Source organism: Natator depressus, chromosome 1, assembly GCF_965152275.1.
Source record: "Natator depressus isolate rNatDep1 chromosome 1, rNatDep2.hap1, whole genome shotgun sequence".
In the NCBI taxonomy this organism is placed as follows: domain Eukaryota; kingdom Metazoa; phylum Chordata; order Testudines; family Cheloniidae; genus Natator; species Natator depressus.
In genome coordinates, this window is record NC_134234.1 from 7,051,338 (window position 1) to 7,123,426 (window position 72,089).

Here is a 72,089-nt window from a genome sequence, read left to right on the forward strand (position 1 = left end):
AATCACCTCTGTAAAATCAAGATGGTAAATACTTTACAGGGTAATCAGGCCTTGGGATGCATCGGGCGAGGTATTTCCAGTAGAGATAAGGAGGTGTTAGTACCATTGTACAAGGCACTGGTGAGACCTCATCTGGAATACTGTGTGCAGTTCTGATTTCCCATGTTTAAGAAGGATGAATTCAAACTGGAACAGGTACAGAGAAGGGCTACTAGGATGATCTGAGGAATGGAAAACCTGTCTTATGAAAGGAAACTGAAGGAGCTTGGCTTACTTAGCCTAACCAAAAGAAGGTTGAGGGAAGATATGATTGCTCTCTATAAATATATCAGAGGGATAAATACTGGAGAGGGAGAGGAATTATTTAAGCTCAGTACCAATGTGGACACAAGAAAAAATGGATAAAAACTGGCCATCGGGAAGTTTAAACGGTAAATTAGATGTAGGTTTCTCACCATCAGAGGAGTGAAGTTCTGGAATAGCCTTCCAAGGGAAGCAGTGGGGCAAAAGACCTATCTGGCTTCAAGATTAAACTCGATAAGTTTATGGAGGAGAAGGTATGATGGGATAACAATGATTTTGGCAATTAATTGATCTTTAACTATTCATGGTAAATAGGCCCAATGGCCTGTGATGGCATGTTAGATGGGGTGGGATCTGAGTTACTACAGAGAATTCTTTCCTGGGTCTCTGGCTGGTGAATCTTGCCCACATGCTCAGAGTTCAGCTGATCGCCATATTTGGGGTCGGAAAGGAATTTTCCTCCAGGGCAGATTGTCAGAGGCCCTGGGGGGTTTTCACCTTCCTCTGTAGCATGGGGCACAGGTCACTTGCTGGAGGATTCTCTGCTCCTTGAAGTCTTTAAACTGTAATCTGAGGACTTCAATAGCTCAGACATAGGTGAGAGGTTTATTGCAGGAGTGGGTGGGTGAGATTCTGTAGCCTGCATTGTGCAGGAGGTCAGACTAGATGATCATAATGGTCCCTTCTGACCTTAATATAGTCTATGAGTCTATGATTCAAAACATAGAGAATCCCTTTAGGCAAAACCTTAAGTTATAAAAAGACACAAAAACAGGAATTTACATTTCCTCCAGCACAGCTTATTTTACAAACCATTAAACAAACAAACAAAAAAAACCTAATGCATTTTCTAGCTAGATTACTTACTGACTTTACAGGAGTTGTAAGGCTTGCATTCCTGATCAGTTCCCGGCAAAAGCATCACACAGACAGCCCAACCCCTTTGTCACCCACCCCCTCCAGATTTGAAAGAATCTCGTCCCCTCATTGGCCATTTTGGGTCAGGTGCCAGCGGGGTTACCTTAGCTTCTTAACCCTTTACAGATGAAAGGATTTTTCCTCTGGCCCGGAGGGATTTTATAGCACGGTATACAGAAAGGTGGTTACCCTTCCCTTTATATTTATGACAATTGTCTTGGATGCAGCTTGAACAAGTGGCTCCTCTGAATGCTGACAGGCACTCAACAAGGATAAAGGCTGGCCAAGAAGAATCAGAATTGTCACAGTAAAACTGGGATATATGGTTTCTTTATCCTTTAAACCAGGTCCTTTCTGTCCTGGGGAGAATCTCACAATTCTCCCAGTCTTCGAACTGGGAACAACATTCCATCTATGATAGAAGCTTATCACCAAGCAGCACTGACTGGACACCTCAGTCTCTTCCCTTCGGGTGCTTGTGACCAGAGCTACACAGTCACCCCCAGCCTCCTTAAAACAAAGAGGTTTATTAGCAAACAGCACAAAGCATTAGAGAAAATGGTTATAAAATAACAGGCAGTTGTCACACGTCTACACTCATCCATGTCACGTATCACTTAAACTAAGTTAGACAGGCTTTGCTCAGGAGATAGAGAAACAGAACTGGCCCAACTTACATTCTTTTGGGAAGCCAAGGAACTCTTGGGACCCAGCCTAGTTTCCCTGTCTCTCTGAGAGCATCTTCCCCTCTGTTTGCCGCTTTCTTGTGGAAGCAGCCTTTGCTGAAACCTGTGTGAGCCTGGGCTCAGTCACCATAGTGTTCAGCCATGCCCTGAGGTATGGTTACAGGGTCAATGTGTGAAGCTGACCTTTGTCCTGAGACCTTTCTCCCAGCCAGACAGTCTAAGATGAGGCCCCTGTGGTCTTTGCTCCATTATTTGGCAGTTAGACTCATTCAGCCTCAATGGCTGGCAAAAAAACAGACCAGTGGCTCTGCTGAAATGCCCTGTGACCCTGTGATGCTCCAACATTCTCCTCAGAAATCCACTACTTACCCCTCACTGTCACCCCTGAGCTCCCTGACATGTCCCACGGACACCAAGGTGCTGGACTGACGGGGCTTCCCAGAATCCAGCTGTCACAGGAGACTGTGGTAAGAGGCCTTTATATGCAAATGTCAGGAGCATTGCTCTGTGGGACCCTGACATAGCTCTGATGTTAGGGTATCAGAACATCCTTGAACGTATTTATCCTTCTGCCATCACAGTGAGGCAGGGCAGGGCTATTATTGACCAGTGCAGAGGCTCAGAGACAGCCAGTGGCCCATGGTCACACATGTAAGGGAATCAAACCTAGCTTTATTGAGTCACAGAGCCGTGCCCAGAACACAGGACCAGCCTTCCAGTCATCTGAGCACTGATAGGCCCCGCTGGACTCTCTGCTGCACCAGCAGAGCTCCTCCATGCGCTGCAGAGAGCAGGGATGGCCAGGAGCCAGTCACAGAGGTTTGATTCCATGGCCTGATTTGATTCTCCCCCTCCCTCAGTAGAGTTTAGAGCAGCCTGGGGGCTGAGCTGACCTCCGTCCATTGGTAACGGCTCCCAAGAGCACAGCACACACTGGCCAAGTCCCTGAAGGTGGGGACCATCCCAGAGTGCCCCCTAGTGGCCTGAGGTAGACATTCAGGCACCCTGCCCTTCCCTCTAAGGCAGAGGTGGGCAAACTATGGCCCACAGCCCTTGAGCTCCTGGCCATGGAGGCTCACTCCCGGCCCCTTCCCTGCTGTCCGCCCTCCCCCACAGCCTCAGCTCGCTGCGCCGCCAGCACTCTGGGCGGTAGGGGTGCGAGTTCCTGCCAGGCAGCATGGAGGTGTGGCTGGCTCTGGCCAGGCGGCGCGGCTGCCAGTCCTGGTGATCTGAGCAGCATGGTAAGGGGGTGGCGGGGGGGCTGGATAAGGGGCAGAGAGTCCTGGGGGGCAGTCAGGGGACAAGGCGCAGGGGGCAATTGGATGGGGTGGAGGTTCTGGGGGGGCGGTCAGAGGACAGGGAGAAGGGGGTGGTTGGATAGGTTTGGGAGTCCCGGGGGTCTGTCAGTGGGTGTGGGTGTGGCTAGGGATCAGGGCAGTTAGGGAACAGGGAGCGGGGGGGTTGGATGGGGGTGGGGTCCCAGGGGGGTGGTTAGTTGTGGGGGGTCCTGCGAGGGGGCGGTCAGGGGACAAGGAGCAGGGGGTGTTGAATGGCCTGGAGGTTCTGAGGGGGGCAGTCAGAGGGTGGGAAGTTGGAGGGGCGGACAGGTGCCGGGGGCCAGGCTGTTTGGGGAGGCACAGCCTTCCCTACCGGGCCCTCCATACATTTTCAGAACCCTGTTGTGGCCCTCAGGCAAAAAAGTTTGCCCACCCCTGCACTAAGGTCCTTGCAATGACTTACTCTCAGCCTGGGACACTTAAAACAAGAGCCCCCTTTGTGGAGTTTCATTTATTCAGTCTTCTGTAAAGCACAGACTCTCCTACCTTCCGGCCCCATCTCCCTCCTTTACTCATGAGCCCCCGCCCCCAGCGACCTCCTTGCAGGGGGCTGCATTGGTTTAGGCTTGCTGTATTGCCTGCTTCTCCTTTTCCCCTGAGGCCCTGCCCTCTGCCCAATCTTTTCCCCTAAGCCCCTCCCCCTGCTCTTCCTCTTCCCCTGAAGACCCACCCCTCTGATCAGACCTCAGCTTGATTTTGGTAAGAGCTGCCCAGGGAGCCACTGTGCAGAGCCCCGGACTCACCAGTTTCCCTGGTTTGAACATCCTGGGGGGTGAGGAGACAGGGTGGGGGCTTCTTTCAGGCAGCTTTTATTATGGCCTAACTCTGGCTTGTAGCCTGGACAGGGGATGGAGCCTTGGGTAATGAGGAGGAGCAGGTGATGGCATCTCAAGGAGGACAACAAGAGGCAGGTCATAGAGGGGATGGGGCTCTTGCATGTGTCCCGCTTTTGCCTTTTGAGAGGTGGTCACCCTACAATGAATGTGCTGGACGGGGATAGGAGCTAGCTGCGTCTTTGTTGGGGAGTTGAGACCCACTTCCACCCCTTTGCATTGCTGGGGCAGCACAAACTGAGGGGAGGAGGAGGGAATCTGGGCCTGAGTATCTTGCCAGGTCTCCTGTGTCAGGCCCTCACTCACACAGCCAGCTCTGCCCTGCCTTGGTGGGCAGTGGGCTCAGCAGGTGTGTGGTGTGCAGAGCCGTCAACAGGTGAGCTGGGGGCGCTGTGTGAATGGCTTCTCCTGGGGCTCTGACATTAATCATGTCTCTGACATGACTCAGTCACACGCACCTGGCTGAGGGCGTGGGGGAAGGATGGGTGTCCATGCCCCTTGAATAACCCCTGTCCATCGCTGGTGCAGCACCCATGGGTCATGCAGCACCCAGAGCTCTCGGGAAGGGCCAAGACTGCGACTGCAAGACAGCCCTGCACCTTTTTGCAGGGCCCCTTGTTTTTTAACTAGAGACGGAACAGCTACAGACTGGGGGTAATAGGAAATAACATCCAAGTCCCTTCTCTTTATTGACTGTATCAACAAGAATAGTGAGATTGGAGCAGCCACCGATATGGATCTGTATTAGCCAACATCTCTCCTGTCCCCTGGCTCTCCACGAACTCATTCAATTTTTAAATGCTGCTGCCTGCCTTGGTTTCCTTCCACCAATGCATTGCCCTCCCTCAACAGTGTCTGGGGACAGCCCATCACCCATTGCTCCAGGTCTTAGACGCCACCTGAACCACTCTCTACAGAGTGGAGATCAGTAGCTCATGTCCTCTCAGATGTAAGTGTCCAGGATGGAATAGGTGGGCCGTATATTTCATGCCCATATGAGCAGCACAGGATCCAGGTAATGAACTGACTCTTTATTTGACGAATAGCCTGAATATCCTCGCACGAAGGTGTTTGCTTTTCACACTGTACACAATTGGGTTCATCAGGGGTGGGACAAGCAGGTAGACATAGCCCAGGAGAATCTGAAGCAAGTGAGAAGAGCTGTTCCCAAATCTGTGTATCACAGACAAGCCAATTTCTGGTGTGAAGAAGAGCAAGACGGCGCAGAGGTGGGATATGCAGGTGTTCAGGGCCCTGAGGCTCTCCATGGGGGACGCGACGCTCAGCACTGTTTTGATGATCATCACATAAGAGAGAAAGATGAGGAACAAATCCAACCCAACTGTTAAGAGCTTAACAGACAATCCATAGATGCTGTTGACTGTGATGTCTGAACAAGCCATCTTCATGACCTCCTGGTGCAGGCAGTAGGAATGGGAGAGGATATTGGCTCGACAGTATTGGAACCGTTTCAGGAGAAAGGGGACTGGGAATACTAGGACCACTCCTCTTAGCACAAACACCAGTCCCAGTTTGGCTATTCTTGGTGGAGTTAAGATGGAAGCATATCTCAGTGGGTTACAGATCGCAACAAAACGGTCAAAGGCCATCAGCAACAGCATGGAGGATTCAGTTAATGAAAGTGAGTGGATGAAGAAGACCTGGGCAAAACAGGAATCCAGGCTGATCTCCTTAGAGTTAAACAAGTATATCCCCAGTATCGTTGGCATGGTGGATAACGATAAACCAAGGTCTGTGACAGCCAACATGGAAAGGAAAATGTACATGGGCTCATGGAGGCTTGGATCTGTTTTTATAATGAACAGAATGACTGAATTTCCTAATATCGAAATAACATACATTAAGCAGAAGGGGATAGAGATCCAGAGATAGACGTCTTCCTGCCCACGTATCCCTGTGAGAAGGAACACTGCAGAGTTGAATTTGGTGTCATTGACAGCTGACATAATGTACCGGGCTGGTCCGAGGCATTTTGAGCTTTCTTTCCTGAAAAGAAAAAGAACAGGAGACTAGATAATATTTAACTAGACATCTTTCTGATCTCAGTGGAAGGCTAGAGAATCCCAGGAGCTGAAGGAAGATTAGCAAAAATATTGTCTTGGTTCTTCATCACTGATAGGAAGATAGGCATTGCCAGATTGGATCAGACCTGTAGTCCGTATAGCTCAATATCCAGTGGTCAGTTCCAGATGCTGTAGAGGACAATCCAAGAAACTCTGCATTAGGCAGCTATGAGATAAACTGCTCTAAGGGAATGTTTCCCCCGACACCCACTAGTTAGAGACATATTTTTGGTATAAATAAAGAAGGTTTAAAGCCCTTACAGATTCTTTTAAAACCCCTCATTATTGTAATTTAATTTTCTGCTTAGCCATATGAACATCCCATTCCTCTTTGAATCTCTCTGAGTTCTTGCCCCATTGATATCTTGTGGCTGGGAGTTCCATAGCCTACTTGAGCACTGTGTGATTTTACAGTTGTGACTTTACCACACACACAGTTTCTTGCCCTCCATGTCTGAGTGTGCCCTATTGTATCATGACATGTGTGTAAACACATGGTGATAATGGTCATTGTATTTATCTGTGCTGCATAGAAGCTATTGTGGTAAACCCAGGACAAACAGCTACAAAAGGGGGGTAGTAATTAGTCCCAGGGGATTAAAAGGCCCCTCCCTATCCACTGTGGAGAGAGAACCACTGGGCAATAAGGTTCAGCTGGAAAAGGGGTTGCTAGGGAACCAATTAGGTTCAGCTGACTCCAGCTACTTGGGACCTTTTTAAACCCTCCCCTGGGTGGTAGGAAGGGCAGAGTGAGGGGAGCAGGGAAGCTGCCAGTAGGCTGTTTGCAGCAAGACACCAGACCTTCCCAGTAGGGAGGTTGCACTCACTCTCCAGAAGGGAAGGAAAACAAGCACAAGGGACTGACTGAGGAGATGAGTAGCAGGACCCTGTGCCACCTATAAGGATTTGCCTTGCCCCAAACCTGAGTCTCCAAGGCTAAAAGGGACTGAGCCTACTGAGGAGAACAAGGTATTTTGCCACACTTGATGTCAGCAGTGGGATGTGGTGAGTGAATAAGGCTCTGTGGCAAGCCATCTCAGAGCAGGGTAAATCACACACACACACACACACACACACACAAATGGAGGATGTAGTGAAGGCATTGGTACAGGCCACTGTGGCCCAACAAGAGGCTACCAGGGTGCAGATGGCTGCCCAGCAAGAGTCAGTACGCGTCCAACAGGAGACGAACCAACTACTGATGAACCACACCACCCAAGATCGAGCCACCCTGAATGAAGCAGTGAACCAGTTAAAAGCCCTGACCATGCTGACGCACGGGCCCCAGGGGATCCGGCCGCTGCGGGTAAGCAACTATTTACAGAAGATGGCTACATATGACAATATAGAGGCCTATCTCCTTGCCTTTGAGAGGACGGCACTGCGGGAGGCCTGGCCCCCAGACCAGTGGGCAGGTATCCTGGCTCCATTTCTTTGTGGGGAGCCCCAGAAGGCCTATTTCGACATGACCACAGAGACAGCTATGGATTACCCCAGCTGAAGGCAGAAATTCTGGCAAGGTCAGGTGTGAAATCAGCCATACGGGCCCAGCACTTCCATGTGTGGAAGTATAACATTGTATAAGTATAACATTGTATAAGGGAACATGCTGGATACATTGTATATGAGAGGGCATGCCAAAACATGTTACAAAGTATCTGAGGGAGCACACGTAGGGACAGTTAGCTTTTGAATGGAGAAGCAATTAAGATAGAGCCAGCACGTCTAAGAAGCAGGCATCAGAATGGAAGGTGTGAAGGGCAATTAGTTAAGTTAACTGGAAGCTGTTAAAGGAGATTGTTAAGGGTGGCAGGTAATTGAAGATATGTGACTGGTCTCAGGGATCTTGAAGGGTGGTGACTAAAATCTTTTTCTTCTTTTGTCTGTAACTTCTCTGTAACTTTTTCTCCAAAAAACTGTATAAATTAAGAGACACAAGCCCCACTCAGGGGGCTCACTTCTAAATGTATTAGCAGAGCAGCTTTGCTAATAAAACAGAGTGGTCTGATAAATTGTGAGTCTGAGTCAAACTTTGACAATTTGGAGGTTCCACCGAGATGGCAAGCGGCTTCACTAAGGCTGTGTGATCCCTGACTGCCTTGCAGGACGATCGTGGCAGCCAGCGCCTGGACGCTTAGTCCAAGCGATCCTCCACAAGACAGAAAGGTACACAGCAGCAGCTCAGTCTATGCCATTGAACTTGTTGGTTCCCACTCTGTTCGGGTAGGGGTCTTTGGATCCAGCTTCTGGAATCAGACGTCTCAGGTAATTATTATTTTTTGTGCTTTAACCGGTTTGAGGACTGTCTTGTCTTTGTGTCTATCCGTCTTCCCCGTGGTGTGTGTGAATCTGGGAGCCATCTCTGTCCGGAGACTGGCTGACCAAGGGGTCCCCGTCCCCACGGTTTGAATAAGTGGAATCTGCACAGCTGCAGCCACACCACGCCTTGGGTATAACCCCTGGTGTGAAAGCAAGGGCAGTTGAGGCAGTAGCCTGTGGGCTCCTTTCTGTGTGTTGCACTGGGTACCGCTCTGCTGAGCCCAAATTTCCTTCTTGTGTGAGTGCTGTGTGAAGTCCTCCTGGATGGGTAATCAGAAGTCTAAGGTTAAACAGTTCCCTAAGGGAACTCCAGCTTATTTTATGTATTTTAGGAGGGGTCCGGACTCTTGTAGGTTTCTTGAAAAATGGTCCAAATTAGCTCTAGAGAACCCCAAATTACAGTGGCCACTGTTAGGTTCTTGGGACAAGGATCGAGTGGACGCTTTAAAAAGCAAACTCGTCCTCCCAAAAACCAAATTGGAGAGAGGAGAAGTAGACTGCTTCATGCAGTGGTGGGAAGAGGCAAATTGTAGATGGACTGAGTCAAAACTCACCTCTCTTAAAAATTCTATCAAAAAACTAACAGTTCAATTGGATGCAGTCTCTCCCACCACTAGTCCGAGCACTCCCCTTTGCCCAGTCCTGTGCAATGATCCAGATCAAACCCGACCCCCACCATACTCCTGCGCAAATAAGAAATCAGAAAAGGAAAAATCTTCAGTGACTACAGATAATGAAAGTGAAGAAACCCTCATTGGCCTCGCAGCTCTGCAAAATATTATGAAGAAGAAATCCAAAGCAGACTGCAAAGATTCTCTTGACATCTCTTCTTGGAAAAGAGAACCTGATGGGAGATTAATGAGAGACTCTGATCAAACTGTTGTGGCACCCTTACGAGTCCTTAAGATGGGAGAAAGTGAGTCCATATGGGATTATAAGCCCTGGACTAGTCCGGAACTTTTATCTATAGTTAAAAGTTTTCCCAAACCACAGGAAAACTCTGTCAAATTTGCTGAGGAGTTTCTGTTAATCTGTGAAACCTATGAACCCTCTGAGACAGATCTCCTCCAACTGTGTAAATTGTTAGCTCCTGCCAGTTACTATGAAAAATGGTTTGCTGCCGCAGACTGGCCAGCTGAGGCACGCCACTCAACCATAAAAAGTACTGGCCCAGATTCGGCATACAGAGACCGGTGTATGGCTCTTTGGAAGCACCTGCATCAAGCCATTCCCAAAGTGTGGTCTCCTAAAACAAACTGGACAGCAATACGTTGCTGTAAGCAAGGGCAAGGAGAAAGCCCAGGCGACTATAGGTCCCGGCTAACTGATATTTTCCTACAACATTCAGGAATACAAGAGCCCTATGTAAATGGGCAGGGGGCCTTGGCACATGCATTTGTTGATGGTCTTCTCCCTGCCACAGGCAGCATGTAAAAACGAATAAGTGTGGGATGGGAGACTGAAACCATGGACAAATTCCTGGCAGTAGCAGAGCATTGCCACCGCACTTTAGAAGGAAAGGAGGAACAGTCCTCCCAAAAGTTAATGGCTCTGCAGATACAGCATTATTCAGGACTAAGCAGACCACATCGGGGACAGGGACGGGGTTGCAGAAGGGGGCGGGGGGCTGGATTAACTGGGGTTTGTAACTACTGTAAACAGCCTGGACACTGGAAAAAAGAGTGTCCAAGACGACCTAATAATTGTATGGGAAATCAAGTGAACCCCCCGCTGGTTCCTCCAGCTGATCCCCAACCCTATTTTTCACCCCAACAATGACGGGATGCTGGGGAACCTCACAAAGTTTTAGCTCCCTTATTACCTCTGTCCCCTACTGGAGAATGTGTCCTGACTGTAAATGATCTCTCTCTCCCTTTTCTTGTTGATACTGGAGCTTCTCTTTCTACAATCCGCACCACTGACTTGCCTGAGGTTCCCCGATCTGGAAAATCTGTGTCTGCTGTTGGCATTACAGGGATCCCTACCTCTTTTCCCCTCTCAAAACCTTTGTCTGTTCAGGTCGGTCCCCTCTCTGAGGAGCATGCATTCCTCCTCTCTGATTCCACCCCTGCAAACCTTTTGGGACGGTACTTGCTATGCAAACTTGGCTGTTCTATTTACTGCTCCCCAGATGGTGTCTATCTGCAAATCCCTCAGTCTTCCTTATGAGATTCTGTAGCCTCCCTGCTGTCTGAAACTTCCCTCTCCACTCCAGTCCCTTGCTGTCCCTTAACTCCGTCCCTAGAGCACCTAATCTCTCAGGTTCCTTCCTCCCTATGGCCATCTCACCCATCTGAAGTGGGCCGATTAAATACTGACCCAGTTCGGATTACTGTAGACAATTCCAAACCTCTGCCTCCCCTGTCTCAGTATCCTTTGAATCCTGAGGCAGAGGCTGGGATTGCTCCAGTTATATCTACATTAAAAGAACAAGGAATTATTGTCCCTTGTTCCAGCCCCTGTAACACCCCTATCCTCCCAGTTCAAAAAGCTGATGGCAAATCATGGCGATTTGTTCAAGACCTTCGAGCTATTAACCATATTCTCATACCTTCTTTTCCAGTAGTTCCTAACCCTGCTACAATTCTAGCGTCTATTCCTACAAATGCAACCCACTTTACTGTTGTAGATTTGTGCTCCGCTTTCTTCTCTGTCCCAGTTCACTCTGAATCCCAGTATCTCTTTGCCTTCTCCTACAAGGGTCAGCAATATACATGGACTACCCTTCCCCAGGGGTATAGAGAGAGTCCATCCTATTTTTCTCAAGCCCTAGCCAGGGATCTCGCTGATCTGGTTTTCCCATCAGGATCCACACTGATCCAATATGTGGACGACTTACTCCTGTGCTCCCCCTCTGTCTGCCTCAGAAACTGATTCACTAACACTTCTCACAGCTTTAGCAAACAAGGGTCATAAGGCTTCTCGCACAAAATTGCAGCTCTGCCAAACCTCTGTCACATACCTAGGCTTCCTTCTCTCCCAGGGCTCCCGTACACTCTCTCCAGCCCGGGTACAAGCCATCCTTAGCTTTCCCCAGCCTTGCTCTCCATGCCAGCTCAGAAAATTCTTAGGCATGACAGGGTTCTGTAGGCAATGGATTCCCCAATATGCTTCTCTGGCTAAACCACTCCAAGAACTCACTCGATCCTCTGTACCTAACCCCATGCCATGGCCACTTGAAGCAAATGCTGCTTTCATCTCCCTTAAGCAGAATTTAGCCTCTGCCCCTGCCTTAGGGTTACCTAACTATGACAAGCCTTTGACCCTTTTCTGTCACGAACAATCTGTTTGTGCCCTCGGGGTTCTTACTCAGGAGCACGGTGACAGAAATCGTCCGGTGGCTTATTTTTCTGTAACCTTGGACCCTGTAGCCCAGGGTTTACCCCCTTGCCTACGCGCTGTAGCTGCTGCAGCGCGCCTGGTCGAGATGTCTGAGTCCCTTGTCCTCCGCTCTCCTCTCACTCTCATGGTTCCCCATTCTGTGGAAACTCTCCTTCTGCAACGCAACACTGCTCACCTCTCCTCTGCTCGCCTCACTAGGTATGAAGTTTTGCTGCTTTCAGCCTCACATATCACTATTAAGCACTGCTCCCGGTTAAACCCTGCTACCCTCCTCCCTTAACCTAGTGATGGTGAACCCCATGACTGCCTTGCAACTGTCTCCGCTATCACTGTTCCGCACCCTGACCTTTCAGATGTACCTCTCCCTAACTCTGACCTGGTATTATTCACTGATGGGTCCTGTTATAGAAATGACCAAGGCCACCTTCTTGCAGGGTACGCTGTGGTCTCTCTCTCTGAGACCATAGAAGCTGCACCCTTACCCTCTGTGACCTCTGCCCAGGTGGCTGAACTGATTGCTCTAACCCGTGCCTGCTTTCTAGCCGAGGGGCTCTCTGCCACTATTTTTACTGATTCTCGGTATGCCTTTGGGGTTGTGCATGACTTTGGCACCCTCGGGCAGGCTCGAGGTTTTCTTACCTCTACTGGTACCCCTATCAAGAATGACCCCTACATTGCCGCCCTCCTGTATGCAGTTTTACTACCGTCTGCCTTGGCATTTGTTAAGTGTACTGGCCACTCAGCGGCAGACACCGAGGTGGCAAAAGGTAATACACTTGCTGATGCTGCTGCAAAACATGCCGCCACTATAAAACCTTCACCAGAAGCATTTCTTGGTCCCCTCTCTGTCTCTGTAATGCCACCATCCCTGTCTCATCTCGCTCAGCTCCAGGATTCTGCCCCAGAAACAGAGAGAGACTCCTGGAGTGCTTTGGGTTGCTCTTTGCATTCTGATTCCCTTTGGCGATCGCCCACCGGTACCTTTGTAGCCCCCCTCTCACTCTACCTGTCTCTAGCCTCCCTGCTACTTGGTGTTTCGCATGTCAGCAAGGAGGGGATGGTCTCTGCTATGAGTAAGGCGGGCTCCCCATTTCAGCTCCTTTGCAACCCGACACTGTGCCGCTTGTGTTACTTGTCAAAGCCACAATGTAGGCAAATCTGTAAAAGTAACACAAGGGTTCCGGGGTTTGCCTCAAGTACCTTTCCTACACTGGCAACTTGATTTTGTACAAATGCCAAAGTGTCAGAAATATGAATTCATTTTATTTATAATATGTCTGTTTTCGGGTTGGATTGAAGCCTTTCCCTGTCGCAAAGCTGATTCATTGTCTGTTGCAAAATGTCTGTTACACCACATTATCCCTACCAAGGGAATTCCTGCCACTTTGTCTAGTGACCGGGGAACACATTTTACTGGAAAAATTGTTCAACATCTAAACCAGGTATTACATGTCACCCACCTGTCGCACTGCCCTTACCATCCACAGAGTGCAGGGGCAGTTGAAAGGCGAAATGATGTGCTTAAAATAAGCTGGCAAAAATCTGTAGTTCCACAGGGTTAAACTGGCCAGCTGCTTTACCACTGACCCTTATGGAAATTCGGTCATCCCCATCCCAGAGACACAAATTGAGTCCATTTGAAATCATCATGGGACGCCCTATGCGAACAATGGCTACTATTACCCCAGCCCCAGACCTAAACCTAACTCACAGCACGCTCCTCCAGTACTGCAAAGGGTTAATGCAAGCTGTGAGCTCCTTCCATTCGCAGGTGTGAGCAGCTTGACCGACGGAACCCACCTCTGCTGCCTGTCACACTCTTGAGCCTGGAGATTGGGTCTACCTGCGGCACCACCTTCGGAAGCACGCCTTGGAACCCTGGTGGAAGGGTCCATACCAGGTACTGCTCACCACCCAGACAGCAGTGAAATTATCCGGCATCGCTGCATGGATCCACGCCTCACAGTGTAAGCCAGCGCCACCTCAAGGGGACCAAGCACCTCTGCAAGACCACGCAGAATCAGCTTCAACCCCAGAAGACAAAGAGGAACAGCCTGCAATACCTTACAATCTGCGCTCTTGTAAGGGTTGCCAGAAGCAGAGGGTAAGAGACAGCAGGACCCAACAAACAAGAAGCAGTAGTGAGCCTAGCGCCTGCTGCCTGGTGGACGTAAAACCGTGACTGCGGTTCCCTCGAAAGAGGTTGTCAGAACCAGAAAGGGTCCTGCTTCCAACGTGTCCTTTGAGAAGCTTAATCCTCAGCTACTGTGCCCTGAGGGTCTGGGGAATCCAGAGTGACAGTGACAATTCTTTCATCCAACAACAGGTGCAGATAGCCCAGATCCTGAATATTTCTAATTGCTGGGTCTGCAGCCACATCCCAGCTCACTCACAAGCTAGTATCCCCACCATGGCAATCCCTTTGAATTCCTCAGAGCTTGCTGGAGAACCCTATCCACTTAAAAGGACATGGAAGGAAAATGACACTTGGGGGCTGGGAAAAACATATGTTCCTAAACTTATAAGTGTGGTGAAAGGAAAGGGCCACTGGTGCTGGGTGTGTAATGGGACAGGGCTGAATCTAGGGAGGAGCAGCTGTCTCCAATACATCATGTCCCATGGTGTATGGGACTATTCAAACAAGTTTGGAGAATGGCGAACCGGGTATGGAAAGATAAACTTCCTCTCAACCTGGGATCAAACCAAAGATTCAATCTCTTGCTCCCCCTACAGCCTCCCTGAGAAAAACAGCACCATCTACAAATGTCATGTGAATGCTACCTCTTCTCCCAGTGAAAATCATCCTGTGCCCTTTGGGGGATACTATTCCTCCTTCGTAAATTCTTACATGTCAAAGGGTTGCAGTCAACCCTTCCCAGCTTTAATGGGGCATCATTGGGTTTGTGGGGAAAATGCTTACACTGTGTTACCTGACCAATTTGCTGGTATCTGTTATCCTGCTCAGCTTTTCCCACAATTCCGGGTGCTTCACTCCCTCCCACGAAATCGCCTCCGTAATTTCAGGCGAAAAAGGAGAGACTTGCCAGATGCTAAATGGTATGTGGATAACATAAGCCCCCTAACTTGGGAAGAAGCTGTTGGCATTTCTTTAGTCCCAGTGGGGGGGGGGGAGTAATCCACCATGCAAAAAGGCTTTTAAGGTTACAAGTGGTGGTTGAGATCATGGCCAATGAAACAGGAGAGAGCTTAAAATCTCTAGCCAAAGAAGCAGGAGCGGTCCGACAAGTGGTCCTCCAAAACCGTCGGGCATTAGATATAATACTGGCAGCCAAAGGAGGGACCTGTGCTCTAATTGGAACAGAATGCTGTGTATACATACCTGATAATACTAATGAGGTAATAAATCGTGCTAGCCATCTGGAGCAAATTGCATACCTTCCCCACGAAGAACCAAGTTCCTTGTGGAAATGGATAAGTAACTTATTCAATTTCTCTAGTCTGGGAAACTGGTTGTTTCAAGGAATCCTGACTATCCTATTTGGAATTCTAATAATCTTTGTGTGTTTTCAATTGATTTCTTCTTGTATCCAAAACTGCACAAGACACACCATCCATCAGGTTACCCCTAACCAGAGTGCTAATCTAATGTTGTTAAATGTCACCAGTGAAAGTAATGAAAAAGAATGATTGATGTATGGAATCCAGTAAGTCATTGGTCATGGGCGTAGCCTTGACCAAAAGGGGAGATTGTGGGAGTATAACATTGTATAAGTATAACATTGTATAAGGGGACATGCTGGATACATTGTATATGAGAGGGCATGCCAAAACATGTTACAAAGTATCTGAGGGAGCACACGTAGGGACAGTTAGCTTTTGAATGGAGAAGCAATTAAGATAGAGCCAGCACGTCTAAGAAGCAGGCATCAGAATGGAAGGTGTGAAGGGCAATTAGTTAAGTTAACTGGAAGCTGTTAAAGGAGATTGTTAAGGGTGGCAGGTAATTGAAGATATGTGACTGGTCTCAGGGATCTTGAAGGGTGGTGACTAAAATCTTTTTCTTCTTTTTGTCTGTAATTTGTTCTCCAAAAAACTGTATAAATTAAGAGACACAAGCCCCACTCAGGGGGCTCACTTCTAAATGTATTAGCAGAGCAGCTTTGCTAATAAAACAGAGTGGTCTGATAAATTGTGAGTCTGAGTCAAACTTTGACACATGAGTGGAAATACCAGGACAGCAAACTGCCGAGGTCCTAGCTATTTAATTTAAACCACCTCACCTGGAAGTGGCTCTGCCCCGAGACCCATGGGCCAGAGAAGATAGTGGAAATCCTTGTGTTGGACACGTACATGAGGGGGTTGCCGCTGGACATACGGGGGTGGGTCTGGCAAAACAAGTCCTCCTCCTATAATGAACTAGTTGCCCTCGTAGAGAGACACCTAGCAGCCGAAGACCTTTTGCAGACCACCGGGGAAGGAAGGCACCAGAATCAGAGACAAGTCTCTGCACCGAGGACCCAGTTTGCCCTAGCACCAGGCCAGACTATGGAGGGGAGGAAGGAGGCTGAAGAGCAGCCAGAGGTCCCGGAGAGACTTGAGGACTGGGGGGAGAAATGCTCAGGGGATAAAGACTAGTAGCCCGAAAAATCAGGGGCTGCCCCGAGCAGGGTACTGATGTTATGCATGTGACGAATTGGGGCACATCACTGCCCAATGCCCAAATCTAGAAGAGCCCATGCAGTGCGAACTGGGAGATATACGGGGACCATGTGATCTAATAAGTCTAGTAGGGGTTGCAATGGTCCCTCATAGATACACTAGACCCGTTAAGATGAATGGTATACAGACCACTGTGTTAGTAGACTTGGGAAGTGCAATCACTCTGGTCTCGGGAAAGCTGGTCAGGCGGGACCAACTATCCCGGGCCAAACACTCAGGAATATCCTGTGTGCATGGGGATGTCAGTTACTACCCGACCATCCCTGTAAAAATAGAAGTTCTCGGAAACCCCACTAAGGTGACGGTGGGAGTAGTTCCGAAACTGCCCTACCCAGTCCTTATTGGACAAGACTTCCTGGGATTTGATAGCCTAATCTCTGGGGAGAAGGTGGAAGAAAATAATGAACCCAGGACCCAGGGGGTGGCCCAGATAGATAACACCCCCCCCCCCGGCTTTCCACGAATTTGGCCAGGATTTGTTCTCCCCGCTGGGAAAGCCCCAGAAGCCTCGGGGGGAACGGAGGGCGGATAAAAGGAGGGGAATGAGGATCGTGACCCAGTACCAGAAATCTACGCTTGTAGGGGAAAGATGTGGCTCAACGGACAGTGGGGCGGGGCAGGAGATCAACTACCCAATAGCCAGACCTTGTTCCCTGGGTGTTTTCCCCGAGGGGGAGACAGAAGTAGATCCCCCTGAGTTTGGCCAAATGGGGACCTCACTCAGGAATTTTGGTCAGGATCAGGCCAATGATCCAATATACAGCAATATTCGTAAAGAAATAGTCGAGGTAAATGGGGTCCCCGTGTAGGGGAGAGTCAAGGGCCCAGGGCCATATTATGTGATTAAGGGTGATCTGCTATACAGAGTAGTCTGGGTCCAAGAGCAAGTAGTAGAACAACTCTTGGTCCCACAGAAGCATCAGAGGAGCGTGATGGATCTGGCCCACAGACATCTGTTGGGGCCATCTAGGGGTAGATAAGACCCTTGATCGGATTCTTCAGAGGTTTTTTTTGGTCCGGCATTTATGCGGCTGTCCGGCGATATTGCATCTCCTGTCCAGAATGTCAGTTACATGGGCCTCCACACCTAAGGGCCCCTTTGGTACCTATACCAATTATTGAAATCCCATTCGAGTGAATAGCTATGGATCTAGTAGAGCCAATGGAGAAGTCAGCCTGGGGTCATCAGTACATTCTGGTAGTACTAGATTATGCCACCCGATATCCCAAGGCCGTACCCCTACGGAACACCATGTCCAAGGCCATAGCCAAAGAATTAGTCTGGATTTTTTCCAGAGTAGGGATACCTAAAGAGATCCTGATGGAAGAAGGGACCCCCTTTGTGTCTAAGTAAATGAAGGACCTATGTACAATGCTCCATATACAGACCCACAGGATGTCAGTCTATCATCCCCAGACTGATGGTCTTATTGAACGCTTCAATAGAACATTGAAGAACATGCTACGGAAAGTGGTTAGTCATGACGGGAAAGACTGGGACACCCTGCTGCCTTACTTGCTGTTTGCTGTATGGGAGGTTCCCCAAGCTTCCACTGGATTCTCCCCATTCGAACTGGTATATGATCGCCACCCCAGGGGCATATTGGACATGGCCAAAGAGGGCTGGGAAGAACATCTGAACACTGGGAGAAACATCGTTGAACATGTATTGCAAATGAAAGACAGGATAGCCCAAGTCGCCCCCCTTGTACGCGAACACCTGGAGAAGGCCCAAGGGGCCCAATGGGCATACTACAACTGCCAAGCAATGACCTGGAAGTTCCAGGTGGGAGACCGGGTAATGGTGCTCATACCCATGGCAGAGAGCAAGCTCCAGGCCAGGTGGCAGGGGCCACATGAGATAATAGAAGCCATAGGAGAAGTCGACTATAAGGTCCGACAGCCAGAAGCTGGAGCAGATCTACCATATAAACCTGCTGAAACCATGGCAGGATAGAGAAGCGCATGTGGTTGCATTCGGGGCATATCCCTTAAAAGCAACCAGCCAGACCAAGTGGGAATATCCCCGGAGTTGACTCCGGAGCAACGATCTGAAGTGATCAGCCTGATTAAATGCAATCAGGATGTGTTCTCAGAAAAGCCAGGCAGGACTACTGAGGTTCACCATCACATCCTCACAGGGCCGGGAGTGAAAGTGAACGTCAAGGCATACCGGATCCCAGAGGCCAAAAGAGAGGAGATCAAGACAGAGGTCAGGAAAATGCTGGCCTTAGGAGTCATTGAAGAATCTCCTAGCCAATGGTCAAGCCCAGTGATTTTAGTGCCTAACCCGGATGACAGCATGAGGTTCTGCAACGACTTCCGAAAGCTGACAGAGGTGTCCCAGTTTGATGCTGTCAAGGTTCCTTCCCCACTCTGAACTCTAGGGTACAGATGTGGGGACCTGCATGAAAACCTCCTAAGCTTACATTTACCAGCTTAGGTTAAAACTTCCCCAAGGTACAATGCCACCACCAAACTTTAACTGGGTTTACTGGGAAACATAGTTTGGACATGTCTTTCCCCCCAAAATCCTCCCAACCCTTGCACCCCACTTCCTGGGGAAGGTTTGGTAAAAATCCTCACCAATTTGCATAGGTGAACACAGACCCAAACCCTTGGATCTTAGAACAATGAAAGAGCATTCAGTTTTCTTACAAGAAGACTTTTAATAGAAGTAAAGGAATCACCTCTGTAAAATCAGGATGGTAGATACCTTACAGGGTAATTAGATTCAAAACATAGAGAATCCCTCTAGGCAAAACCTTAAGTTACAAAAAGGACACACAGACAGAAATAGTCATTCTATTCAGCACAATTCTTTTCTCAGCCATTTAAAGAAATCATACTCTAACACATACCTAGCTAGATTACTTACTAAAAGTTCTAAGACTCCATTCCTGTTCTGTCCCCGGCAAAAGCAGCATACAGACAGACACAGACCCTTTGTTTTTCTCCCTCCTCCCAGCTTTCGAAAGTATCTTGTCTCCTCATTGGTCATTTTGGTCAGGTGCCAGCGAGGTTACCTTTAGCTTCTTAACCCTTTACAGGTGAGAGGATTTTTCCTCTGGCCAGGAGGGATTTTAAAGGGCTTTACCCTTCCCTTTATTTTTATGACAGATGTGTACCCTATACCCCGGATAGATGAGCTAATTGACAGATTGGGAAAAGCATGGTTTATGTCTACCCTTGACCTGACCAAGGGCTATTGGCAGATCCCCCTGGCCAAGGCTGATAAAGAGAAGACGGCCTTTGCAACTCCAGAGGGACTATATCAGTACACTGTCCTCCCCTTTGGGTTGCATGGGGTGCCCGCTACTTTCCAAAGGCTCATGGACAAACTGTTACGACCTTCCCAGTAGGGAGGCTGCACTCACTCCTCAGAAGGGAAGGAAAACAAACACAAGGGACTGACTGAGGAGAGGAGTAACAGGACCCTGTGCCACCTGTAAGGATTTGTCTTGCCCCAAACCTGAGTCTCCAAAGCTAAAAAGGACTGAGCCTACTGAGGTGAACAAGGTATTTTGCCACACTATTTATAAACATGTTTCATTGCCTCATTATATATATATTTTTTATTTTGTCCACTCCGGAGAGTCCAAATTATGTCATTGCCTCTTTCCAGTATATTGGATAAATTCTCAGGTCCAGGTTCTGAATTCAGTAACATTGACATTTACAGTGTCACATGTGTAAATTCAATCAGAACGGAGCTGTATTAACTGTCCCTTACCAAATGCTCCCGGTGATACACTCTAACCCCCAAGAATCCCTCCAAGACAACTGAAGTGCTTTGCCTGGCCAGTGTTGACAAAATCTAGAGAGTTTGATCATCCTGAAGTCTTCTCTACCTCCTCACAGGACCTGCATCCTTTCCCCATACACGGGTCTGTATATACCTGGTAAGTTACAAGCAAAGCCAGACAGTTACTTCAGCTTTGGGCTGGGGGTTCGCTTCACAGATGGGTGAAGACTTCAAACACTAGGTTTTCACTAATATCTAGCTGAGTGTGGAAGTTACTTCAGCCATGCTCATGTAAGAGGTTATGGGGGTAGGTTACATACAACCACTATTACACTCCCCTTTCCTGTACCTCAACTCCACTCTTTGCTGAAACACGGACCAGCGGTTCTGTTCTCTCAGGACTTTTTGGAAAGTCTTGCACAGGTATTGCAGATGGATTGTGTGTATGACCCTGAATGTAAGTGTTAGCTTCTGGTCAGTCAGCAGGAGACAGTATCATGCAACTATTCACTGAAAACTATTTCATACCATAAACCCTTTGCAAACAGTATATGGAGTACTTCTGATATACTTTTGAAAGCAAAAGCCATTAATCAGTAAAGTTACCACTGCTCCATCCTGTAGAGATTCCAACAACTCTGCTGCTGGCTTTCAATATACAGGCATGTCATGACAGTTTGATTTATAAAATTTGTCTTACAATGAGAAGTTTTGGCATAATATTTACACATCTGTACTTTAGCACACACATGTCAACCCATTCTTTCCCCTCTGATTTTCTTTCAGAGATTATTTCCCAGGTTAGAGTGGGTCTATAAATGTAGTGTCTGTCATCTGGATTTCTTCAGAACCTGAACAGATCATGCATTTCAGCCCCCTCAGTCACTTGTCAGAAAAAAAGATGTCTAGTAGCTCCTCTGTCCCTGGGTTAATAGCTGACTCGTTCTCCTCAGGTTCTGTTCTGTCAGTCTGTAGCCTGTATCTGGAGTGGGGTCAGTGTAGATAATATTGAGTCCCTGAGCTCTCACTTTGTAGTACATAGAAACCTCAGCACCTGTTATTCAGACACGATAAGGGTTTGCAGGATGTGGATTTCAAAGTCAATTGCATGAGAGTTCATTGAAATGTAACTTCATTTCACACACAAAAGTAGTCTACTGCTCTTTCTCACTCTGACTGCCTCTGTCCTGTATTCACAAAATCCATACCACCCGGGAACGGTATTGGGACAGACATGGAGCTGAGCTGCCGTAATGAGTGCATATGTTAAACCCAGTTCTGGGGATATTTGCTCTACAGGTATATTGGGTTACAATTGGGATGTTTATGTCATGGCTATCTTAGGTTAAACCGGTATGGCTGCTCTTAGTTTAATAAGAGACTGCTGGAAAACAAGGAGGTTGGGAAGTAAGAGATCAAGAAAAGCCGTCTCTCAGTCAGCACTTCAGGGAAGCTGAGAGACAACACCAGAGCTACAAGCTGGTAAGAGCCTATTTCCAGGCTCCAGCCATGTTACACTGCGTGTATTGCCAGGACTGGGAGTCTGTCCAGAGGTGGGACAGCTGTTGCTGAGAAGCTCTTCAGACTGACAGGCACAGACACTGCTCGGGAAATCTGAAGGCCCTCGGCCTGCCTGGATCCCCATCAGAGTTTCAGGGCTTGGTATCAGAGACATGTACATACAGTTTTTTGAAAACCCTTTTATTCTCCCATGTTACACTTTCTTCCTACTCTTCAGATTAAACCGTATTTTGGTTCAAGAAGGCTGGCTGACCACTCATCTCACCACTCCCAGAGGGAAGAACCACAGGTGTCAAATCCACTGGGACCTGCTTGGCAAGCACAGTCGACCCGCAGTGTGTGGTAGCCCAAGGACCAGTCTGAGGGTGGGAGGATCATGGGTTTCCACCCCATGAGAGGGAAGGCACTTGGAGACCAGAGAGGGGGCAGAGATGCTGGTAGCCCTGTAACTCTATAGGGCAGAGATTCTAGAGCCCTCAGCCAATCAGAAAATAGAAATATGCCCTGTCAGACCTGTTACCACAGAGCAACGCAGATCTGAATTCCTGCGCTCACAGTCAAATCAGAGAATAAAATAATTAAAAATACATTTCCTGATAAAATTTCCAGAGGCAAATAAACATGAGGTGATCTGGGAACTACTCACTGATATTCCTTGGGTCTCCTCTTGCTCAGCCCCTGGCAGAATTGGGCTGAGAGCACACGGCACTGGTAGAAATAGGAACCCTTGAGAAATTCTGACTCAGGGCATCAGGGTTTTAACCCACTGAGGTTGCTTCGAATCTCAGATTTCTGTGTAACCCGAATAACCCACCAGGCAGCATGAGCAGATGTGGGGGAGGGGTTCCCAAGCTACCTAGCGCTGCCTGCCCTCCAGCCCCGTCACTGAGTCACACCGACAGCCCTGCTGAGTCCCCTGCAGCTGCACTGAACATCTGCCAATGGAAACAGCTTCCAGCCTTTCCCCTCCACTTCGCATTTTAAAGATAGTGAAACCTGCCAACGTACCCAATTCCTGCTACACGGGGATCCGCTGACACCAGAGGTCTTCACCCTAAATGACAAGGAGTCATAGAGGAGATTGCATGGGCAGCAGGCCATATCTGTTCAGATCGGGAGGCAGGTGTCTTTATGAAGCATGCCTGCCCTTTTCCTTGGGGGCCACTTGGCCATTAGGGAATGTCAGCTGCTTGACTTAGTGTGTACCATCTTTATCCGCCGTCACAGCCAATGGCAAACTGCAGGAGACCAATTCACAGGGGACGCATGCTGATGCTACCTAATTGGACTGCAGCACCAGCCCTGCTGCAGGCTCTATTACTGGAATCCGGGCTTGTCATCACTGTTCGTATGGTTCTGATTAATCACAGGGCTACCTCGGGGCGGCCGAGTGGTAACGACGATGCTGTCAAAGCTGTGATCTGCTGAAATAAATAATAAATACTACTAATAAGGGAAAGGATATTCCACAAGATTCCCTATGGATTTCCCTCGGATCATGCCAAGAAGGGAGGTCCCTTCCCTTCTCCCTGAGGAATGAAAAGGGGACCCAGAATCCAGGGATCCCCAAAGTTAGGCAGAGATCTGAGTGATCCACTCTGAGCTAGGCCCACTCTCCCACAATCTCTCTGCCTCTACATCTTCTCTACGTCCCACTCCAGCTCACGGCTAGCACAGGTTCATCAGCGATATGCTACTATGGCCTGTCACAGGATCTGCTGAAGTGGGGTTGTACAGGGTGGAGGTGGCTGCTCAGTGATGGGAGGGCTGGTTAGAGCAGCTGATGGACACAATATCCCAGCCACAGACTGTCCCCATATCTACTCTAGCAACACCATCATAGGACCCAACAACATCAGCCACACCATCAGAGGCTCATTCACCTGCACATCTACCAATGTGATATATGCCATCATGTGCCCCTCAACCATGGACAATGGCCAAACCAGACAGGCTGTACATAAAAGAATAAATGGACACAAATCAGACATCAGGAATGGTAACATTCAAAAGCCAGTAGGAGAACACTCCAATCTCCCTGGGCACTCCGTTACAGATTTAAAAGTAGCCATACTTCTTCAACAAAAAAACTTCAAAAACAGACTCCAAAGAAAAACTGCAGAGCTACAATTCATTTGCAAACTTAACACGATTAATTTGGGCTTGACTAGGGACTGGGAGTGGCTGGCTCACTGCAAAAGCAATTTCCCCTCTCTTGGTATTGACACCTCCTCATCAACTATTGGGAGTGGGCCACATCCACCCTGACTGAATTGGACCTGTCAACACTGGTTCTCCACTTGTAAGGGAACGCCCTTCTTTTCATGTGCCAGTATATTTATGCCTGTATCTGTAATTTTCACTCCATGCATCTGATGAAGGGGGCTTTTTGCCCACGAAAGCTTATGCCCAAATAAATCTGTTAGACTTTGGGGTGCCACCAGACTCCTCATTGTTTTTGTGGACGCAGACTAACACAGCTACCCCTCTGATACATGAAATATATGGCAGAATGTGGGTAAAACAGAATAGGAGACATACAATTCTCCCCCAAGGAGTTCAATCACAAATTTAATTAATGCTTTTTTTTAATGAGCATCATCAGCATGGAAGCATGTCCTGCCATGGGAAATGTCCCCTCATCTTGAATACAATAGTTTCGGGGTTCACACCATCAAAGAAACACAGCTGTAGTTCCAACACCAGCAGACACAGGAATGCGTCACCTCCAAAATGTTTCAGCATCTATGCTCTTCATCTGAAAAATAAAACAAAACTTTCCCCCCTCCCTATGTAGCAGGAGGTTACACAATAACAAAAACTAAACATTAACTTATGCTCAAACCATGCAGCTGAGTTCTCCCTCTCCCTTTCTCAGGGGTGAGCTCTTGATTTTTTTTTTCTCACTGTGCTCCAAACGCCCTCTTGGGGTCTAGCATGTGCAGTAATTTTAATTTGTTTGGAACCTATCAGGGTTTTCTCCTTTCCAATTTTTCAGCTGTGAGGAGTGGAACCATTTCAGTGTGGTTTTCTTCTCTGACTGGATTTCTAGCTGATAAACAGTGGGACTTCTCTTATTGCAAATTCTCACAGGTCCTGACCAGACTGAATTTAGGGTTGTCAGGGTTCCCTCCCCACTCTGAACTCTAAGCTACAGATGTGGGGACCCGCATGAAAGACCCCCTAAGTTTATTTCTACCAGCTTAGGTTAAAAACTTCCCCAAGGAATAAATCTCTATTTGTCCTTGGACTGAAGTATGCTGCCACCACCAAGTGGTTTAGACCAAGAATCAGGGAAAGGACCACTTGGAGTTCCTATTCCCATAAAATATCCCCCCAGGCCTACACCCCCCCTTCCTGGGGAGGCTTGAAAAATAAACAAGGTGAGCAAAACCAGACCCTTGGGTTTGTAGGACACTAAAAACCCAACCAGATTCTTAAAAAACAGAACTTTATTATAAAGAAAAAAAAAGTAAAAGAAACACCTCTGTAAAATCAGGATGGAAGGTAATTTTACAGGACAATCAGATTCAAAACACAGAGGATTTCCCTCTAGGCCAAACTTTAAATTTACAAAAAGAAAACCAGGAATACACCTTCCTCTCAGCACAGATAAAACCACAAGCCAAAACAAAAATAAGCTAACGCATTCCCTTGCTAATACTTACTGATTCTAATGGAGTTGGATTGCTTGCTTCCTTGATCTGTGTCTGGCAAGCACTCAGAACAGACAAATCAAAACCAAAACCTCCCCCCCTCCCCAGATTCGAAAGTATCTTGTCCCCTTATTGGTCCTTTTGGTCAGGTGCCAGACAGGTTACCTGAGCTTCTTAACCCTTTACAGGTAAAAGGATTTTGTGCCTCTGGCCAGGAGGCATTTTATAGTACTGTACACAAGAAGGTTGTTACCCTTCCCTTTATATTTATGACACGCCCCCCAAATCGCAGATAGTGTCGGACAGCTGGTTCCACACTGGCTGTGATTTCTTCCTGGAGCTCTAGGAGAAAACAGAGTTAATTAGACACATGTACCTTTAGATGTACTACTGACTATATAAAAACTAACAATATTTTCCACATCTCAAGGACGATTTTAACCAGTTGATTCTGGAAAAATTTCATGGGAGAGTGCATCAGTCACTTTGTTAGAAGCTCCTGAGATGTGTTGTATTTCAAAATCAAAATCTTGGAGAGCTAAAGCCCACCAAAGAAGTTTTTTGTTATTGTCCTTGATGGTATGAAGCCACTGTAGCGCAGCATGGTCGGTTTGCAGGTGGAAGTGCCGTCCCCAAATGTATGGGCATAGCTTTTCCAGCGCGTACACAATGGTATAGCATTCCTTTTCACTGATTGACCAGTGGCTTTCCCTCTCAGACAGTTTTTTGCTGAGAAACACGACAGGATGAAATTCTTGATCTGGTCCTTCCTGCATTAAAACTGCTCCCACACCACACTCAGATGCATCTGTGGTTACTAGGAATGGTTTGTCAAAGTTTGGGGCCCTTAGCACATGGTCAGACATGAGTGTCGCTTTAAGCTGGTTAAAGGTCTTCTGACACTCTTCAGTCCCCTGAACTGCCTTTGGCTGTTTCTTTTTGGTTAGGTCTGTCAGTGGAGCAGCAATTTGGTTGTAGTGAGGTACAAATCGCCTGTAATATCTGGCCAAGCCTAAGAAGGATTGGACCTGTTTTTTGACTTTGGGACAGGCCACTTTTGGATAGCATCCACTTTGGCCTGTAGGGGGTTGATAGTTCCTTGACCTACCTGGAGCATCTACAAAAAGTCTTCGAGAGCGTAAGGGAGGCAGGACTAACTGTGAAGGCGAAAAAGTGTCAAATAGGCCTAAACAGAGTGACTTACCTTGGACACCAGGTGCATCAAGGAACTATCAACCCCCCACAGGCCAAAGTGGATGCTATCCAAAAGTGGCCTGACCCAAAGTCAAAAAAACTTAGAAAAGCTCTGGAATCTGTCCTGGCAGTATGACCCCTTCTTGTACTACATTTCACCTAACCATACAAATTTCTGCCCTGTATGTTCCCACCCAAGGTATTCCCTGCCATTAATGCTGGCAGCCTTTGTGTGCTTCATGCCTTGTGAAAAGGCTAATTTTAGAAACCCAGTGTGACAAGTGACAGATTAATGGGGGGCTTCTGTGCTCAGGGTGGTAGAATTCACATAAGATACCTATTTCCTGCTTCCCCCCAGCACAGGGCATTTATTCCTCAGGTGATCAGTGGAATTACAATGATAGCACATTCTCGGATCTTCTGTTTTTACAGGAGATTTAGATCAGGGATTTTAAGAATGGTTTTGGGGAGGTGAGCTCCCAGATTTTCAGCCAGCCTCTTTCTTCCCAGGAGTAAAACTTGAACCTTGTGTCCTACCAAGTTTAAAGCCCTCTCACTGTGTTTTTTTTTTCACAATAGATGCCTGTGTTTGCTCAAATCATCAGCTAGAGAAGCCATCTCATCCAGAGTTTTTAACTTCTTGTCCCATAACCATTATTTTACAACATATTTACATATGTTTAAGGCATGATCCTGAGCAAAAAGGTCAAACATTCCTAAAAAGTTTGTAACACCTTTACCCCTTACTCACTTTCCCATCAAATCTTTCATTTGTTTATATATTCCATATTACTCGTACCTGCACCCCTCTTAAGATTCATAAATTTAGCTCAATATGCTTATGAGGTAACCTGAAATTGTTTTAAAACAATTTCTTTGAATTTACTAAAGTAAAGCATCCTCAATTGGCAATTTATTGAATATATCCAGAGCTTTACCAATCAACTTTGCAACTGAACAGGGCATATTTTGGTAGTCAGGAATCTTATGAATCACACAAAACTTCTCACAGGTGGTAAAGTATTCAGCAATATCACCTGCCTCATTGTATGTAGGACACAATGGTTCCCATTTGTTGATTTTCGGAGAGGTGGGAATCAGTGGAGTAGGAGGGTTCTGGTTCTGCTTTTCCATCAAGTTCAACTGGTGTTTCTGCTCTCTCTCTCTCTTTCTCCTCAGTTTCTTGTTGTTTTAGTGCCATAGCCCTTTTGTGTTCAGCCTCCTCTCTGGCAGTCTCTCTCTGCTTTATCTCCAGAATTCTCCTTTTGTTTATTTCTACTGCCTGCAATCCAAAGTGCTCCAATTTCACAATTGTTTCACTGTTTTCACTCATCTTCCTCCTTTTCTGCCCCCACTTCCCATTCCTTAAATAAGCAAAGAGAAAATAACAAACTGGTAACCTCTTAAACTGATCTCCAGCCACCACACATACAGTCTCACTTAAAATCTCCACACCAGTGTATATGAAGAACAAATCTCACTCAGAACAAGTTGTGCCTTTCACCGTTTGCTGTGCCATTATGACAGACTTCTGCAGGTTGCAACCTGGAACTGGGGTACCACTGAGCCCTCTGGCATACCAGTCTGGGCCCCCTCTTGTGATAATGTCAAAAGCTGAAAACCCCTCCAGATCCTGCACTCACATAAATATTCACAGACAGGGACACACCCAGCTGAGTTATGTGAATGCTTTTGCCAGCCACTCATGAAATAACAATAGAGAGGTTTTACCCAGTTCCCCCAAGCTCCCCAGCCTAGGATCCCAGAGCTCTACCATCTTGTCCTTTTCAGATGCCTGACCAGTGTAAGTTAATTAGCCAGTCCATTCCTCCCTCAATCTGGAGAGGACAAAGCAGCAGCAGATTTCCTGAGCAGATTTGCCTTTACACTTCAAACAAGACACTGTTTTATGTAAAAAATTGACATCAGATTTATAAATTAAAGAAAGGTAGATACTAAGTGATTATAAGTAACAAGTGTACAGATCAAAGTAGATTACCATAAAGCAAAATTGCAATCTGTGTGCTATAAAAGAGACAGGTATTGAATCATGCACTCTCTTACCCTGATGGCGCAAACAGTTCTCCATTCTTCCATACATGTGCTGGGTTTTCTGCAATCAACTCCCCAGTCAAAGTCTTTTTCAACTTCATTGTCCCAAACAAAGCCCCCAACATGGTTAGTGGAACACTATATGCAAAAGATGGAGTCCAGCATCACATAAGCTGGTCACATGCCCTTGCATGCTTTCAAGAATCATAGCAGAGACCATTACCCATGTTCTGGCTATAATGTCCACAGGAAAATCCATCAGGTGGGAATAAGCTTCCTCCATGGCCCATTGTGTTCATTGATGTGCCATCAACTTGAATAGTCCATTCACAATGTGCTGGGTAGACTGGATTTAAGCTACCTTATGTGAGCTACCACATGAACAAACACATTTGAAATACAGGCACATTGTCAGATCTGATAACTCCAGATACAAAAGTGATACATGCATACAAATAGGATAATCATATCCAGCAAACCACAACTTTCTCCTAGAAACCTTGCATGACATATTTTGTAGAAGATTTGTTGCAATTACATAACAGTATTGAATATGGGGGTGCCAGGGTGTTGCTTTGGGGTATAGAGGATTACAGCAATATATTTACAGAATTAGAGCTCTCTGAGATCTAATTTTCTATTTTATATGAGACATACATCCATGTCCTGAAAAGACTGCATTTTGGTCTGTACCACAGGAGAAAAGGAAACCGAGGTACAGAGCAAAGGAAAATGAAAGAATGTTTTCCCTGCTACCCATCACGTGTGCAATACTTGACCCTCTGAAAATGTCCCTCTCGCTTTCCTTGTTCAGCAAGTGTCACCCTTCTTTGTCAGACCTCAGCCTCACACACATTACTGGATCAACAATCCTTTTGCCACAGTATCTTGAGAGTCATTCATCCTATCAGTCATCTTCAAAATCGTCACTGCATATCCCAGAGTAATGCAGCCTCCTTGCAAACCAAGCATTTCCCGAATTGATCTCTGGGAAGGGGCTTAAGGCATCTGGTTATATATTTCTGCATTGGTAGTCTTGTGTTACCGAAGCTCCTGGTGTCCACAAAATAGGTGGTCGTGTAGAGGCATTCCTCAATATGTCCAATTTAGAATTTGCTGGTCTTTCACTCTAGTAATGTGTCCCCAGCAAGAAAGCTACCAGAACTGACACAGCTAATGGGGGTGGTTGCTGGGTTCAATATATCCTCTCTCCTGATCTTGTACAGCCCCTTGGTATGAAGCAGCTGCTGGAAACCACAGGCATGGAAAGCATAAGCCCAGAGTTCCTCAGTTTTCCTCAGCCCCCTCCATATCACTGCCATCCCTGGGAGGTGGGGTGCCCAGTGTTCCATAGATCTGCAGCTTTGTAGGAAGCCTGCTGCCATGACATCCCCACAAATGCTGTGGAAGGGAACAGGGCAGCAGTTGCTCCTGTTCAAACATCCACAGATTTCAAGCAGCATCCAGACCTGTGTATGAAGCTGCCACCTGCCCAGCAATCCTTCCAGACAGGTTCATACTGAGCTGGTTGCAGTTTGAAGCTGCAGGTTGCTTAGGGTTGCCAACTTGGCCGGACCAAATGGACAGGACACCATTGCTGCAAATGATGTCCAGTCTGACCGAGTTGGCAACCCTAAGGTTGCTTGATGGTCATGGCCAGGGATTTTGTTTTACTGTGATTAATAACCAGACTAATGCACCCGGCTTCTTGCCCAGCCAGATCAGCTCTCAGCTGCAGCAATTCACAGTGCTACACCTGCAATTGTCACTGAAGTCAATTTAAAAATAGCCCCTTGGCCATTTGTAATTGGTTCCTTGGATGGGTTGCACATTAGAAGTGGCAGAGAGAGGGAGGGGTGTGTGTTGGGTGATGTCTTAGACATTTTGCTAAGGGTATCATAAAATCCCTCCTTACCTGTAAAGGGTTAAGAAGCTCAGGTAACCTGGTTAGCACGTGACCAAAAGGACCAATAAGGGGAGAAGATACTTTCAAATCTGTGGGGGAAGGTTTTTGCTTTGTTCTCTTTGTTGTTTCTTTCCGGGTCAGCGAAGAATCAGGACAGGGAAAAAACATCTCCCAAAGCCCTACTTGAACTAACCATCTAGATTACAAAAATTATAAGGAAAGCAAGGAAATGCGTTAGTTTATCTTTTGTTTTAGCTTGTGAATTTTCCCTGTGCTAGAGGGAGGTTTATCCCTGGTTTTTGTAACTTTTAAGTTTTGACTAGAGAGAAATCCTCTGTGTTTTTGAATCTATTGTCCTGTAAAATTACCTTCCATCCTGATTTTACAGAGGTGTTTCATTTACCTTTTTTTCTTTATAATAAAGTTCTGTTTTTTAAGAATCTGGTTGGGTTTTTAGTGTCCCACAAACCCAAGGATCTGGTTTGTGCTCACCTTGTTTATTTGTCAAGCCTCCCCAGGAAAGGGGTGTAGACTTAGGGGTATATTTTATGGGAATAGGAACTCCAAGTGGTCCTTTCCCTGATTCTTGGTCTAAATCACTTGGTGGTGGCAGCATACCCCAGTCCAAGGACAAAGAGCGATTTATTCCTTGGGGAAGATTTTAACCTAAGCTGGTAGAAATAAGCTTAGGGGGTCTTTCATGCGGGTCCCCACATCTTTACCATAGAGTTCAGAGTGGGGAGGGAACCCTGACAGGTGAGTTACAAAGGAAAGGGAGAAGTGGATGCAAATGCACAGAGAGAGAGAGAGGGAGAGGGGGAGAGAGAAAGAGAGATGGGAAATAACTGAACTAAACAGGGATCAGTCTGGGAACCAGAGCACTCAGGCAAACATTGTGGGCAGAGGAACCACATTTGGGTGAGGAGAATATCTTTTGGACAAGAACCCAACCAGACCCACTCCCCTTCCACTCACAGTCCCCTCGCTTCTTTGTAGCAGCTCCAGGTTTCCTGTCACAGCCCCACTCAAGCTCTTGTGGTTAGGCACCCTCCGGGTGGTTGTGTCTGGGTCCTACACACTGGACCCTTGTGATTTTGAGTTGCATCAGTGTTCAGGCACTGCCGCTCGCTCTGGGTTTCTAGGCCCCCTCTTGGGGAGAACCTTTCATTCTAGTGCCTCCCTCTGGGAGCAGAAACCTGCTCACCAAGTGCCAGGGCCAGGAGACTCCTTTTGGCTCAGTTCCCTAGACTCTCCAGTTCCTTCAGCACACCCTTTCCTGACCTCCCTATTGGGAACACTTTTTTTCCAGTTTCTCTCTTTTGGGTCACAGGGTTGTTAAACCAAAAAGACCCAGACCTTGCAAAAGGGGTTGCTAAAACAATTCCTCAACTTTAGACAGAACAAGAAATATCCACATCTAGGTAAACTCAATAGAACACCTGGACTACATTCCCTGCCTCAGTATTCTCACCGCCCTGGAGCATTATGTGGGATTTGGTAAGAGCCATCTAGAGTGTCCAGGGGCCACGTCCTTCAACTCCTGGCTTCTCCAGCTGGAGTCTGTCTCTCTGCTTCAGCCATAGCCCTGCAACCAAAGAGTCCCCCCTGCCACCCTTGTGCCACTCTCATGCCCCAGCTTCTTCTGGCTCTCTGACTCATCCACTCTCTGTGTTTATAAAGGGCTGGATCTACACCTCTTCTCTTTTTCCACTCTTCTGGGGTGGTTCCACTCCTTCCATGCCCACCCCACTGCTGAGATGCAGGAGAAAACTGGCTTTATCTAGAATGCTGTTACTTCTTTCTTCTGTCTGGGCGAGATCTTGTTAGGTCTAATAGTCTTTAATGACAAACCTATTTATAGACAGATGCTCCCAGCTTCTGCCTTTGGCGAGGGAGTTTTTTTATGAAGAGAGGCAGGGTGTGATGGGTTGGGTCACAGAGACCCCCTTGGGACTGCCACCTGATGTGCTGGAACTACCTCTGAGCCTCTTTTCTCTGGCAGCTTGGGACTTCAGTACCCTGTCTTGTTGAGCCAGACACGGTAGCCTGCTACAAACACAGCCCTAGGTCTGAACCACGTCCCCCAAAAGCTGCAGGCTTAACTGAAAACAGCTTAAGAAGTGCTCCTGTCTCCAACACCCAGACACCCAGTTCACAATGGGGTCCAAATCCCACATAAATCTGTCTTACGCTGTATAAAGCTTATACAGGGTAAACTCATAAATTGTTTGCCCTCTATAACACTGATAGAGAGATATGCAAAGCTGTTTGCTCCCCCAGAAATTAATTACTTGCCCTGGGTTAATTAATAAATAAAAAGTGATTTTATTAAATATAAAAAGTAGGATTTAAGTGGTTCCAAGTAATAACAAACAGAACAAAGTAAATTACCAAGCAAAATAAAATGAAACATGCAAGTCTAAGCCTAATACTGTAGGAAACTAAGTGCAGGAAAATCTCACCCTCAGAGATGTTCCTATAAGCTTCTTTAACAGACTAGACTCTTTCCTAATCTGGGTCCAGCAATCACTCACACCCCCGTAGTTACTGTCCTTTGTTCCAGTTTCTTTCAGGCATCTCTTTGGGGTGTAGAGGCTATCTTCTGAGGAAGCTGAAGACAAAAAGGAGGGGTTTCCAGGGCCTCTTATATTCTCTCTCTTGCACAACATCACAGCCACAAGATGGGGTCTCTTGCCACCTGGGCAAGTCATGTCTATGATTGATTCAGCTTTTTGCAGGCCGACGCCATTGTTTACATGTTAGTTTGAACGTTCCCAGGAAAGCTCAGATGTGGATTGCCATCTCCGAAAGACCATTGTTAACTAAGTACTCCCAATTACTTGAATTACCCTTCACACTATGTTGACCAAATCTATCTTATGTGCTTCCTACAGCAAACACTTTAAATACAAGTATAGAGCCAATGCTCATAACTTCAGATATAAAAATGATACATTCATACAAATAGGATGAATATATTCAATAGATCATAGTCTTTTCAAAGATATGTTACATGGCATATCAAGCATAAAATATATTTCAGTTATATCATATTTACACTCATAAGCATATTTCTATTAAGCATTATGGGGTGCAACATCACACACAGTTATTAAGATAACAAAGGGCTAGTCATTAAATTAAATTAAGGCTTGTTAGATGATCCTGAAAACAATGCCGGGCACCCCTATTAAAAGATAGGAAAGAAGGTAAGATCATCTGGTGAGAATGGAAAGAGGTAAATAGTGCTGTCCCCCGGGGGTCTATACTGGAACCAGTGCTGTTCAACATACTGATCAATGATCTTGAAAAAGGGATATACAGTGAGGTGGCAAAACTAGCAGATGATATAAAATTAATTAAGATTGTTAAATCCAAAGCAGATTGCAAAGAGCTACAAAGGGATCTCACAAAACTGGGTGATGGGACAACACAATGGCAGATGAAATTCAACTATACAGAGAAAAATGATAGGGTCAAAATTAGAAAGAAAAGAAATGATCATTGTGAATAGTTCTCTGAAAACCACAGTAGCAATCAGAAAAGCAAACCAAATGTTGGGAATTATTAGGAAGGGGACAGATAATAAGACAGAAAATATCATATTGCCTCTATAAATCTATTGTACATCTGCATTGATTAGGCCTCAACTGGAGTATTGTGTCCAGTTCTGGGCACCACATTTCAGGAAAGATATGGACAAATTGAAGAGACCCCAGAGAAAAGCAACAAGGATGATTAGGGGTCTGGAAAACTTGACCTATGAGGGAAGATTGAAAGAACTGGGTTTATTTAGTCTGGAAAAGAGAAGCCTCAGAGGGGACATGATAACAGTTTTCAAATATCTACACGGTTGTTACAAGGAGGAGGGAGAAAAATTGTTCTCCTTAATCTCTAATGGTAGGACAAGAAGCAATGGACTTAAATGGCTGCAAGGGAAGTTAAGGTTGGACATTAGGAAAAACTTCCTAACTGTCAGGTTGGTTAGGCATTAGGATAAATTGCCTGGGGAGGTTGTGGAACATCCATCACTGGAAATTTCTAAGAGCAGGTTAGACAAACACCTGTCAGGGATGTTATAGATGGTGCTGGTCCTGCTATGAGTGCAGGGGACTGGACTTGATAAGTCTCAAAGTCCCTTCCAGTTCTATGATTCTGTGATCTACATCTTGAATACTGCATACAGATCTGGTCGCAGCATCTCAAAAAAGATAAATTGGAAGTGGCAAAGGTACAGATAAGCGAATAGAAATGATTAGGGGTATAGAATTCCTTCTTTATGAGGAGAGATTAAAAAGATTGGGACTTTTCAGCTTGGGAAAGGGATGAATAAGGAGGGATATGATAGATGTTCTATAAAATCATGACAGGTGTGGAGAAATTGAATAAGGAAGCGTTATTTACTCCTTCTCATAACACAAAAACTAGGGATCACCCAATGAAATTAATAGGCAGCAGATTTAAAACAAACAAAAGAAATAATTTCTTCATAGATTCCAGTAAGAACTAGATAAGTTCATGGACAGTAGATCCATCAATTTTTATTAGCCAGGATGGGCAAGGATCCAGCAACATGTTCTGCATGTCCATAGCATCTGTTTTCCACAGCCTGGGAGTGGAGGACAGGGGTGAATCACTTGATGATTACTTGTTCTGTTCATTCCCTCTGAAGCATGTGGTATTGGCCACTGTCAGAAAACAGGATACTGGGCTAAATGGACCACTGGTTTTACCCAGTATGGTCATTCTTATGCTCTTATATAAACCCCAGGTATACCTGCCCTCCACTGTAATGCACCATAACCCTCTCCCATCCCAGAGCTCAGATAGAACCCAGGAGTCCTGCCAGGGTCTCCTTCTCCACAGAGTTAGTAACAAAGTAAGACTATTCATTAGAATTTTAAACCTAAGCAGTGTCCCTTAAGTGACTTGCCAGAAGATGCCAGAATATGTTAGTACTAGAGCTGAGTGGGTCTAATATTTATTTTTTTCTTTCTTTTATATAGGAATTAGATACAGTACTCCTGTCAGCTATTTGCTAAGTTATCTGCCAAAAGAATTTAGAGTTTTGAGTGCCTGTGTAGCCCCTTGAATAACGGTTAATGTTGTCATCCCTAACAAAATCTGAAATGGCACTCTTGCAGCTAGCGGGGGAGGGACATGGAGATGATCCAGCGAGTGATAGGGGGATGGGAGGAGTAAGTGACAGGGGCATGGCTTTTTGGGGGAAAGAGGCAGAGCAGGGGCAGGACCTTTGTGGAAGAGGTGGGGCAAGTGGTGGGACCTTGGGGGTCAAGTTACCAGCAATTTGAAAGGTGTCAACTCAGTTCCCCAGTTTGTCAGGTTTGTAAGGTCAAGAAAGGGTTTAAAGTTTCTCTGACTGTCCAGTATGTAATCCAGTGAAGAGGGCCCACCACCATGTCACAAACCAGCTCTGTGCAGAGCTTGGTCTGAGATCAAAAGCACTAGGAGTAAATATTAGGTCCATTTAGGAGTAAAGAGCTGGAGCAGCCTGTCCCGGATCTGTTTGGTCCTGAAACCGAAAATGATGGGATTTAGCATGGGGGGTACCAGCAGGCACACATTAGCAAAGAGAATGTGGAAATGCAGGGCCACATGGTGGCCAAACCGGTACGTGAGGAGAGTGAAGAGACCTGGGATGTAAAAGGCTAAAATGGCAAAGAGGTGGGAGCCACAGGTCCCAAAAGTCTTGAGCCGGGCGTCCTCTGTGGGGAGGCTGAAGATGGCCCTGAGGATCTGGGTATAGGACACAGCTATAAAAAACATATCTAGACAAATGGCTGAGCTTGCCACAATGAGGCCGTAGTAACTACTGATGCGGGTGTCAGCGCAGGCCAGATTCACCATGGCCATGTGCTCGCAGCATGTATGCAAGATGATATTGGTTCTGCAATATGGCAACTGCCTTGCCAACAAGGGACAGGGCAGTGCAAGCATGCTACCACGCAAAACCACGGCCAGGCCAATCTTGGCCACAATTGAGTTTCTCAGGGTGGTGGAGTGTCTCAGTGGATCGCAGATGGCCACGTAGCGATCAAAAGCCATGGCCATGAAGATCCCAGACTCTATTGCAAAGAAGCAATGAATGAAGAACATCTGGGTGAGGCAGGCACTGAAATCGATCTCCCTGGAATTGAACCAGAAGATGCTCATCATTTTGGGAACTGTGCTTGTGCACAGGACCAGGTCGGTGACGGCCAGCATGCAGAGGAAATAGTACATCGGCCCATGGAGGCTCGGCTCCGTCTTCACGATGAACAGGATGATGAAGTTCCCCAAGATGGCTATGATGTACATGGTGCAGAAGGGGATGGAGATCCAGACATGGGCTGCCTCCAGGCCAGGAATGCCCAGCAAGATGAAGGTGGAGGGGTTGGTGAAGTCGGTTGTGTTGGAATCTGACATGGAGTAGGGGGAGAAAGTGTCCAACTCTGAGGCAGAACAGTGTCTCCTGCATGTACCGTATATTCCCCTGACTTCCTGTAGGTGCCCAGGGTCTAGGGTGATGGTCGCAGGACAAATGCCTGGATGGAGAGACAATGTTAATATGAGACACTACATGCACAGCTGGAGGCTGTTCTCATGGGTGAAATAGTTTGCTCTCTCGTCACAAACAGAGAAATGCCATTTTCATTATTGAGATAAATGAATTATGAAAAACTTTAACCCTACTAATGCCAATTCCATTTTTATGGTGCTTCATGCATCAATCATTCCTACATGTTGTGTTGAGGGAAACCTGAAAAGGCACCAGCAGGAAACACAGGCAGTGGGTCTTGCTCTGCTTCTCTCTGCTAGACTTCAGAGCCCATTAGTACCCAGGGTTTTCTCCCCATGAAAGTCTTTGTTTGATCCTCTTTTTGAAAAGATAAATAGATAAAGCTCATTAAGACTCAATGTGAGAGGCATTTTCTCCAGGCGCCAATCATTTTTGTTGTTTTTTTATGCACCCTCTCCCATTTCTCAAGATCCTTTTGGAAAAGTGGAATCCAGGACTGCATGCAGTCAGGTTCACCAATGCCATATGGAGAGGTAAAATCCTTTCGCTGCTCCAACTCACCGTTCCCTTGTTTATGCATCCAAGGATCTCATCAGCCCTTTCCACCACAGCATCACACTGGGAGCTCATGGTGAATTGCTTCTCCACAGTCACCCCTAAATCCTTTTCAGGGTCCCTGAATTTCATACACCAAACCCTCCACAGCAGTAAATATGCTTGCCCTGTTCTCCTTCTTGTAACCTGTCAAGGTTCCTCCCCGACTCTGAACGCTAGGGTACAGATGTGGGGACCTGCATGAAAACCTCCTAAGCTTATCTTTACCAGCTTAGGTCAAAACTTCCCCAAGGTACAAAATATTCCACCCTTTGTCCTTGGATTGGCCGCTACCACCACCAAACAAATACTGGTTACTGGGGAAGAGCTGTTTGGAAACGTCTTTCCCCCCAAATACTTCCCAAAACTTGCACCCCACTTCCTGGACAAGGTTTGGTAAAAAGCCTCACCAATTTGCCTAGGTGACTACAGACCCAGACCCTTGGATCTTAAGAACAATGAACAATCCTCCCAACACTTGCACCCCCCCTTTCCTGGGAAATGTTGGATAAAAATCCTCACCAATTTGCATAGGTGACCACAGACCCAAATCCTTGGATCTGAGAACAATGAAAAAGCATTCCGTTTTCTTACAAGAAGACTTTTAATAGAAATAGAAGTAAATAGAAGTAAAGGAATCACCTCTGTAAAATCAGGATGGTAGATACCTTACAGGGTAATTAGATTCAAAACATAGAGAATCCCTCTAGGCAAAACCTTAAGTTACAAAAAAGATACACAGACAGAAATAGTCATTCTATTCAGCACAATTCTTTTCTCAGCCATTTAAAGAAATCATAATCTAACACATACCTAGCTAGATTACTTACTAAAAGTTCTAAGACTCCATTCCTGTTCTATCCCTGGCAAAAAAAAAAAGCATATAGACAGACACAGACCCTTTGTTTTTCTCCCTCCTCCCAGCTTTTGAAAGTATCTTGTCTCCTCATTGGTCATTTTGGTTAGGTGCCAGTGAGGTTACCTGTAGCTTCTTAACCCTTTACAGGTGAGAGGAGTTTTCCCCTGGCCAGGAGGGATTTTAAAGGGGTTTACCCTTCCCTTTATATTTATGACATAACCAATCTGCCGATCTTTGTATCCTCCACAAATTTTATCTGCACTGATTTTCTATTTGCTTCCAAATCATTGACAAAAACACTGAATAGCATCGGGCCTAAAACTGATTTTTACAGCATACCACTAGAAACACCCCCATTCGTTGACAATCAAACAGACTCCAACGAGAGACTGCTGAATTGGAATTAATTTGCAAACTGGATACAATTAACTTAGGTTTGAATAGAGACTTGGAATGGATGGGTCATTACACAAAGTAAAACTATTTCCCCATGATTATTCCCCCCCCCCCCGTTCCTCAGTTGTTCTTGTTAACTGCTGGAAATGGCTCACCTTGATTATCACTACAAAAAGTTCCCCCCTCCCCCCACCCTGCTCTCCTGCTGGTAATAGCTCATCTTAATTGATCACTCTCCTTACAGGTTTGGTTTTTTGGTTTTGTTTTTTTCTCATGTTCTGTGTGTATATATGTATGTCCTCACTGTGTTTTCCACTAAATGCATCCGATGAAGTGAGCTGTAGCTCACGAAAGCTTATGCTCAAATAAATTGGTTAGTCTCTAAGGTGCCACAAGTCCTCCTTTTCTTTTTGCGAATACAGACTGACACGGCTGCTACTCTGAAACCTGACTAATAACTGCTTTCTGAGATCTGTGAGTTATCCAGTTTTTAGTCCATTTAACATGTACTCCACTGCTATTGCATTTTGTTCCTTTTTTATCTGAATGTTTCCCCTACGAAATCAAATGCCTCAGAAAAATCAGTCTATTGCATCTGCATCATTCCCCTGATCAACCAAACGTACTCTCATTAAAGGATGAAAACGGGTTTATTTGACAAAACCTGTTTTCCATAAACCATGGTGTTGACTGGTACTAATTATATTCGTCAACTTTTTTTTTAATTAATCCCATACCAGGATTTTTTCCTCACCTTGTCAAATATTTTAAATAAACTTTCCCTTTATTTTGTTATAGTTTACATTTAACACAGAAGTGTCCTCTACTTGCCATTTTTCTTTGTCTGTGCTGCTGCCTGATTGCATACTTCTGGTTCCAAATGAGGTGTGTGGTTGATCTGGGAGTTTGTAACTCATGTTCGTAATTCTAACGTACTACTGTAGATGCTGTTTAAAATCCTCACTGACTGCTAATGCACTGGAAAGTATTTCATCACCGCATGTGATAGAGCACTTGATACTGCTTCGGAAAAAAATATTTCTTGAACACATCTAATTTTTCTTCAACATTAACAAGTTTCCTTTCCCTTTGTTATGTGTTGCTTTCCCCCTTTTAATTGATGTCTGTATTTTGCCATTGACCTGGTTTTTGTCCAAAGTTTTCTGCTTTCTTGACTGTGGAATCTTGGCTTTCTAGCTAGGTAATAATCTCTTCTTAAAGAAGTCCCGATTTTCATTCCCATTTTTTGGTCTAAATTTTTCCTCCCAATCTGTTTTGTTGATAATTTGCCTCAGCTTTGGAGAACTTGTCCTTTTGAAGGACTAATTGTCTTTAGATGTTACTGGTTGGGAACTCTTCTCTGTTTGTCTATTTGAATGTAATCAGTTCCATTCTTTATTTTGTTCTCCTCTATCAAATATCCCTTTCCTTGTTTCTTCTCTAAACTAAACAGTCCCAGACTTTTCAGTCTGTCCACATAGGGCAGCCTCCCACATTCACAGAGCCTGTCTTGGAACTCCCCTTTCTATCTGCTATGTACTTGGGTGACCAAAACTGAGCGCTTATCCAGAGCAGGTTATTCTCTGCCCCATTCCTTGGGCATCTGAACATTATCTGTTTTGCCCACTACTGTGAATGAGCAGGTGTTTTCATGGAGCTGTTAACAGTGAGGCCCAGGTATTTCCCCGGGATGTGTTCTATTTGGGATATTTGCCCCTGGCACCTGTCTTGGCAAAGGTTTGGGTTTTTTCTATTCTCATGTTTTGAGCAACCGGGTTCATGGGAAAGTCACAACATCATGGACTCTCTAGCCTGGCTTTCATTGCATTAAGGAACAATGATGGATAACCAGTCGGAAATAAGGGCCAAAGGTTTAGGACTGAAGGTGATTAACTGTTGCAATATACTGCAAATGGAAGTGGTGGATTCTCCAGCTCCCCATCATCTGCTGATGCAGGCTGGATGCTTTCCTGGAAGATCTGCTTCAGGGCTTCTCCACACTGAAAGCACTACAGCGGTGCGGCCGTAGTGCTTCATTGTAGACATCACTTACACCGACGGCAGGGGTTCTCCCATCAGCGTAGGTAATCCACCTCCTTGAGAGGTGGTACTAGGTAGATGGAAGAATTCTTCTTTTGACCTCATGCTGGCTACACCGGGGTTAGTTTGATATAGCTACATCTCTCAGGGGTGTGGATTATTTTTGCTCTTTCAAAAAAATGAAAATGCAATGTTAAATTGCATTATCAGAGGCATAGCATGCAAGTCACAAGAGGAGATATTACCACTCAGCTCGTTGCTTGTTAGTCCTCCTCTGAGTTCTGTGCCCACTTTTGGTCACTGCTGTATACAAAGGATGTAGAGTACCTGGAGAGGGTGCAGAGGTGAGTGACAAAGATGATCAAAGGGAGGGAGTACAAGACATATGAGCAAGCTGAAGGAACCGGGTATATTTAGTTTCTAAACGAGTCGATTAAGAGAAGACACAATAGCAATGTTCAAATTCTTGAAACACTTCCATAAAAATGTGGAGGAAAGTTGTTAGCTCTTGTTGCAAAGCACAGGACAAGAGGCAATGGGTTCAAACTACAGCATAGCAGATTTAGATGTCATCTCAGGAAGAACTTCCTAACGTAAGAACAGTAGGACAAGGAAAAGATGCCAGGGAAGGTCATTTGATCGTCTTCGCTGGAGGTTTTCCAAAGGAAGTGGCTAACTATCTGTCTGGCTTGACTAAGATAGAACAAATCCTGCATCTTGGCAGGGGTCAGATTCGATGACCCTTGCGGTCCCTTCTAACCCTATAGCTCTGTGAGTCCATAATGTAAAATCCTAGTGTAGACCAAGTCTTAATCAAACAGAAGTCATGGAGCTCAATACAGGAGGAACTGGGTGAAATTTAGTGGCCTGTGTTATACAGGAGTTTAGACTGGGTGATCTTATGGTCCCTTCTGACCTTGAACCTTATTAAACTATTGATAAAGAAAGTAGATCAGACATTCATATTTTTTGTGTATCATAACACTCAAACATGGAATTACACTGAAAGTCTGAATATATCACATTCAGAAAAGAAAGTTGTTTACATAATCCATATTTAGCCTGTGAAACTCCCTGCCACTGTCACTATTGGAAAGAAGAGTTTAGCTTGATGTCATTCACAAATGTATTGGCCATTGTGGGTTGTGCTGGTGTCACCAACTTCAGTTAAGGCTGTCTGACACCTTCAAGTAGGAGACCTCATTTTCTGTTCCTTATAAATTTGCCAACTTTAATCAATTTGACTGAAATTTCCCATGCTTGGTGTCTGCATCTGGCTGAATTGTTTTTTGTTTTTGTTTTTTTTAATTTTTCAAGCATAACAGTACAGGCAACTTCTTGAATTAAGTTAGGAGAGAAGATGTCTTGCCTATGTTGAAAAATTCTTATAATTGTTCCAGTGAAGAGTTCTAACACCTCCATGTTTTCCAGCAGATAAAAAGTCAGGTAAGGGAACCCCCACCTCTATGCACCAGTTAACTACCAGAGCCCTGAAATTTAAGAGGAGGAGGACAGGCTCTGTGCATTAACACACCGCTGGCTCCCGAGGTCTTTATTCAGTTCTTCCTCCAAGGGGAGTTTAATTCAGTGGAGCAGATTATAAGCTACAGCCTCAGAATTTGGCCTTGTATCACACATCCTCTAACACCTTTCATCCTGAAGCATCCCCTGTGCCACTGAAATGCAGCCATGTTTGGGCAGGAGGACATCAGCCATGGGGACACAGCAAAGAGGGACATTCTGGCCCATGATATTGGAGCAAGCTCATGTCCTAAGGGAAGGGCCCAGGTATGTTTCATGGCTGTGCTCAGTGGAAAAGACCACAAACTTACTCTCTCTCTCATCACGCCCATGTTGCACTGGGTTTCTCGAGCAGGTGAGCTCCTCAGCAAGAGATGGGTAGCTGTGAATTCCAAGATAGAAGCGTCTTCCGTGGGAATCCCCCTCAGATAGTCGTGTCCCACATATGTCTCACTCCAGCATCTATAGCAACATTCCCCAATGATAACTGACACCAGGATGTGCACCGTTTATAATATAGTTCTGTGGAATCCCAGTGGGGTTCACTAAGACTCCAGTGGAGAAGAGGCATCTGGATGTAAACAGGCTGGAGACAAGCCTGTCTGCTCTTCTGTGCTGTTTATACAGCTTTAGGAGTAAACGGTAATTAAGGGGTATTCCCCAGGGAGATGAGAACTCTTGGAGTCTGTGCTGAGTCAGAGAGGAATTGGCTGTTCTGCACAGACACAGCGTTCTCTCTAAAGTATCAGAGATCACTAATACTCCTCAGTAATGTTTCATTGAAGGATCTTGAAAACACTGAGCATAATGTTTTGTGTATTTGTGTATATTGAAAAATTATAGTTGATTAGTAAGAAAACTAGGGTTAATGTTAGTTCTCTATTGTGTGTGATACCCAGTACATGCCAGGGTGGCTGGGTAGATAGTAGACAGAATGATCTGGAAAAAGATGACTAAGGGTAAATATGAGCAGTTTCTGCACACACACAGAGTTGTCTCTAAAGGATCAAAGACCACTAATACTCCTCAGTAACATTTCATTGAAGGATCATGAAAACACTGAGCATAGGAAAGTGACTAGGAACATATTCCCATTATACTGATAGGTAAACTGCGGGATGGGGAGACGTAACTTGGCCAAGGTCACAAAGCAAATCACGACAGAACCCAGGAGTCCGGAGTTCCTTGCCGGTAACCACGGTCTCTCTGTCAGTAACTGAGGGCATGACAAGAGGGAAATGGACTCATGGTCTAGCAGGACCTCTGCCTTGTGTTGGATTGATGGACTTCTCTTCTGTGCAACCGGGAAGTGGAGCACCACTGAGCCCTCTGGCATACCAATCTCAGCCCCCTATCACATGGTGAGGCTATGACAATGTGTAATACTCTCCAGGTCTTCCACTTACACAGCCATACACAGATAGGGATTCACCCAGCTGCCTTTCCATGAATACTTTCACTAGTCATTCATGAACCAGCAATAGTGGGGCTCCAGACAGTTCCCCCCAGCTCCGTAGCATAGGACCCAGAGCTGTATCATCTTGTCCTGGTCAGAAGCTTGACCAGTGTTGTCAAGGTTCCTCCCGCACTCTGAACTCTAGGGTACAGATGTGGGGACCTGCATGAAAACTTCCTAAGCTTACTTTTACCAGCTTAGGTTAAAACTACCCCAAGGTACAAATTAATTTTATCCTTTGTCCTTGGAATATCCACTGCCACCACCAAACTCTAACTGGGTTTACTGTGATATGTAGTTTGGACACGTCTTTTCCCCCCAAATCCTCCCAACCCTTGCACCCCACTTCCTGGGAAAGGTTTGGTAAAAATCCTCACCTATTTGCATAGGTGACCACAGACCCAAATCCTTGGATCTGAGAACAATGAAAAAGCATTCCGTTTTCTTACAAGAAGACTTTTAATAGAAATAGAAGTAAATAGAAGTAAAGGAATCACCTCTGTGAAATCAGCATGGTAGATACCTTACAGGGTAATTAGATTCAAAACATAGAGAATCCCTCTAGGCAAAACCTTAAGTTACAAAAAAGACACACAGACAGAATAGTCATTCTATTCAGCACAGTTCTTTTCTCAGCCATTTAAAGAAATCATAATCTAACACATACCTAGCTAGATTACTTACTAAAAGTTCTAAGACTCCATTGCTGTTCTATCCCTGGCAAAAAAAAAGCATATAGACAGACACAGACCCTTTGTTTCTCTCCCTCCTCCCAGCTTTTGAAAGTATCTTGTCTCCTCATTGGTCATTTTGGTCAGGTGCCAGCGAGGTTACCTTTAGCTTCTTAACCCTTTACAGGTGAGAGGATTTTTCCTCTGGCCAGGAGGGATTTTAAAGGGGTTTGCCCTTCCCTTTATATTTATGACAAGTGTAAATTTATAACCCAGTATGCCCCTCCCTCATTGTGGAGAGGACAATACACCAGCACCTCTTCCTGAGACCCTGAGGGCTTTGGTTCCTTGACCATGGGATGCTGTTCAAGGAAGAAGGGCTGTTAAGCATAGATGGGGTCCACGTATCCATGAAAGGAAAGAGCATATTTGTAAACGGACTGGCTAATCTAGTGAGGAGGGCTTTAAACTAGATTAGAAGGAGGCAGGTGACCAAAGCCCACAGGTAAGTCAAAAACCTGGAGGCTTGGGAGAAGGGTCAGAAATTAGGGGGAGCATGGGCTGTAATAGCAGGGATCAAAGAGGGTCAAGACGGAACTGGGTTGGGGATTAAAATAGTATCTTAAATGTCTCTATACTAATGCGAGAAGTATGGGGAATAAGCAGGAAGAATTTACAATGCTAGTAAATGAACACAGCTATAAATAGTTGGCATCACAGAGACTTGGTGGGATAATACACATGACTGGAATATTGGTATAGAAGGGTACAGCTGGCTCAGGAAGGAGAGGCTGGGAAAAAAGGGAGGAGGTGTTCCCTTATACATAAAAATGTATTCACTTGGTCTGAAGTTGAGATGGAAATAGGAGACAGACTTGTCGAAAGTCTCTGGGTAAGGATAAAAGAGGTAAAAAACAAGGGTGATGTCATCGTATGGGGTTTACTACAGACCACTTAAGCAGGAAGAAGAGGTGGATGAGGCTTTTTTAAAATAACAAACAAAGACATCCAAAGCACAGGACTTGGTGCTGATGGGGGACTTTAACTTCCCAGACATCTGCTGGGAAAATAACACAGCAGGGCACAGGTTATCCAACAAGTTCTTAGAATGTACTGGAGACATTTTTTTTTATTCCAGAAGATGGAGAAAGCTACTGGGAAAGAGGCTATTTTAGATTTGATTTTGACAAATAGGGAGGAACTGGTTGAGAATTTGAAAGTGGAAGGCAGCTTGGGTGAAAGTGATCATGAAATGATAGAGTTCATGATTCTAAGGAATGGTAGGAGGGAAAACAGCAAAATAAAGTCAATGTCTTCAATTGTTTTTCCTCTTAGACTTGCTTCCCATGGGATCTTACCTACCAACTCCCTGAGTTTGCTAAAGTCTGCCTTCTTGAAATCCATGGAACAAGAGCAAACTATTCCACTGAGTAGGAAAAATAGGAAGTATGACTAGAGACCACCCTGGCTTAGCTTGAATCACCTTGAATATCTAAAAATAAAAAAGAGTCCTACAAAAAGTGGAAACTAGATCAAATTACAAAGGATGAATATAAACAAATAACACAAGTAGGTAGGGGCAAAATTAGAAAGGCCAAGGCACAAAACGAGATCAAACTAGCTAGAGACATAAAGGGTAACAAGAAAACACTCTACCAATACATTAGAAGCAAGTGGAAGATGAAGGACAAGTTAGGCCCATTACTCAATGAAGAGGAAAAAGCAATAATAGAAAATGCGGAAATGGTAGAAATGCTTTATGACTTTTGTGTTTTGGTTTTCACCAAGAAGGTTGGTGGCAATTGTTTGCCTAACATAGTGAATACCAGTGAAAATGAGATAGAATCAGAGGCTAAAATTGGGAAAAAACAAGTTAAAATTACTTAGAAAGTTAGATGTCTTCAAGTCATCAGGGCCTGATGGAATGCATACTTAAGGAGCTGACTGAGGAGATATCTGAACCATTAATTATTATATTTGAAAAGTCATGGAAGAAGGGAGAGATTCCAGAAGACTGGAAAAGGGCAAATATAGTGTCCATCTATAAAAAGGGAAATAAGAGCAACCCAGGGAATTACAGACAAGTAAGCTTAACTTCTGTACCCAGAAACATAATAGAGCAAATAATTAAAGATAATAATTAAGAAGATAATAAGGCGATAAGTAATAGTCAGCATGGATTTGTCAAGAACAAATATGTCAATCCAACCTGATAGCTTACTTTGACAGGGTAACATCTTGTGGATAGGGTGGAAGCGGTAGATGTGGTATATCTTGACTTTAGTGAGGCTTTTGATACAGTCTCGCATGACCTTCTCATTAACAAACTAGGAAAATACAACCAAGATTGATCTGTTATAAGGTGGGTGCATAATTGGTTGAATAAACATTCCCAAAGAGTAGTTATGAATTGTTCACAGTCATGCGGGAAGGGCATAATGAGTGGGGTTCTGGAAGGATCAGTTCTTGGTCTGGTTCTGTTCCAGATCTTCATCAGTGATTTAGCTAATGGCATAGAGAGTACACTTACAAAGTTTATGGATGATACCAAGATGAGAGGGGTTGCATGTGCTTTGGAGGATAGGATGAAAATTCAAAACGTTCTGGACAAACTGGTGAAATGGTCTGAGGTAAATAAGATGGAATTCAATAAGGACAAATGCAAAGTACTCCACATAGGAAGGAACAATCAGTTGCACACATTCAAAATGGGAAATGATGTATTACCAGGAGTGTTGTAAACAAGACACGAGAAGTAATTCTTCCGCTCTACTCTGCATTGGTTAGGCCTCAACTGAAATATCCAGTTCTGGCCACCACATTTCAGGACAGATGTGGACAAATTGGAGAAAGTCCAGAGAAGAGCAACAAAAAATGTTTGGAGGTCTAGAAAACATAACCCGTGAGGGAAAATTGAAAGAACTGGGTTTGTTTGGTCCGGAGAAGAGAAGACTGAGAGGAGACATGATAGCAGTTTTCAAGTACCTAAAATGTTGTTACAAGGAGGAGGGAGAAAATTTATTCTCCTTACCCTCTGATGATAGGACAAGAAGCAATGGGCCTAAATTGCTGCAAGAGAGGTTGAGATTGGAAATTAGGAAAAACCTTCCTAACTGACAGGGTGGTCAACCACTGGAATAAATTGCCTCGGGAGGTTGTGGAATCTCCATCATTGGAGATTTTTAAGAGCGGGTTGGACAGACACCTGTCAGGGAAGGTCTAGATGGTGCTTGGTCCTGCCATGAGTGCAGAGGACTTGACTTGATGACCTCTTGAGGTCCCTTCCAGTCCTATGATTCTATGGTTTTAATTCATAGAATCACAGACTATCAGGGTTGGAAGGGACCTCAGGAGGTCATCTAGTCCAACCCCCTGCACAAAGCAGGACCGATCCCCAATTAAATCATCCCAGCCAGGGCGTTGTCAAACCTGACCTTAAAAACATCTAAGGAAGGAGATTCCACCACCTCCCTAGGTAACCCATTCCAGTGTTTCACCACCATCCTCGTGAAAAAGTTTTTTCTAATATCCAACCTAAACCTCCCCCACTGCAACTTGAGACCATTACTCCTTGTTCTGTCATCCACTACCACTGAGAACAGTCTAGATCCATCCTCTTTGGAACCCCCCTTCAGGTAGTTGAAAGCAGCTATCAAATCCCCCCCTCATTCTTTTCTTCCGCAGACTAAACAATCCCAGTTCCCTCATCCTCTCCTCAGAAGTCATGTGTTCCAGTCCCCTAATCATTTTTCTTGCCCTCCGCTGGACTCTTTCCAATTTTTCCACATCCGTCTTTTAGTGTGGGGCCCAAAACTGGACACAGTACTCCAGATGAGGCCTCACCAATGTCAAATAGAGGGGAACCAACAGGTCCCTCAATCTGCTGGCAATGCCCCTACTTATACAGCCCAAAATGCCATTGGCCTTCTGGGCAACAAGGGCACACTGTTGACTCATATCCAGCTTCTTGTCCACTGTAACCCCTCAGTCCTTTTCTGCAGAACTGCTGCCTAGCCATTCGGTCCCTAGTCTGTAGCGGTGCATGGGATTCTTCTGTCCTAAGTGCAGGACTCTGCACTTGTCCTTGCTGAACCTCATCAGCTTTCTTTTGGCCCAAACCTCTAATTTGTCTAGGGCCCTCTGTATCCTATCCCTACCCTCCAGCGTATCTACCTCTCCTCCCAGTTTAGTGTCAAAACATTATTCCAATTTCCCCACCCCCATTCATAGAATCATAGAATATTAGGGTTGGAAGGGACCTCAGGAGGTCATCTAGTCCAACCCCCTGCTCAAAGCAGGACCAATCCCCAATTTTTGCCCCACATCCCTAAATGACCCCCTCAAGGATTGGGATCACAATCCTGGGTTTAGCAGGCCAATGCTCAAACCACTGAGCTATCCCATTCCCTTTGCATTTCAAACAACTCACTGTTTTAGGTAAAAACAAAATATAAAACCAATTTATTAAGTGATTGGAAGGAATAACTTATAGAACAAAGTTGGTTATCTGAGAAGTAAACAAAATCACAATCTAAGTTCCATACACTAGAGAGGATTTGAATCAAGCTGTGTCTCACCCTGATGATACGAACAGTCCAGCAATCTTCCATACAAAGCCTACACATCCCATCAGCCTGGGACCACATCCACAGTTCGATCCAAGCTGGTCATATCCCCTTGCATGCTTTCATAACTTTCGGTACAAAAATGATGCATGCACACAAATAGAGTAATGTTTTTCAGCAAACCATAATTTTTCCAGCGATATGATACATGACAGACTTTGTATAAAATATATCATAAACATATCACCATGGTAAATATGGTGATGCCAGGGTGTTGCTTTGGGGCACAGAGTGTCATACCTCGCCACTTAGTTCGCTCCAGGAGTGTTGTACAAAAATGACACATGCATACAAATAAGGAGTCATATTCAGGAAACCATAACTTTTCCATTGACAACTCACATCACATATTTTGTACAAGATGTGTTACAACTATATAGCAGTGGTGAATAAGCGGGTGCTAGGGTGTTGCTTTGGGGTACAGAGTGTCACAGCAATATATCTATAGAACTAGAGCTCTCTGAGATCTAATTTTGTAATTTTATAGAAGACTTGGATCCATTAGCTGAAAAAGACTATATTCTGATCTGTACCTTAGTTCCAGTATCTTTCAGCATCTCTTTGGGTTCAAGAGACCATCTCTTGAGGCAGCTGAAGGCAAAATGGAGAGGCTTCCAAGGGCTTTTACATTCTCTCTCGTGGGCAGAAACCCCTTTGTTCTCCTGTGCAAAATCACAGCAACAAAATGGAGTTTTTAGCCACCTGGGCAAGTCACATGTCCATGAATGATTCAGCTTTATGCAGGCCGACGCCATTGTTTACATGTTAGTATGAACGTTGCCAGGAAAGCTCAGATGTGGATTGGTGTTTTCCAAATTCCATTGTCAGTTAAGTGTTTCTTGACTGGGTCCTTTCTCAAGAGGCTGACCAAATGCTTCACCGGTGCTACTTAGAATCAAACACATTGAGATACAAGTACAGAGCTAATATTCATAACTTCCAATACAAAAATGATACACACATTCAGACAGCATAATATTAACTACCAAATTACAACCTATCCACAGACAACTTACTTGACCTCCTTTGTACGTGATTTGGTGCAACTATAGCACCTTGGTTGCAACAACGACATCTACAGTCACAATTCCTGTCAATAACGTCACAGTCTTGTTGGCAGCCGGTATCAAATGGAGTGCCCCAGGGGTCGGTCCTGGGGCCGGTTTTGTTCAATATCTTCATTAATGATCTGGTTGATGGGATGGATTGCACTCTCAGCACGTTCGCAGATGACACTAATCTGCAGGGAGAAGTAGATATGCTGGAGGGTAGGGATAGGGTCCAGAGTGACATAGACAAATTGGAGGAGTGGGCCAAAAGAAATCTGACGAGGTTCAACAAGGACAAGCGCAGAGTCCTGCATTTAGGATGAAAGAATCTCATGAACCACTACAGGCTGGGGACCAACTGGTTAAGTGGCAGTCCTGCAGAAAAGGACCTGGGGATTAGTGGATTAGAACCTGGATATGCGTCAACAGTGTGACCGTGTTGCCAAGAAGCTAACGGCATATTGGGCTGCATTGGTAGGAGTATTGCCAGCAGATCGAAGGAAGTGCTTTCCCCCTGCTATTCGGCAGATGAGGCCACATCTGGATTATTGTATCCAGTTTTGGGCCCCCCACTACAAAAAGGATGTGGACAAATAGGAGAGAGTCCAGCGAAGGACAACAAAATTGATTAGGAACATGACTCCTGAGGAGCGGCTGAGTGAACTGGGCTTGTTTAGTCTGCAGAAGAGAAGAGTGAGGGGGGATTTGTTAGCAGCCTTCAACTATCTGAAGGGGGGTTCCAAAGACGAAGGAGCTAAGGTGTTCTCAGTGGTGGCAGAACAAGGAGTAATGGTCTCAAGTTGCAGTGGGGGAGGTCTACGTTGGATATTAGGAAACACGATTTCACTAGAAGGGTGGTGAAGCACTGGAATGGGTTACCTAGGGTGGTGGTGGAATATTCCATCCTTTGAGGTTTTTAAGGCCTGGCTTGACAAAGCCCTGGCTGGGATGATTTAGTTGAGGTTGGTCTTGCTTTGCGCAGGGGGTGGGACTAGATGACCTCCTGAGGTCTCTTCCAACCCTGATCTTCTATGATTCTTCTTTGATTCTGTGTGGGGAGCCATTTGTCCCATCAGTCATCATCAGCATCTTCATGGCAAATCTCAAAGGAACGTAGCCTTCTTGCAAACCGAGTGCTGTCCGGATTGATCTCTGAGAATGTGCTTAAGGGGGTCTGGTTCTATATTCACACATTGGGGGTGGGGGGTGGGGGGGAGAGAGAGAGAGAGAGAGAGAGAGATGGGACAAAACCCAGTAGAACAGGGTCTCTTTGCCTCTGCCGTTCTGGGGAGCACTTACTAAGGGAGAGACAAATCTCCTCCCTGACCCTAAACCAGCACTGCCTGGTTCAGGGCAACCCAGCTGGGTCAGTCCAGGAACTTGAGCACTCAGGGAAACATCGAGGGCAGGGATGAATGAGCCACATTTGGGCGAAGAGAACATCTTGTGCACACCTCCTTGCCCAGCCCCACTCCCCATCCCCTCACAGTCCCCTAGCATCTGGGTAGCAGCTCGAAGTTTGCTATCACAGTCCCACTGCTGCTCCTGTTCACATTGAGACAGAGACACGCCTCAGGATCTGGGTTTCTAGGCCCGCTCTCGGGCTGCAGCTTTTGTTCTAACCCCTCCCTCTGGGAGTGGAGAGCAGCATGCCGTGGTCCTAAGGCTAGTTTCAGGCCCAGCTCCCCCAGGCACTCCGATTACTTCAGCATACCTTTCCCAGAGCTCCGCCTTGGGTGCACTCTGTTTCCAGTTTCTTTCTTTCAAGGCTCGTGATTCTTAAAGCAAACAAATGCAGGCCTTGCAAAAGGGGTTGCGAAAACAATTCCTTTATTTTGGACACCACAAGATATACCCGTATTGAGGTAAACACAGTATAATCCCTGCACACCATTCCCTGCATCTGTGTTCTCACTGCCCTAGAGCATTATTTTTTGAAAGCATAACTCTTCAGTTAACTTCTTAAATGAAGCTAGGGGAAAATATGTCTTGCCCATGATGGACAATTCTTGTAATGGTTCCAGTCAAGATTCCTATCACCTCCATGCTTTCCAGGAGATAAGTGCCAGATAACAGCCCTCCCACCCTGAGCCACAGGTTTTGGGTGCCTGGGGGCACAGTAGCTGAATCATCCGTTCTGTCCTGAGCATCCTCCCCCATGTGATCAGTGAGGAGTCATTTTTGTACTCCCACTATTCCTCCCCGAGTTTCCTATTCTGGCCCTTGCCCCCCGGACCTATAACTCTAAGTGCTCTAAAGTGGAATCTGTCCCCTGATCAAAGCGAACTGCCTGGACAGTTATCTCATTGGCAGGTGCTACATCCCTGACCTTCCTGTTGAGGTCTTGCCTCCCACTGCAGTGTTAGGGGAACTCTCACCCTAACCCCCACCCCCCACCCCTGGAAGGATGCCATTTTGCTCTGCTGCATAGCAATGGAGAAGACTTTCTCCCATTCCTTCAGCAGTTGCTGGGATTTACCCTTTCCTTCTGGGGTCCCCTTAACATCCTGAGCGACGCGAAAGAAATCATTGCCCATTAGCACAGAAATAGCATAATTGTTTACTTCCTCCAGCATACAGCTTCCAAACTCTCCGTTTCTATGTGCACTTTAGCCAGACACAAGGATTTTCTATCCATCTACTTAGAAAAGGAATCGAATCTGTCCTGGCATTATGTCCCCTTCTTGCACTACATTTCACCTGACCACCCAACTTTCTGCCCTGTATCTTCCCACCCAAGGTGTTCCCTGCCATTAATGCTGACAGCCTTCATGTGCTTCATGCCTTGTGCACAGGCTAATTTTTAAACCCAATGTGACAAGTGACAGACGCCTGAGAAGCTTCTGTCCTCAGGGTCGCAGCATTCAGATAAGATACCTGTTGCCTGCTTCCCCCCAGCACAGGGAATTTATTGCTCATCTGATCAGTGGGAGTACACTGATAGCACATTCCCAGCTCCTCTGTTTTTACAGGAGATTTAGGTCAGGGATTAGCGGAATGGTTTTGGGGAGGTGAGCGCCCAGACTCGCAGCCAGACTCTTTCTTCCCAGGAGTAAAACTTGAACCTTGCTTCCGACCAAGTTTTGTAGCCTCATTGAGGGTGTGTTAATATCATTGGTTTAATGTATCAGTTCAATATAATTTAATATTTTAATTAATCAATCATATTATTAATGATTAATTAAGAATATTAATTCGTATGGGTTTAGGCTCGCCAATCTGTGTGATCAGAAGATAAAGTTCTTGTCCCAAATCAGGCTGCACAGAATTTATAAAGGACCCTCGGGGGTATGACAGGAAGCTCACACTGAGACAGGTATCATCACAAAGACCTTTTTATTAAAGTCGATGAAATAGTAAGTAAATGGTAAAATAGTCAGAGTTTCAGAGTTACAACTGTATTACTGTTATGCAAGATATAGATATGGTAATACAATATTATGTGCTTCAAAACTTTCATTACTATACTCACACCCTGTTTTGATAACCTGGTGTTGAAAGACACAGGACTTTGCCTCTGGCGGTTCCAGTTTCTCACCTCTTGCAGAGGAAACTAAGGCGACAAGCTGTCAAAGCTGCCTTAGAGTTTACTTATTTAACTTACTTAAAATTAAAACCTAATAAACAAAACTGAGAATAAAAGTTTAGGGAAACCAAGCTCAGCCTAGTCCCCTGGGAACTTAAAGTTTGAAAAGAAAAGAAGTACAGACTATCAATAATTAATAGCCATCATAGATGGAGAGCATCGATAGTTAGTTGAAGATGAAGAGAATAAGCTTAAAATAGCAAGGTGGGTCACCTCTTTTATAGGGCACCAGAGCCGGAAATCCTTCCTCTTATGTCCAAATTTCATTACTCCCCCATAGAAATGTTAGGGTACTCTTACCCCATAGGCTAGTACGTATGTGCATATAGATGACAGGTATGTATGCACTTGTGGTGTACTTGTTACGTCTGTGGGTAAAACTTTGAAAAAAACCCTATGCCATTCTTCCTTGTCTATTGGTCTCGGCAAAGGTCTTAGACATAGGCATGGGTACTTTATCTATTTGGGTAACAAGATGAAGGTCAACTTTACTTTCCGGGTAAAAGGTCTTAAAATAGATAGGCTAACTTTGCCTTAGCTTAACATTCAGGTTTTGGGCCTGTAGGTCTCTTGCATTACAGCCAAACTTATTTTTAATATAAATCTATAAACCGATTACAATACATCACATACTTAAACTTATAAGAAAAGATATATCTATGCAACCAAGCAGATAAATCCTTAGGGCTACAGTTTCAACCCCCTCTGTAGTTTTTTTTTTTCCACTATAAATGCCTGTGTTTGCTCAAATCATCAGCTAGCGAAGCCATTTCATCCAAAGTTTTTACCTTCTTGTCCCATAACCATTGTTTTACAACATCTTTACATATGGTTAAGGCATGATCCTGAGCAACAAAGTCAAACATTCCTTCAAAGCTTGTAACACCTTTACCCCTTCCCACTTTCCCATCAGATCTTTCATTTGTTTACATATTCCACATTACTCATACCAGCATCCCTCTTAAGATTCCTAAATTTCGCTCAATATGCTTAAGGGGTAATCTGGAATTGTTTCAAAACCATTTCTTTGAATTTACAATAATCTAAAGCATCCTCAATTGGCAATTTATTGAATCTTAAGAATCATACAAAGCCTCTCAAAGGTAGTAAAGGTGTTTCTGTTCTCTCTCTTTCTCCTCAGTTTCTTGTAGTTTTAGTGCCATAGCCCTTCTGTGTCCAGGCTCTCCTTGTCAGCCTCTCTCTGCCTTATCTCCAGAATTCTCCTTTTGTTCTTTTTCTACTGTCTGCAATGTGAAGGGCTCCAATTTAACAATTGTTTCAGTGTTTTCACTCATCTTCCTCTACCTCCCTTCCTTGAAATAAGCAACAGAAAATAACAAACTGGTAACCTCTGAAACTGATCTTGAGCCACCACACATCAAGTCTCACTTAAAATCTCCACACAAGTGTATGAAGAGCAAATCTCACTCAGAACAAGTTGTGTGTTTCACCTTGTTTGCTGCACCACTGTGACAGACTTCCTCAGGGTGCAACCTGGAACTGGGGTATTACTGAGCCCTCTGGCATACCAGTCTTGGCCCCCTCTCAAGTGTGATAATGTGAAAAGCTGCAAACCCCTCCAGGTGCTGCACTCACACAAATATTCACAGGCAGGGTCACACCCAGCTGAGGTATGCAAATGCTTTTGCCAGTCACTGATGAAATAATAATAGAGAGGTTTCAGACAGTCCCCCCAGCTCCCCAGTGCTGTACTGTCTTTTCCTTGTCAGGTGCCTGACCAGTTCAAGTTAATTACCCAGTCCATCCCTCCCTCAATCTGGAGAGGACAAAGCAGCAGCAGATTTCCTGAGCAGATTTGCCTTTACACTTCAAACAAGACATTGTTACATCTGTAAAAAATTGACATCAGATTTATAAATTACAGAAAGATAGATATTAAGTGATTATAAGTAACAAGTGTACAGATCAAAGTAGATTTCCATAAAGCAAAATTGCAATCCGTGTGCTATAAAAGAGACAGGTTTTGAATCATGCACTGTCTCATCCTGATGGTGCAAACAGTTCTCCATTCTTCCATAGATGGGCTGGGTTTTCTGCAACCACCTCCCCAGTCAAAGTCTTTTTCAAGTTCATTGTCCCAAACAAAGCCCCCAGTATGGTTAATGGAAAAGTACAGGCAAAAGATGTGTTGCTTTGGGGTATAGAGGATTACAGCAATACATTTATAGAACTAGAGCTCTCTGAGCTCTAATTTTCTATTTTAAATAAGACATACATCCATGTCCTGAAAAGACTGCATTCTGGTCTGTACCACAGGAGAAAAGCAAACTGAGGTACAGAGCAAAGGAAACTGAAAGAGTGTTTTCCCTACTACCCAGCACATGTGAAATACATGTCCCTCTGAAAATGTTCCTCTCACTTTCCTCGTTCCTTGTCTCAGTTTCCTTCCCGGATCAATCAGTGGGAAGGAGTTTAAGGTATCTGGTTATATATTCACGCAGAGATAGTCTTGTGTTACTGAAGCTTCTGGTGTCCACATAATAGGTCGTCATACAGAGGCATTCCTCAGTATGCTCAATTTAGAATTTGCTTGTCTTTCATTCTAGTAATGTAGACCCAGCAAGAAAGCTACCAAAACTGACAGAGCTAAAGGGGCTGGTTGCTGGGTTCAATATATCCTCTCTCCTGATCTTGTGCAGCCCCTTGATATGAAGCAACTTGTGGAGACCACAAGCATGGAAAACATCAGCCCAGAGTTCCTTAGCTTTCCTCAACCCCCTCCATATTGCTCCCATTCATGGGAGGTGGGTTGCCCAGTGTTCTATAGATCTGTAGCTTTGTAGAAAGCCTGCTGCCATAACACTGCCACAAAGGCTGTGGAAGGGAACAGGGCAGCAGTTGCTCCTGTTCAAGCACCCACAGCTATTAAGAAGCCTCCAGACCTGTGTATGAAGCTGCCACCTACCCAGCAATCCCTCCAGACAGGTTCCTACTGAGCTGGTTGCAGTTTGCAGGTGCAGGTTGATTAGGGTTGCCAACTGGGTCAGACCAGACGGACGGGACACCATTGCTGCGAATGGCCTCCTGTCCAACCGAATTGGCAACCCTAAGGTTGCTTGATACTCAATGGCCATGGACTTTGTTTTACTGTGTTTCATAACCACAGACTAATACACCCGCCTTCTTGCCCAACCAGATCAGCTCTCAGCTGCAACGAATCGCAGTGCTACACCTGCAATTCCCACTGAAGTCAATATAAAAATAGCCCCTTGGCCATTTGTAACTGGTTCCTAGGGTGGGATACATATTAGAAGTGGCAGAGAGAGGGAGGCATGTGTTAGTGTTGGGTGAGTTACAGAGGAAAGTGAGAGAGGGATGCAAATGCGTGTAGAAGGGGAGAGAGAGAGAGAGATGGGAAGTAACTGAACTGAACAGAGACTCCTTGCCTTTGCCATTCTGGGGAGCACTTTCAAAGGGAAAGACAAACCCTCTCCCTGACCCCAAACTGGAACTTCCTTGTTCCCAAACTATTTCCTTCAGGGGAATCCGGCTGGATCAGTCTGGGAACCAGAACACTCAGGCAAAGACTGTGGGCAGAGGAACCATATTTGGGTGAAGAGAACATCTTTTGGACATGTATCCAGCCAGCCTCACTCCCCTTCCACTCACAGTCCCCTCGCTTCTTTGTAGCAGCTCCAGGTTTCCTGTCACAGCCCCACTCAAGCTCTTGTGGTTAGGAACCCCCCAGGTGGTTGTGTCTGAATCCTACACACTGGACCCTTGTGATTTTGAGTTGCATCAGCGTTCAGGCCCTTCCTCTGGCTCTGCATTTCTAGGCCTGCTCTCAGGGTGAAGCTTTCATTCTAGTGTCTCCCTCTGGGAGCAGAGACCTGCTCACCAAGTGCCAAGGCCAGGAGACTCCTTTTGGCTCAGTTCCCCAGACTGTGCAATTGCTTCAGCACACCCTTCCCTGACCTCCGCATTGGGAACACTTTGTTTCCAGTTTCTCTCTTTTGGGTCACAGGATCGTTAAATCAAAAAGACCCAGACCTTGCAAAAGGGGTTGCTAAAACAATTCCTCAACTTTAGACAGAACAAGAAATATCTGCATCTAGGTAAACTCAATGGAACATCTGCATGTCATTCTCTGCCTCAGCATCCTCACCGCCCAGGTGCGTTATGTGGGATTTGGTGAGAGCCATCTAGAGTGTCCAGTGGCCATGTCCTGCAGCTCATGGCTTCTTCTCGAGCTGCAGTCTGTATCTCTGCTGCAGCCATAGCCCTGCAAACAAAGAGCCCCCTCTGCAGCCCTTGTGCCTCTCTCCTGCCCCAGTTTCTTCTGGCTCATTTCTCTCTGTGTTTTGAAAGGGCTGGACTTACACCACCTCTCTTTTTCCACTCTTCTGTGGAGGTTCCATTCCTTCCATGCCCACCCCACTGCTGAGACACTGGAGAAAACTGGCTTTATCTAGAATGTAGTTACTCCTTTCTTCTGTCTGGGCAAGATCTTGTTAGGGCTGATAGTCTTTAACGACCAACCTATTTATACAGAGATCCTCCCAGCTTCTGCCTTTAGGACAGGAAGTTTGTTTATGAACAGAGGCAGGATGATTAGGATAACAAAGGCTGGTCATTAAATTAAATTAAGGCTTGTTAGATGATCCTAAAAGCAATATCAGCCCCCCCCCCATTAAAAGATAGGAATGAAAGATAAGAACACCTCGTGAGAATGGAAAGAGGTAAATAGTGCTGTCCCCCAGGGGTCTATACGAGAACCAGTGCTGTTTAATATACTCATCAATGATCTTGAAAAAGGGATAAAGAGTGAGGTGGCAAAATTAGCAGATAACATAAAATTAATCAAGATTGTTAAATCCATAGTGGATAGCAAAGAGCTACAAAGAGATCTCACAAAACTGGGTGATGGGGCAACACAATGGCAGATGAAATTAAGTGTTGATAAATGCAAAATAATGTACATGGCAAAATACAATGCCAAGTATACAGACAAAATGATAGGATCTAAGTTAGAAAGTAAAAAAATCTTGGAGTGATTGTGGATATTTCTCTGAAAACAACAGTGGAAATCAGAAAAGCGAACAGAATGTTGGGAAGTATTAGGAAAGGGATAGATAATGAAACAGAAAATATCATATTGCCTCTATAAATCTATGACAGGTTTCAGAGTAGCAGCCGTGTTAGTCTGTATTCGCAAAAAGAAAAGGAGTACTTGTGGCACCTTAGAGACTAACCAATTTATTTGAGCATAAGCTTTCATGAGCTACAGCTCACGTCATTGGATGAATGAGCTGTAGCTCATGAAAGCTTATGCTCAAATAAATTGGTTAGTCTCTAAGGTGCCACAAGTACTCCTTTTCTTTTTATAAATGTATGCTACATTTGTGCTGATTTAGCTTCAGCTGAAGTATTGTGTCCAGTTCTGGGTGCAACAGTTAAGGAAAAATATGGACAAATTGAAGAGAGTCCAGAGAAAAGCAACAAGAATGATTAGGGGTCTGGAAAACTTGACCTATGAGGGAAGATTGAAAGAACTGAGTTTGTTTAGTCTAAGAAAGAAAAGACTGAGAGGGGGACAGTCTTTTGAGTGGACAATCTGGTGAGGTTCAACAAGGAGAAGTGTAGAGTCCTACGCTTATGATGGAAGAATCCCATTCACTGCTACAGACTAGGGACCAAGTGGCTAGGCAGCAGTTCTGCAGAAAAGGACCTAAGGGTTAGCGTGGACAAGAAGCTGGATATGAGTCAACAGTGTGCCCTTATTGCATGTAGGTCCCCACATCTGTACCCTAGAATCAGAGTGGGGAAGGAACCTTGACAGTAGCCTTAATAAAGCATTTGGTCAGCTTCTTGAAAAAGGAATGGGCAAGTTAAGTGCCCAGTCAAGAAACACTTAATGGACAGTGGACCTTGGAAGGCTCCAATCCACATAAGAAGTCTATTTGAAGACGTTCAAGGCAGCATTTGAACCATGGCTGCTACCTATAAGTTCTGAGTCATGCATGGATATGCGACTTGCCCATGTGACTCCAAAACTCCATCTTGGAGCTGAACTTTGCATAGGAGAGAGGAGGGGGTCTCCACCCACAAGAAAAAGTTTATTTAAACCCCTGGGAGACCCCTCCATTTGATCTTCAGCTGGCTCAAGAGACAGCCTCTCCACCCCCAAGGATATCTGAAAGAAACTGGAACAAAGGACAGTAACTACAGGGGGTGTGAGTGATTGCTGGACCCAGACTAGAAGGAGACTAGTCTGTAAAAGGAAGCTTTCTGGAACACTTCTGAGGCTTTGGTTTTAACTGTATTTAGTTTTCTTACTGTATTAGTCATAGACTTGCATGTTCTATTTTATTTTGCTTGGTAATTCACTTTGTTCTGTCTGGTACTACTTGGAACCACTGAAATCCTACTTTCTGTATTTAATAAAATCACTTTTTACTTATTAATTAACCCAGAGTATGTATTAATACCTGGGAAGGGCGGGGGAAGGGGGGAAGGGGCAAACAGCTGTGCATATCTCTCTATCAATGTTATAGAGGGAGAACAATTTATGAGTTTACCCTGTAGAAGCTTTATACAGGGTAAAACAGAGGTATTTGGGGTTTAGACACCATTGGGAGTTAGGCATCTGAGTGTTAAAGACAGGAACACCTCTTAAGCTGCTTTCAATTAAGCTTGCAGTTTGTGGGACGTGGTTCAGAGGTGGGTCTGGGATTGCAGCAGGCTAGTGGGTCTGGCTCAAACCAGGCTGGGTACTGAAGTCCCAAGCAGCCAGAACAGGAAATCAGGGGCAGAAGTAGTCTTGGCACATCAGTTGGCAACCCCAAGGGAGTTTCTGTGATCCAACCTGTCACACCTTCCAACCCTGATATTCTATGATTCTATGATCCTGTGACATGATAACAGTTTTCAAAAACCTAAAAGATTGTTACAAGGAGGAGGGAGAGAAATTATTCTCCTTAACCTCTGATAGGACAAGAAGCAACGGACTTAAACTGCAGCAAAGGAGGTTAGGTTGGATATTAGGAAAATATTCCTAACTGTCAGGGTGCTTAAGATTGGAATAAATTGCCTAGGGAGGCTGTGGAATCTCCATGATTGGAGATTTTTATGAGCGGGTTGGACAGACACCTGTCAGGGATGTTATAAATGGTGCTGGTCCTGCCATGAGTGCAGGGGACTGGACGTGATGACCTCTCGAGGTCCCTTCCAGTTCTGTGATTCTGTGATGTACATCTTGAATACTGTGCACAGATCTGGTTGCCCCATCTCAAAAAAAGATACACTGAAAGTGGCAAAGGTACAGAGAAGGACAACAGAAATGATTAGGGGTACAGAATGCCTTCTGTATGAGGAGAGATTGATATGATAGATGTTCTATAAAATCATGACAGGTGTGGAGAAATTAAATAAGGAAGTGTAATTTACTCCTCACAACACACAAACTAGGGATCACCCAATGAAATTAATCATCAGCAGATTTAAAACAAACAAAAGAAATAATTTCCTCACAGATTGCAATAAGAACTAGATAAGTTCATGGACAATAGATCCATCATTTTTTTTAGCCAGTATGGGCAGGGATCCAACACCATGTTCTGCATGTCCATAGCATCTGTTTTCCACAACCTGGGAGTGGGGGACAGGGGTGAATCATTCGATGATTGCTTGTTCTGTTCATTTCCTCTGAAGCACATGGCCACTGTCAGAAAACAGGATACTGGGCTAGATGGACCATTGGTTTTACCCAGTACGGTCATTCTCATGCTCATATAGACCCCAGATATATCTGCCCCCTGCTGTAATGCACCAGAACCCTCTCCCCTCCTAGAGCTGAGCTGGAACCCAGGAGTGGCTGACAGGGTCTCTTCATCCACAGAGTTAGTAACAAAGGAAGAATATGCATTAACATTTTAAACCTAAGCAGTGTCCCTTAAGTGAGTTGCCACAAAATGCCAGAGTATGTTAGTACCAGAGCTGAGTGTTGGATTAAAGTAATAATTAATATGTTTATGTTATGGGAAAGTGTGAGAAAGAATGGTTCAGAAGAGGCCCAGATTTGGCATGACCATTAGAAAGAAATATGCCTGTCAGTTTACAAGGTCCGTGTTGAAAGTAGAAGCACATCTCGAAACAAAAAGTCTGTTCTAACGTGATAAGATTACCATTAAGGACAGCTGCTGTTACAACTGTTTTCCTCAACTCAGGAATAAGATCTGTTAACCCCCACTCTTGCATTTTTTTTATCTTGCTTCTTTTCTTTGTACAGGTAACAAGTGATATGAATAGCTTTATTGGAGTCTGTCATGCCTCAATGATTTTAGAATGGTTATGTTAAAGAATGAATTGATAATAAAATGTAGATATGATTGAAAGAAAATATTAAGTGTGATTGTGGTTGTATGTTTGGATAATAAAACCCATCCAAACATACAACCACAATCACACTTGGGTTGAGGTGCCAGCCTTAGAATCATAATAAATGACACCACATCTGGAGGAAGAAAAACAACTATCCTCCGAGAGGACCATTTGGCCGAAGAATGCGCTGGGCGAGATAACCCGATAACCCTGAGGGTACACCAGAATCCAGCCCCAGCTGCCCCAAGGACAGGGGGACCAAAGAACCAAAGAGCAAAATAACAACAAACTATCATTCCTGTGCCATCTGCGTGATTGAGTATCACTTCAAATGTGAGAACAGCATGACGAGGCAAACCCAATAGACTTGTATGAGGATGGAACCCCGTAAAGACAGACCCAAAAGACTGAGGACTTTGGGTCTGGTTCTGCAAACAACTTCCAGTATCATCGGATGCGCATGTGACAAGGCCTGACTCCATCCTCGTCTCCAGGCCACCTGGCCAATGACTTGGCACGAGCACTGCTAGGCTGGTAACTATAACAACAACCTGGCAGAACTTGTCTGTGTGTGAACGAATGTGTGAGTGAATAGAATGTTATAGCTATAACTGATTGCTTACTCTGATTCTTTCTGTATTCAGAATAAACGTGGCGTATTGCCTTATCCCCTGAAAAAGATCCTGCTGGTTTTCATTTTCAAAGTATCACATGAGTGGGTCTAATATTTACTTTTTATATGTATTTATATACATAAATATATATAAATATATATATATACATATAGGAATTAGATAAAGTGCTCCTGTCAGCTCTTTGCTAAGTTATCTGCCAAAAAATATAGAGTTCCAAGAGCCTAAGTAGCCCCTTGAATTGAGGTTAAAGATGTCACCCCTACCAAAATCTGAAATGGCACGCTTGCAGCTGGTGGGGAGGGACATGGAGATGATCCAGAGAGTGACAGGGGGACAGGAGGAGCAAGTGACAGGGGCATGGCCTTTGGGGGGGAAGAGGCAGAGCAGGGGTAGGGCCTTGGTGGAAGATGTGGGGCAAGGTGTGGGGTCTTGGTGGTCAAGTTAAAAGCAATTTGAAAGGTATCAGCTCAGTGAGTTGTACACAGACCAGTTCCCCAGTTTGTCATGCTAAGCCAGCACAGTATGGTCAAGAAAGGGTTTAATGCCTCTCAGACTGTCCTGTATGTGATCCAGGGAAGATGGCCCAACACCATGTCACAAGCCAGCTCAGTGCAGAGCTCGGTCTGAGAGCCAGAGCACTAGGAGAAAAATTTAGGTCCCTTTATGTGTAAAGAGCCGGAGCATCCTGTCCCGGATCTGTTTCGTCCTCACACCAAAAATGATGGGATTTAGCATGGGGGGTACCAGCAGGCACACATTAGCAAAGAGAATGTGGAAATGCAGGGCCACATGGTGGCCAAACCGATACGTGAGGAGAGTGAAGAGACCTGGGATGTAAAAGGTTAAAATGGCAAAGAGGTGGGAGCCACAGGTCCCAAAAGTCTTGAGCCGGGCGTCCTTTGTGGGGAGGCTGAAGATGGCCCTGAGGATCTGGGTATAGGACACAGCTATAAAAAACATATCTAGACAAATGGCTGAGCTTGCCACAATGAGGCCGTAGTAACTACTGATGCGGGTGTCAGCGCAGGCCAGATTCACCACGGCTATGTGCTCGCAGCATGTGTGCAAGATGATATTGGTTCTGCAATATGGCAACTGCCTTGCCAACAAGGGACAGGGCAGTGCAAGCATGCTACCACGCAAAACCACGGCCAGGCCAATCTTGGCCACAATTGGGTTTCTCAGGGTGGTGGAGTGTCTCAGTGGATCGCAGATGGCCACGTAGCGATCAAAAGCCATGGCCATGAAGATCCCAGACTCTATTGCAAAGAAGCAATGAATGAAGAACATCTGGGTGAGGCAGGCACTGAAATCGATCTCCCTGGAATTGAACCAGAAGATGCTCATCATTTTGGGAACCGTGCTTGTGCACAGGACCAGGTCGGTGACGGCCAGCATGCAGAGGAAATAGTACATCGGCCCATGGAGGCTCGGCTCCGTCTTCACGATGAACAGGATGATGAAGTTCCCCAAGATGGCTATGATGTACATGGTGCAGAAGGGGATGGAGATCCAGACATGGGCTGACTCCAGGCCAGGAATGCCCAGCAAGATGAAGGTGGAGGGGTTGGTGAAGTCGGTTGTGTTGGAATCTGACATGGAGTAGGGGGAGAAAGTGTCCAACTCTGAGGCAGAACAGTGTCTCCTGCATGTACCGTATATTCCCCTGACTTCCTGTAGGTGCCCAGGGTCTAGGGTGATGGTCGCAGGACAAATGCCTGGATGGAGAGACAATGTTAATATGAGACACTACATGCACAGCTGGAGGCTGTTCTCATGGGTGAAATAGTTTGCTCTCTCGTCACAAACAGAGAAATGCCATTTTCATTATTGAGATAAATGAATTATGAAAAACTTTAACCCTACTAATGCCAATTCCATTTTTATGGTGCTCCATGCATCAATCATTCCTACACATTGTGTTGAGGGAAACCTGAAAAGGCACCAGCAGGAAATACAGGTGTGGAAATGCAATGAAAGCCAGGCTACAGGGTCCATGCTGTAGGTACTTGCCCGTGCACCCAGTTGCTCAAAACCTGAGAGTGGAAAAAACCCAAACCTTTGCCAAGACAGGTGCCAGGGGCAAATATCCCAAATAGAACATACCACAGGGAAAATACCTGGGCCTCACTGTTAGCAGCGCCATGAAAACACCTGCTCATTCACAGTAGTAGCCAAAACAAAGATAATGTTCGGATGCCCAAGGAATGGGGCAGAGAATAACCTGCTCTGGATAAGCACTCCATTGTGGTCACCCAAGGACATAGCAGATAGAAAGGGGAGTTCCGAGACAGGCTCTGTGAATGTGGGAGGCTGCCCTATGTGGACAGACAGAAAAGTCTGGGACTGTTTAGTTTAGAGAAGAAACAAGGAAAGGGACATTTGATAGAGGAGAACAAAATAAAGAATGGAACTGATTACATTCAAATGGACAAACAGAGAAGAGTTCCCAACCAGTAACATCTAAAGACGTTTAGTTCTTCAAAAGGACAAGTTCTCCAAAGCTGAGGCAAATTACCAACAAAGACCAAAAAATGGGAATGAAAACTGAGACTTCTTTAAGAAGAGATTATTACAAAGCCAAAATTCCACAGTCAAAAAAGCAGAGAACTTTGGACAAAAACTGGGTTCAAAGGCAAAATACAGACAGCAATTAAGAGGCTGAAAGCAACATGTAGCAAAGAGAAAGGAAACTTGTTAGTGTTGAAGAAACAGTAGATGTGTTCAAGAAATATTTTTTTCTGAAGCAGTATCAAGTGCTTCTATCACCTGAAGTGATGAAATACTTTCCAGTGCATTAGCAGTCAGTGAGGATTTTAAACAGCATCTACTGTAGTACATTGGAATTACGAACACAGGTTACAATCTCCCAGATCAACCACACACCTCATTCGGAACCAGAAGTATGCAATCAGGCAGCAGCAGAGACAAAGAAAAATGGCAAGTAGAGGACAGTTCAGTGTTAAATGTAAACTATAACAAAATAAAAGGGAAAGTTTATTGCAAATCTTTGAGAAGGTGAGGAAAAAATGGAAAAAAATCCTGGTATGGGATTAGTTAAAAAAAAAGTCGAGGAATATAAGTAATGACAGTCCATACCATGGTTTATGGAAAACAGGTTTTGTCAAATACACCCAGTTTCATCCTTTAATGAGAGTACATGTTTGGTTGATCAAGGGAATGATGCAGATGCAAAAGACTTTGATTTCTCTGATGCATTTGATTTAGTAGGGGAAACATTCAGATAAAAAATGAACACAATGCAATAGCTTGGAGTACATGTTAAATGGATTAAAAACTGGATAACTGACAGATCTCAGAAAGCAGTTATAAGTCAGTGATTGTCAACGAATGGGTGTGTTTCTAGTGGTATTCTGCAGGGATCAGTTTTCGGCCCGATGCTATTCAATGTTTTCATCAATGATTTGGAAGCAAAAAGAAAATCAGTGCAGATAAAATTTGTGGATGATATAAAGACTGGCAGATTGGTTACAATGAGGAGAACACGGCAGGCATATTTATTGCTGTGGAGGGTTTGGTGAGCTGGGCCCATGCATACACAATATTTTAAATACAGTTAAATGCAAAATTATCCTCTCGGAACTGGGAATTCAAGCCTGACCCACAGACTATGGCACTATAGTATTATATGCAGGGACCTTGAAAAGGATTTAGGGGTGACTGTGGAGAACCAACTCCCCATGAGCTCCCAGTGTGATGCTGTGGTGGAAAGGGCTGATGAGATCCTCTGATGCATAAACAAGGGAGCGGTGAGTTGGAGCAGCGGAAGTATTTTACCTCTCCATATGGCATTGGTGAACCTGACTGCATGCAGTCCTGGGTTCCACTTTTCCAAAAGGATCTTGAGAAATGGGAGAGGGTACTTTAAAAAAAACCAACAAAAATGATTGGCAGCTGGAGAAAATGCCTCTGACATTGAGTCTTCATGAGCTTAATCTATTTATCTTATCAAAAAGGGGATCGAACAAAGACTTTCATGGGGAGAAAACCCTGGGTACTAATGGGCTCTGAAATCTAACAGAGAGGAGCAGAGCAAGACCCAATGCCTGGAAGCTGAAAACAGACAATCTCCAGTTGGAAATAAGGGCCAAAGGTTTAGCACTGAAGGTGATTAAGTGTTGGAATACACTGGAAATGGAAGTGGTGGATTCTCCAACTCCCCATCGTCTGCTGATGCAGACTGGATGCTTTCCTGGAAGATCTGCTTCAGGGCTTCTCCACACTGAAAGCACTACAGCGGTGCTGCCGTAGCGATTCATTGTAGACATCACTTACACCGACGGCAGGGGTTCTCCCATCAGCATAGGTAATCCACCTCCCTGAGAGGTGGTAGCTAGGTAGATGGAAGAATTCTTCTATTGACTTCATGCTGTCTACACCAGGGTTAATGTGATATAACTACATCTCTCAGGGGTGTGGATTATTTTTGCTGCTTCAAAAAACGAAAATGCAATGTTAAGTTGCATTATCAGAGGCATAGCATGCAGGTCATGAGAGGTGATATTACCATTCTACTTGTTGCTCGTTAGTCCTCCTCTGGAGTACTGTGCCCAGTTTTGGTCACCGCTGAATACAAAGGATGTAGAGTAACTGTAGAGGATCCAGAGGTGAGTGGCAAAGATGATCAAAGGGAGGGAGTACAAGCCATATGAGTAAACTGAAGGAACCAGGTATGTTTAGTTTCTAAAAGATTAGATTAAGAGAGGACACAATAGCAGTGTTCAAATACTTGAAAGCCTTCCTTAAAAATGTGGAGTAAAGTTGATCTCTCTTGCCACAAAGCTCAGGACAAGAGGCAATGGGTTCAAACTACAGCATGGCAGATTTAGATGAAATCTCAGGAAGCACTTCCTAATGTAAGAAAAGTAGGACAAAGGAACAGATGCCAGGGAAGGTTGTTTGATCTCCTTTGCTGGAGGTTTTCCAAAGGAAGTGGCTAACTATCTGTCTAGCATGACTAAGATAGAACAAATCCTGCATCTTGGCAGGGGTCAGATTCGATGACCCTTGCGGTCCCTTCTAACCCTATAGCTCTGTGAGTCCATAATGTAAAATCCTAGCGTAGACCAAGTCTTAGTCAAACAGAAGCCATGGAGCTCAATACAGGGGGAAATGGGTGAAATTTAGTGGCCCGTGTTATACAGGAGTTCACGGATAAAGATAAAGAAAGTATCTTTATTGATAAAGAAAGTAGATCAGACATTCATATTTACTGTGTATCATAACACTCAAACAAGGGAACATGGAATTACACTGAAAGTCTGAACATATCACATTCAGAAAAGAAAGTTGTTTACATAATCCATATTTAGCCTGTGGAACTCCCTGCCACTGTCATTATTGGAAAGAAGAGTTTAGCTTGATGTGATTCACAAATGTATTGTCCGTTGTGGGTCGTGCTGGTGTCACCAACTTCAGTTAAGGCTGTCTGACACCTTCAATTAGGAGACCTCATTTTCAGTTGCTTATAAGTTTGCCAAAGTTTAACCTTTTGGACTGAAATATCCCACACTGGGTGTCTGCATCTGGCTGAATTGTTTTTTTGAAATTTTCCAGCATAACAGTACAAGCAACTTCTTGAATTAAGTTAGGAGAGAAAATGTCTTGCCCATGTTGAAAAATTCTTATAATTGTTCCAGTGAAGAGCCTGAGCATCTCCACGCTTTACAGCAGATAAAGGCAGGTAAGCATTCCCCCCTCTCCATGCACCCATTAACTACCAGAGCCCTGAAATTTAAGAGGAGGAGGACAGTGTCTATGCATTAACTCACTGCTCACTCCTGAGGTATTTACTCAATTCTTACTCCAAGGGAAGTTTTGATTCAGTGGCGCTTGAACAAACTATGAGCTACAGCCTCAGAATCTGGCCTTGTATCACATATCCTCTAACACCTTTCATCCTGAAGGAGCCCCTGTGCCACTGGAATGTAGCCACATTGGGGCTCGAGGCCATCAGCCATGGGGACACAGCAAACAGGGACATTCTGGCCCATGATACCGGAGCAAGCTCATGTCCTGAGGCAAGGGCCCAGGTATGTTTCATGGCTGTGCACAGTGGAAAAGACCACAGACTTACTCTCTATCTCATCACGCCCACGTTGCATGGGGTTTGTCGAGCAGGTGAACTCCTCAGCAAGAGATGTGGAGCAGTGAATTCCGAGACAGACAAGTCTTCCCTGGGAATCCCCCTCAGATAGCTGTGTCCCACATCTGTCTCACATTGCAAACTGAGAACTGACAGCAGGATGTGCACCTTTTATTATATAGCTCTGTGCTATCCCAGTGGGGTTCACTCAGCCTCTAGCGGAGAAGAGGCATCTGGATGTAAACAGGCTGGAGACAAGCCTGTCTGCTCTTCTGTGCTGTTTATCCAGCTTTAGCAGCAAACAGTAATTAAGGGGTCTTCCCAAGGGAGAGGAGAATTCTTGGGATCTGTGCTGAGTCAGAGAGGAATTGGCTGCTCTGTGTATTTGTGTATATTGAAAACATTATAGTTGATTAGCAAGAAAATGAGGGTTAATGTTAGCTCTCGATTGTGCCTGATACCCTGTACGTGCTAGGGTGGCTGGTTAGATAGTAGATCAGGGGCGGGTAAACTTTTTGGCCTGAGGTCCGCACCAGGTTTCAGAAATGGTATGGAGGGTCGGTTAGGGGAGGGGGTTGTGGCCCGGCCCCCACCTCCTATCCGTCCCGTCCCCCCGGGACTCCTGCCCCATCCAACCCCCCAATTCCCTGATGGTCCCCCCGGGACTCCTGCCCCATCCAACCCCCCAATTCCCTGATGGTCCCCCCGGGACTCCTGCCCCATCCAACCCCCCAATTCCCTGATGGTCCCCCCGGGACCGCTGCCCCATCCACCCCCCCTGCTCCCTGTCCCCTGACTGCCCCTGGATCCCTGCCCCTAACTGCCTCCCACCACCCCATCCAACCCCTCCTCTCATTCCTGACTGCCCCCCTGGGACTCCTGCCCCATCCAACCATCCTTTCTCCCTGTCCCCTGACTGCCCCCGGAACCCCTGCCTCTGACTTCCCCCTGCTGCCCCATCCAACCCCTGCTCCTTCCTGACTGCCCACCAGAACTTCTGCCCCAATCAACCCCCTGTTCCCCACACTCTGACTGCCCTAACCCCTATCCACACCCCCAGCCCCTAACCACCACCCCAAGCTCCCCTGCCCTCTATCCAACCCCCCCGCTCTGTGCCCCCTTACCATGCTGCCTGGAGCACCGGTGGTTGGTGGTGCTACAGCCGTGCCACCACGCAGCACAGAGCATCAGGTCAGGCTGGGCTCTGCAGCTGCCACAGGAGTTCTCAGACCCACCGCCCAGAACACTGCGCTGGCAGCAGAGCTCGCTGAGGCTATGGGGGAGATGGGACTACAGGGGAGGGGCCAGGGGCGAGCCTGCCGGGGCCTGAGCTCAGTGGCCGGACAGGAGGGTCCCATGGGCCGAATGTGGCCTGAGGGCCATAGTTCGCCTGCTTCTGCAGTAGACAGAATGATCTGGAGAAAGATGACTAAGGGGGAACATAAGCAGTTTATGCATGCACACAGAGCTGTCTAAGGGATCCAAGGGATCCACTAATACTCCTCAGTAACGTTTCATTGAAAGATAGTGAATGGGAACATATCCCCACTATATAGATAGGTAAACTGAGGGATAGGGAGACATGACTCGGCCAAGGTCACAAAGCAAATCACGACAGAACCCAGGAGTCCGGAGTTCCTTGCCAGTAACCATGGTCTCTCTGTCAGTAACTGAGCACACAACAAGAGGGAAATGGACTCATGGTCTAGCAGGACCTGTGCCTTGTGTTGGTTTGATGGACTTCTCCGCTGTGCAACCTGGAAGTGGAGCACCACTGAGCCCTCTGGCATACCAGTCTCAGCCCCCTATCACATGGTGAGGCTATGACAATGTGTAATCCTCTCCAGGTCTTCCACTTATACAACCATACACAGACAGGGATCCACCCAGCTGCCATTCCATGAGTACTTTCACTAGTCACTCATGAACCAGAAATAGCGGGGCTCCAGAGAGTTCCCCCCAGCTCCCCAGCATAGGACCCAGATCTGTATTGTCTTGTCCTGGTCAGAAGCTTGAGCAGTGTAAGTTTATAACCCAGTATGCCCCTCCCACATTGTGGAGAGGACAATACACCAGCCCCTTTTCCTGAGACCCTGAGGGCTTTGGTTCCTTGACCATGGGATGCTGTTCAAGGAAGAAGGACTGTTAAGCAGAGATGGGGTCCACCTATCCAGGAAGGCGAAGAGCATATTTGGAAACAGACTGGCTAATCTAGAGAGGAGGGCTTTAAACTAAGTTAGAAGGAGGCAGGTGACCAAAGCCCACAGGTAAATCAAAAACCTGGAGGCTTGGGAGAAGGGTCAGAGATCAGGGGAAGCATGGGCTGTAATAGCAGGGATCAAAGAGGGTCAAGACAGAACTGGGGGAAAATCAAATTAGCATCCTAAATGTCTCTATACTAATGCGAGAAGTATGGGGAATAAGCAGGAAGAATTTACAATGCTAGTAAATGAACACAACTATAAATAGTTCGCATCACAGAGACTTGGTGGGATAATACACATGACTGGAATATTGGTATAGAAGGGTACAGCTGGTTCAGGAAGGAGAGGCTGGGAAAAAAGGGAGGAGGTGTTCCCTTATACATAAAAATGTATTCACTTGGTCTGAAGTTGAGATGGAAATAGGAGACAGACTTGTTGAAAGTCTCTGGGTAAGGATAAAAGAGGTAAAAAACAAGGGTGATGTCATCGTAGGGGTCTACTACAGACCACCTAACCAGGAAGAAGAGGTGGTTGAGGCTTTTTTAAATAACAAAGAAAGACATCCAAAGCACAGGACTAGGTGGTGATGGGGCACTCCTACTATCCAGACATCTGCTGGGAAAATAACACAGCAGGGCACAGGTTATCCAACAAGTTCTTGGAATGTACTGGAGACATTTTTTTTTATTCCAGAAGATGGAGAAAGCTACTGGGAAAGAGGCTATTTTAGATTTGATTTTGACAAATAGGGAGGAACTGGTTGAGAATTTGAAAGTAGAAGGCAGCTTGGGTGAAAGTGATCATGAAATGATAGAGTTCATGATTCTAAGGAATGGTAGGAGGGAAAACAGCAAAATAAAGTCAATGTCTTCAATTGTTTTTCCTCTTAGACTTGCTTCCCATGGGATCTT

The 72,089-nt window shown here is 45.5% G+C and overlaps 3 protein-coding genes across 3 annotated transcripts; all 3 read right to left on the reverse strand.

The window, feature by feature from the left end:
* Positions 1-5,108: 5,108 nt before the first annotated feature.
* Positions 5,109-6,044, reverse strand: LOC141980715 (olfactory receptor 51G2-like). The gene has a single exon (XM_074942210.1). It carries the CDS (start codon positions 6,042-6,044, stop codon positions 5,109-5,111), a length of 936 nt encoding a protein of 311 aa, XP_074798311.1.
* Positions 6,045-36,054: 30,010 nt separating this feature from the next.
* Positions 36,055-37,002, reverse strand: LOC141980716 (olfactory receptor 52D1-like). Its single transcript, XM_074942224.1, has one exon. It carries the CDS (start codon positions 37,000-37,002, stop codon positions 36,055-36,057), a length of 948 nt encoding a protein of 315 aa, XP_074798325.1.
* A 26,517-nt stretch (positions 37,003-63,519) lies between these two features.
* Positions 63,520-64,467, reverse strand: LOC141980718 (olfactory receptor 52P1-like). The gene has a single exon (XM_074942238.1). It carries the CDS (start codon positions 64,465-64,467, stop codon positions 63,520-63,522), a length of 948 nt encoding a protein of 315 aa, XP_074798339.1.
* Positions 64,468-72,089: the final 7,622 nt, after the last annotated feature.

Excerpts from the sequence above, each read along its gene's own strand:
- LOC141980715 (XM_074942210.1), bottom strand. The coding sequence starts at position 6,044 with ATGTCAGCTGTCAATGACACCAAATTCAACTCTGCAGTGTTCCTTCTC.
- LOC141980716 (XM_074942224.1), bottom strand. The coding sequence starts at position 37,002 with ATGTCAGATTCCAACACAACCGACTTCACCAACCCCTCCACCTTCATC.
- LOC141980718 (XM_074942238.1), bottom strand. The coding sequence starts at position 64,467 with ATGTCAGATTCCAACACAACCGACTTCACCAACCCCTCCACCTTCATC.